Raw genomic sequence first — 67,313 nt, 5'->3', positions numbered from 1 at the left:
AGAAGCTATACGGTACATGTACAATTGTCTCACTTATACGTTACTTTGTAACATATCTAACTTGCAAATTAATTAATCTATTAACTTAAATTAAAAAAATAAATCCATAAAAAATGGCTAAGAAGTGATACACAAACATAAAAAGTGTGGACAAAGACCAGTATGGATAGTATCCAGCATTCTGAGAGTATTACATGGCAATACAAAGTCCCCTACCAGTTAAAATTCATTATTCTCAAACAGAAAATTTGAATTTGATGTGTAAATTGTAATGCTAAAAGTAGATACCAAATATCAAATCAATATAACGGTAGTTAGACAAGCATGACTAAAACATGTGCAGAACATTGTGTGATTTTTCTAGGTCTAAGGATCATATGAATTTGCAAAATATCACCAAATCAAAACTAAATTTAAACTTGATCTGTAACTTGTAATGGTAAAACTATAGACCAAATTTCAAATCTAAATCTGTAAGTTAATGACAAAAAAATAGGGGAAAATGTATTTTTTGCATTATTTTTCGAGGTTCGAGGACCATTACTTTGCAAACACAATTCGCACTTGGTTTGTAACATGTCATGGTTTTACTAATAATTTTTATGTCAAATTTTAAGTCAATTTCTATAAAAAAAAACAAAATGTGGAAACCAATTATCTGCGGAGTTAATTTTCTAAGTCCAAGGGCCATAACTCTGCAAAAAATCCTCAAACCGTAACAAAATTAAAACTTTATCTGTAACTTAATTGTCATGGTTATATTATATACCAAATATCAAATCAATATCTTCAAGCATGGCCAACAACAGTGTCATATCTCTAGCACGTAAAAGACATCATTGTAGATTTCGAAAACGAATTGGCTAATGCCGCTACAAGGCAGCACTCGCATTCGCAAAGTGGAAAGGGATTTATATAAGTTGCAAAACGTGTTCCCGAATCCACTATAAATAAATATGTTTAAAACTAAAAAATGCGGAAAGCTAATTTTCCGGACGGACGTTCTTACAGACGGACAAAGTGCAAACCTAAAGTCCCCTTCAACTTCATTGGTAATGGACTCATAAACGTTTAGTATATAATACTGAGGTTTCCTAAAATATAAACCTCATAATAGTGTAATAAATGTGCCTAAGGCCACGGTTAATTCCCTTTACTTTTGGATAGAATTATTTGTTGATTAAATGTTTATTTAATTTAAAAGTTTAATTGTATTTCAACTCCATAGTGAGATAAAAGTAAGGATTGTTAATTTAACTGTTTTAATATTTATCTTTTGATGTGTCTGTAATGTTTTATAAATATTAGTTTATTCAATTTGTCTTCAGTACCTTTAATGTAAAAGTTATCCGGCTTAATGACAATATAAGGATTTTAATTGTTTTTCAGTCGGAGTCGGCCTTGTACAGGCCTCCAAATACTCTCCGGACTGTATCAGTCCACTTGAGTTTAGAGTTAGTCACCACTTCGGTGCAGTTCGCTAGAGTAAGTCACCTCTTCTTGGTGCAGTTTTACTACTTAAAACACAACGCGAAGCCAATTTACTTTACTAAAGACTTACTCTGGGAACACTTTATTTTTCATTTTACATTTGAAATTACTCTATTTTTGAACTTCATTCAAGAAAGTTTTTTGACTCTCGTTTGTCCGCAATTATTGTACATTTGTGACTAAACATAGTTTCATTTGATTAATTGTATGTTTTTCAGCCATAATCTGACATCAGGTCGAATAGGGACACAATACGGGCAACTACACGTCCCTGGAGGTGTCTTCACCGACCCTTCCGTTACAATAACACTACCATAACTAGAGGCTCTAAAGAGCCTGTGTCGCTCACCTTGGTCTATGTAAATATTAAACAAAGGACGCAGATGGAGTCATGACAAAATTGTGTTTTGGTGATGGTGATGTGTTTGTACATCTTAATTTACTGAACATTCTTGCTGCAATTATCTCTATCTATAATTAACTTGGCCCAGTAGTTTCAGAGGAGAAGATTGTTGTAACAGATTACTAAGATCTACGAAAAAATGTTTAAAAATTGACTATAAAGGACAATAACTCCTAAAGGGGTCAACTGACAATTTCGGTCATGTTGACTTATTTGTAGATCTTACTTTGCCGACATTTATTGTTTTTTTTTTTTACAGTTTATCTCTATCTATAATAATATTCAAGATAATAACCAAAAACAGCAAAATTTCCTTAAAATTACCAATTCAGGGACAGCAACTCAACAACATGTTGTCCGATTCATCTGCAAATTTCAGGGCAGATAGATCTTGACCTGATAAACAAATTTACCCCCATGTTAGATTTGCTCTAAATGCTTTGGTTTTTGTGTTATAAGCCAAAAACTGCATTTTAGCCCTATGTTCTATTTTTAGCCGTTTAGATTTTTTACTTTTATGTAAAAATGAAATGTGCTAGTTCATAGTCTGAAAATAAAATCATTTGAAGAAAAGACTGTTTGAATGTATGTCTTAATTCACATAGAACATTATATGTAGTCTTATATTTATTTACAGTGAACTGTACATGACATTTAAATTAGATATACAATGTATACATGTCTAGTGTGTTGAAGTTACCTGTAGATACTGATAAAGATGAGAATCCAAGAAATTTTCATATCTGGCCTAACATTACTATGCATGGTCTACAAATTTTACGTAATAAATATATTAAATCTGTGAATTTTGTTATATATTTGGAAGGATGTTATTCTTTATAGTTTGGTGTTTTGTCTCGCCTTTAACCATGGTAATCTACGAGTTGTCACCAGATGCATACACTTTTTGAGAGGATCACTTTGGTATTTTCTCATTGTTCTTGACAGTATTTTTATGGTTCAGTGACTTCATTGATATATTTAGTGTATAAAATGATTATAAGGTGTACTTGGCTTAAAATGATTATAAGGTGTACTTGTCTTGCAGACTGAATCTCTTATTGGACTTCTTTTGGAGTTGATCATTCAGCATAAAGTTTTTGTGAGCAATTGGTCAACTTTTTTTAGTGTATAGAATGATTGTAAGTCATATCTGGCTGGATCTGTAGATATATTTCTAACTTAGTAATGTGTGACTGATCAATTTGGGCTCTCTTTTGTTATTAATTTATTTTTGCTTAATGTTGAGTTTTCTGTATTATATTGTGCAGACATTGTTTTGGTGTTTGACACTAATTCCTCGTTTTATATCAATTATTTACTGTAAAGGTATCTTAAAATATAAATAAGATGTGGTAATATCTCCAATGAAACAACTATCCACAAGAGACCAAACTCTTTGCTTCAAATCTTAAATTATAATACTGGATACTGACTTTTAATGGTATGTTAAGATCACTGCATGTTAAAATTTTTACAAATCAGTAAATTCCACATGCACAGGAACTTTTTAAATTGACCAATGTTTTTTCACAGTTATCATGGTTATATGGACAAACAATGTACTATTGTATATGTAAAATGACATCAAAGCTAATTTTAATATCATTGATTTGGTATTTAAACAAAATGTTGTGAAAATTGAAGGAAAATCTAAATCCTATCTAAATGGACACCATGGAACGCCATCACTGCCTTATAAGAAGAAACTACTATGACATGATGCAAATGTTGCTTACATGATGTGAATTCTCCTTTATATGATGTGAATTCTTCTTTACATGATGTGAATTTTTCTTTACATGATGTGAATTCTACTTTTCATGATGTGAATTCTTCTTTACATGATGTAAATTTTTCTTTACATGATGTGAATTCTACTTTTCATGATGTTAATTCTTCATTACATGATGTGAATTCTTCTTTACAATTTTTGATGAAAAATCTTCTTTACATGATGTGAAAACTTCATTACATGATGTGGTTTCCTCTTTACATGATGTGAAAACTTCATTACGTGATGTGGTTGTTTCATTATCTAATCTGAAAGTTTTATTACATGATGCGAAAATTTCTTTACGTTATGTTAAAAAATATTTATGTCGTATTTCTATTACATTATGCCAAAATATATACATCGTAATGTCAAATGTGTATTACGAGGTAAGAAACACATATGACGTTATGTGTACACTTCATTATGTCAAAACATCTTTATAAGAACACGGGACCTCTCGGACGTTATAATTATTATTCAGACTCCTTGGATTTTTTCCAAAGCTATAGGGTAAAATATTTTGCCCCATAACACCAATTTTAATTTTTATAAAAATCTTCAATAGCTTATTTTGAAATCCAATTAATATCAATGCAAATGCAAGGTAAAAGTCCATATCAGCCTTTTCCCGACATTTTTTAAAACTGAAATATCCCAAAAAGGGGCTCCATGACCTATCAATATTTTTTTTAGCTTATTTTGTTCCTTAGCTGATGCTCTTTCGACTTATAGCATCAATTTTAGTTTCTGGATTTTTTAAATTTCAACTTAGTACATTCTTACATGCATTTAAAGGGAGCTGAATATAAAATTTCTGTAAATTATGAGTGATGCTATACATTTAAAGCTTATATACGCATGGCCGTGTCATATCTAAAATTTTCTTTTTAAGTATACATGTAAGTCATTTTTTTTATATATTTATATAAATTTAGGAACCTAATTCCAAAGAATTTTATATGCAAATAGTAAATAGAAAATATATAGCAATGTTGGCAAACCCCTTCCAAAAAATATTCGAAAATACTTCTCCTATATCATGTATATCCAGAAGCTATACGGTACATGTACAATTGTCTCACTTATACGTTACTTTGTAACATATCTAACTTGCAAATTAATTAATCTATTAACTTAAATTAAAAAAATAAATCCATAAAAAATGGCTAAGAAGTGATACACAAACATAAAAAGTGTGGACAAAGACCAGTATGGATAGTATCCAGCATTCTGAGAGTATTACATGGCAATACAAAGTCCCCTACCAGTTAAAATTCATTATTCTCAAACAGAAAATTTGAATTTGATGTGTAAATTGTAATGCTAAAAGTAGATACCAAATATCAAATCAATATAACGGTAGTTAGACAAGCATGACTAAAACATGTGCAGAACATTGTGTGATTTTTCTAGGTCTAAGGATCATATGAATTTGCAAAATATCACCAAATCAAAACTAAATTTAAACTTGATCTGTAACTTGTAATGGTAAAACTATAGACCAAATTTCAAATCTAAATCTGTAAGTTAATGACAAAAAAATAGGGGAAAATGTATTTTTTGCATTATTTTTCGAGGTTCGAGGACCATTACTTTGCAAACACAATTCGCACTTGGTTTGTAACATGTCATGGTTTTACTAATAATTTTTATGTCAAATTTTAAGTCAATTTCTATAAAAAAAAACAAAATGTGGAAACCAATTATCTGCGGAGTTAATTTTCTAAGTCCAAGGGCCATAACTCTGCAAAAAATCCTCAAACCGTAACAAAATTAAAACTTTATCTGTAACTTAATTGTCATGGTTATATTATATACCAAATATCAAATCAATATCTTCAAGCATGGCCAACAACAGTGTCATATCTCTAGCACGTAAAAGACATCATTGTAGATTTCGAAAACGAATTGGCTAATGCCGCTACAAGGCAGCACTCGCATTCGCAAAGTGGAAAGGGATTTATATAAGTTGCAAAACGTGTTCCCGAATCCACTATAAATAAATATGTTTAAAACTAAAAAATGCGGAAAGCTAATTTTCCGGACGGACGTTCTTACAGACGGACAAAGTGCAAACCTAAAGTCCCCTTCAACTTCATTGGTAATGGACTCATAAACGTTTAGTATATAATACTGAGGTTTCCTAAAATATAAACCTCATAATAGTGTAATAAATGTGCCTAAGGCCACGGTTAATTCCCTTTACTTTTGGATAGAATTATTTGTTGATTAAATGTTTATTTAATTTAAAAGTTTAATTGTATTTCAACTCCATAGTGAGATAAAAGTAAGGATTGTTAATTTAACTGTTTTAATATTTATCTTTTGATGTGTCTGTAATGTTTTATAAATATTAGTTTATTCAATTTGTCTTCAGTACCTTTAATGTAAAAGTTATCCGGCTTAATGACAATATAAGGATTTTAATTGTTTTTCAGTCGGAGTCGGCCTTGTACAGGCCTCCAAATACTCTCCGGACTGTATCAGTCCACTTGAGTTTAGAGTTAGTCACCACTTCGGTGCAGTTCGCTAGAGTAAGTCACCTCTTCTTGGTGCAGTTTTACTACTTAAAACACAACGCGAAGCCAATTTACTTTACTAAAGACTTACTCTGGGAACACTTTATTTTTCATTTTACATTTGAAATTACTCTATTTTTGAACTTCATTCAAGAAAGTTTTTTGACTCTCGTTTGTCCGCAATTATTGTACATTTGTGACTAAACATAGTTTCATTTGATTAATTGTATGTTTTTCAGCCATAATCTGACATCAGGTCGAATAGGGACACAATACGGGCAACTACACGTCCCTGGAGGTGTCTTCACCGACCCTTCCGTTACAATAACACTACCATAACTAGAGGCTCTAAAGAGCCTGTGTCGCTCACCTTGGTCTATGTAAATATTAAACAAAGGACGCAGATGGAGTCATGACAAAATTGTGTTTTGGTGATGGTGATGTGTTTGTACATCTTAATTTACTGAACATTCTTGCTGCAATTATCTCTATCTATAATTAACTTGGCCCAGTAGTTTCAGAGGAGAAGATTGTTGTAACAGATTACTAAGATCTACGAAAAAATGTTTAAAAATTGACTATAAAGGACAATAACTCCTAAAGGGGTCAACTGACAATTTCGGTCATGTTGACTTATTTGTAGATCTTACTTTGCCGACATTTATTGTTTTTTTTTTTACAGTTTATCTCTATCTATAATAATATTCAAGATAATAACCAAAAACAGCAAAATTTCCTTAAAATTACCAATTCAGGGACAGCAACTCAACAACATGTTGTCCGATTCATCTGCAAATTTCAGGGCAGATAGATCTTGACCTGATAAACAAATTTACCCCCATGTTAGATTTGCTCTAAATGCTTTGGTTTTTGTGTTATAAGCCAAAAACTGCATTTTAGCCCTATGTTCTATTTTTAGCCGTTTAGATTTTTTACTTTTATGTAAAAATGAAATGTGCTAGTTCATAGTCTGAAAATAAAATCATTTGAAGAAAAGACTGTTTGAATGTATGTCTTAATTCACATAGAACATTATATGTAGTCTTATATTTATTTACAGTGAACTGTACATGACATTTAAATTAGATATACAATGTATACATGTCTAGTGTGTTGAAGTTACCTGTAGATACTGATAAAGATGAGAATCCAAGAAATTTTCATATCTGGCCTAACATTACTATGCATGGTCTACAAATTTTACGTAATAAATATATTAAATCTGTGAATTTTGTTATATATTTGGAAGGATGTTATTCTTTATAGTTTGGTGTTTTGTCTCGCCTTTAACCATGGTAATCTACGAGTTGTCACCAGATGCATACACTTTTTGAGAGGATCACTTTGGTATTTTCTCATTGTTCTTGACAGTATTTTTATGGTTCAGTGACTTCATTGATATATTTAGTGTATAAAATGATTATAAGGTGTACTTGGCTTAAAATGATTATAAGGTGTACTTGTCTTGCAGACTGAATCTCTTATTGGACTTCTTTTGGAGTTGATCATTCAGCATAAAGTTTTTGTGAGCAATTGGTCAACTTTTTTTAGTGTATAGAATGATTGTAAGTCATATCTGGCTGGATCTGTAGATATATTTCTAACTTAGTAATGTGTGACTGATCAATTTGGGCTCTCTTTTGTTATTAATTTATTTTTGCTTAATGTTGAGTTTTCTGTATTATATTGTGCAGACATTGTTTTGGTGTTTGACACTAATTCCTCGTTTTATATCAATTATTTACTGTAAAGGTATCTTAAAATATAAATAAGATGTGGTAATATCTCCAATGAAACAACTATCCACAAGAGACCAAACTCTTTGCTTCAAATCTTAAATTATAATACTGGATACTGACTTTTAATGGTATGTTAAGATCACTGCATGTTAAAATTTTTACAAATCAGTAAATTCCACATGCACAGGAACTTTTTAAATTGACCAATGTTTTTTCACAGTTATCATGGTTATATGGACAAACAATGTACTATTGTATATGTAAAATGACATCAAAGCTAATTTTAATATCATTGATTTGGTATTTAAACAAAATGTTGTGAAAATTGAAGGAAAATCTAAATCCTATCTAAATGGACACCATGGAACGCCATCACTGCCTTATAAGAAGAAACTACTATGACATGATGCAAATGTTGCTTACATGATGTGAATTCTCCTTTATATGATGTGAATTCTTCTTTACATGATGTGAATTTTTCTTTACATGATGTGAATTCTACTTTTCATGATGTGAATTCTTCTTTACATGATGTAAATTTTTCTTTACATGATGTGAATTCTACTTTTCATGATGTTAATTCTTCATTACATGTCATGATGATGTGAATTCTTCTTTACAATTTTTGATGAAAAATCTTCTTTACATGATGTGAAAACTTCATTACATGATGTGGTTTCCTCTTTACATGATGTGAAAACTTCATTACGTGATGTGGTTGTTTCATTATCTAATCTGAAAGTTTTATTACATGATGCGAAAATTTCTTTACGTTATGTTAAAAAATATTTATGTCGTATTTCTATTACATTATGCCAAAATATATACATCGTAATGTCAAATGTGTATTACGAGGTAAGAAACACATATGACGTTATGTGTACACTTCATTATGTCAAAACATCTTTATAAGAACACGGGACCTCTCGGACGTTATAATTATTATTCAGACTCCTTGGATTTTTTCCAAAGCTATAGGGTAAAATATTTTGCCCCATAACACCAATTTTAATTTTTATAAAAATCTTCAATAGCTTATTTTGAAATCCAATTAATATCAATGCAAATGCAAGGTAAAAGTCCATATCAGCCTTTTCCCGACATTTTTTAAAACTGAAATATCCCAAAAAGGGGCTCCATGACCTATCAATATTTTTTTTAGCTTATTTTGTTCCTTAGCTGATGCTCTTTCGACTTATAGCATCAATTTTAGTTTCTGGATTTTTTAAATTTCAACTTAGTACATTCTTACATGCATTTAAAGGGAGCTGAATATAAAATTTCTGTAAATTATGAGTGATGCTATACATTTAAAGCTTATATACGCATGGCCGTGTCATATCTAAAATTTTCTTTTTAAGTATACATGTAAGTCATTTTTTTTATATATTTATATAAATTTAGGAACCTAATTCCAAAGAATTTTATATGCAAATAGTAAATAGAAAATATATAGCAATGTTGGCAAACCCCTTCCAAAAAATATTCGAAAATACTTCTCCTATATCATGTATATCCAGAAGCTATACGGTACATGTACAATTGTCTCACTTATACGTTACTTTGTAACATATCTAACTTGCAAATTAATTAATCTATTAACTTAAATTAAAAAAATAAATCCATAAAAAATGGCTAAGAAGTGATACACAAACATAAAAAGTGTGGACAAAGACCAGTATGGATAGTATCCAGCATTCTGAGAGTATTACATGGCAATACAAAGTCCCCTACCAGTTAAAATTCATTATTCTCAAACAGAAAATTTGAATTTGATGTGTAAATTGTAATGCTAAAAGTAGATACCAAATATCAAATCAATATAACGGTAGTTAGACAAGCATGACTAAAACATGTGCAGAACATTGTGTGATTTTTCTAGGTCTAAGGATCATATGAATTTGCAAAATATCACCAAATCAAAACTAAATTTAAACTTGATCTGTAACTTGTAATGGTAAAACTATAGACCAAATTTCAAATCTAAATCTGTAAGTTAATGACAAAAAAATAGGGGAAAATGTATTTTTTGCATTATTTTTCGAGGTTCGAGGACCATTACTTTGCAAACACAATTCGCACTTGGTTTGTAACATGTCATGGTTTTACTAATAATTTTTATGTCAAATTTTAAGTCAATTTCTATAAAAAAAAACAAAATGTGGAAACCAATTATCTGCGGAGTTAATTTTCTAAGTCCAAGGGCCATAACTCTGCAAAAAATCCTCAAACCGTAACAAAATTAAAACTTTATCTGTAACTTAATTGTCATGGTTATATTATATACCAAATATCAAATCAATATCTTCAAGCATGGCCAACAACAGTGTCATATCTCTAGCACGTAAAAGACATCATTGTAGATTTCGAAAACGAATTGGCTAATGCCGCTACAAGGCAGCACTCGCATTCGCAAAGTGGAAAGGGATTTATATAAGTTGCAAAACGTGTTCCCGAATCCACTATAAATAAATATGTTTAAAACTAAAAAATGCGGAAAGCTAATTTTCCGGACGGACGTTCTTACAGACGGACAAAGTGCAAACCTAAAGTCCCCTTCAACTTCATTGGTAATGGACTCATAAACGTTTAGTATATAATACTGAGGTTTCCTAAAATATAAACCTCATAATAGTGTAATAAATGTGCCTAAGGCCACGGTTAATTCCCTTTACTTTTGGATAGAATTATTTGTTGATTAAATGTTTATTTAATTTAAAAGTTTAATTGTATTTCAACTCCATAGTGAGATAAAAGTAAGGATTGTTAATTTAACTGTTTTAATATTTATCTTTTGATGTGTCTGTAATGTTTTATAAATATTAGTTTATTCAATTTGTCTTCAGTACCTTTAATGTAAAAGTTATCCGGCTTAATGACAATATAAGGATTTTAATTGTTTTTCAGTCGGAGTCGGCCTTGTACAGGCCTCCAAATACTCTCCGGACTGTATCAGTCCACTTGAGTTTAGAGTTAGTCACCACTTCGGTGCAGTTCGCTAGAGTAAGTCACCTCTTCTTGGTGCAGTTTTACTACTTAAAACACAACGCGAAGCCAATTTACTTTACTAAAGACTTACTCTGGGAAAACTTTATTTTTCATTTTACATTTGAAATTACTCTATTTTTGAACTTCATTCAAGAAAGTTTTTTGACTCTCGTTTGTCCGCAATTATTGTACATTTGTGACTAAACATAGTTTCATTTGATTAATTGTATGTTTTTCAGCCATAATCTGACATCAGGTCGAATAGGGACACAATACGGGCAACTACACGTCCCTGGAGGTGTCTTCACCGACCCTTCCGTTACAATAACACTACCATAACTAGAGGCTCTAAGGAGCCTGTGTCGCTCACCTTGGTCTATGTAAATATTAAACAAAGGACGCAGATGGAGTCATGACAAAATTGTGTTTTGGTGATGGTGATGTGTTTGTACATCTTAATTTACTGAACATTCTTGCTGCAATTATCTCTATCTATAATTAACTTGGCCCAGTAGTTTCAGAGGAGAAGATTGTTGTAACAGATTACTAAGATCTACGAAAAAATGTTTAAAAATTGACTATAAAGGACAATAACTCCTAAAGGGGTCAACTGACAATTTCGGTCATGTTGACTTATTTGTAGATCTTACTTTGCCGACATTTATTGTTTTTTTTTTTTACAGTTTATCTCTATCTATAATAATATTCAAGATAATAACCAAAAACAGCAAAATTTCCTTAAAATTACCAATTCAGGGACAGCAACTCAACAACATGTTGTCCGATTCATCTGCAAATTTCAGGGCAGATAGATCTTGACCTGATAAACAAATTTACCCCCATGTTAGATTTGCTCTAAATGCTTTGGTTTTTGTGTTATAAGCCAAAAACTGCATTTTAGCCCTATGTTCTATTTTTAGCCGTGGCGGCCATCTTGGTTGGTTGACCGGGTCATAGGACACATTTTAAAACTAGATACCCCAATGATGATTGTGGCAAAGTTTGGTTAAATTCGGCCAAGTAGTTTCAGAGGAGAAGATTTTTGTAAAAGTTAACGACGACGGACGACGGACGACACCGGACGCCGGACGCAAAGTGATGGGAAAAGCTCACTTGGCCTTTTGGGCCAGGTGAACTAAAAATACACCACCAAGAACGTTTCTATAAAGTGTTGAACCCTTGAATGGCCTTAAATCTTATATATCCTTAACAAGCCTATGAACTGTGCAACAAAACGTTAATAGTGAATATAGGGCACAGATTTAAGTTAAGGAGTTATGGAGCACAAGAATACCGGAAACGGCCAATTCTTATAATAAAAAAAAACACAAAGCACGCTTTTATCTAGTTTTGAACCCTTAAATGGTCTCATTAAACAATTTACATGACTTATAATTATAAGGTGACGTTCACATCAGGTAATGCAGTTCTAGCATCACGTACTGCAATATTCACATCATACACTAAAGTATTCGCATCATGTACAAGGGTTTTTATTTTAACAGCACATAAGGAAAGTTTCGCATCATGTAATGAAACAACCACATCACGTAAAGACGTTTTCACATCATGTAATGAAGTTTTTACATAATGTAATGAAGTTTTCACATAATGTAATGAAGTTTTCACATAATGTAATGAAGTTTTCACATAATGTAATGAAGTTTTCACATCATGTAATGTAATGAAGTTTTCACATCATGTAATAAAGCTTTCACATCATGTAATGAAACAACCACATCACGTAAAGACGTTTTCACATCATGTAATGAAGTTTTCACATAATGTAATGAAGTTTTTACATAATGTAATGAAGTTTTCACATAATGTAATGAAGTTTTCACATCATGTAATGTAATGAAGTTTTCACATCATGTAATAAAGCTTTCACATCATGTAATGGAGTTTTCACATCATGTAATGAAGTTTTCACATCATGTAATGAAGTTTTCACATCATGTAATGAAGAGTTCACATCATGTAATAAAAAATTCACATCATGTAATGAAGAGTTCACATCATGTAAAGAAGAATTCACATCATGTAATGAAGAATTCACATCATGTAATGAAGAATTCACATCATGCAATGAAGAGTTCACATCATGTCAAGAAGAGTTCATATCATGAGTAGAAGAATTCACATCATGTAATGAAGAATTCACATCATATAAAGGAGAATTCACATCATGTAAGCAACATTTGCATCATGTCATAGTAGCTTCTTCTTATAAGGCAGTGATGGCGTTCCATAAGTTGAAAGAACTGTTTGTCAAAATACAAAGGAGCTAGTCTGAAATCCTCAAGAGGGGTAGAATGTTTTACCAATAAAAATGTAGCTTTTAAATATAAAGACAAGAGTGCGCATGCTGAAATATCTCGAATTCTTTAATAATCATTGATATTATGTTGATAGTCATAAACTTAATATTAACCAAGAAAACAAAACATTGACCAATGAACCATGAATATGAGGTCAAGGTCAGATGCACCATGCCAGGCAGACATGTATAGCTAACAATTCTTCCATACAACAAATACAGTTGAACTTGTCCTATTGCTTAAGTTTTAGAAAAAACAGACTAAAATACAAAAAATCACTTAAGCAACTAAGAAAATGAGGTCAAGGTCAAATAAAACCTGCATGACTGACATATAGATCAAAAAATATTTCCATACACCAAATATAGTTGACCTATTGCATAAACCCAGTAGTATTGAATAAAAGACCAAAACTCAAAAACTTAACTTTGACCACTGAAACCATGAAAATGAGGTCAAGGTCAAATGACTCCTGCCTGCAAGACATGTACATCTTACAATTATTCCATACACCAAGTAGAATAGACCTATTGCATACAGTATAAGAAAAACAGATCAAAACACAAAAAACTTAACTAAAACCACTGAACCATGCACATGAGGTCATAGTCAGATGTCACCTGCCAGTTGGACATCTGCACCTTACAGTCATCCATACCCTGAATATACTAGACCTATTGCTTATAGTATCTGAGATATGGACTTGACCACCAAAACTTAACCTTGTTTACTTTTTTCAAGACGTCACTGAACCATGAAAATGAGTCAAGGACATTGGACATGTGACTGACGGAAACTTCGTAACATGTGGCATTTATATACAAATGATTGAAGTACCCAGGTCTTCCACCTTCTAAAATATAAAACTTTTAAGAAGTAAGCTCTAGTCGCCAATGCCACCGGATCACTATCCCTATGTCGAGCTTTCTGCAACAAATGGTGCAGGCTCGACAAAAACAAGACAAAGTGATGCTCTTAACTCAGTCAATGGGAGACTTTTTTTTAGATATTATTGTCTTGGAGAATAGAGTTCAGACAAAGTTATGTTATGGATAGAAGAATGAACCTGTTATAACCCCTAGCCAAAGGGACCAGGTATTATGGAATGACAGTTTCTATTACCATCCTTAGATAAATCTGTTAATAAGTCTTTCTTAAAATAAACTTGTAAGAAGTAGTGTTTAATTGGTTTATTGTCATCATACTCATTTATCATCCACTGACATCAATAACATTGTCAAAACTTCATAAAAAAAAGAAGTACTGTTAATTCATAAATTATTGTGAAAAATGCCACAGGGTTATAATTGCAATAATTTAAACTCGCATTTTGATTTTTTATATACATGAATTAAAAAGGATTTTTCTCGATATCGCCAAAATTAAAATCGCATTTTAGTCTTATATGACAAAATCTCAATAATAAATGTACGCAATTATTTCTGAATTTACAGTATACAAAGTTCCATTATTGTAGGTTACATTTAAAATTTTAATGTTAATCTTTATATCAGTTATAAAGTTTAAGGCTACACAGAAGACATTGGACCATAGAATATGATTCATTTGACCTTCTAAAGAAATCCCCTCCCATTTCGTTATTTTTTTTAATTCTCATTTTTAAAGAACAGTTCATGGCATATTTGCCACCAATAAAATAGTTGAAACTTTTTTGAACATATATAAATATTTTCTCATCAGCTTTACACATTTTTTTATTTGTGTAGGCTCTCAATATGGCTAAATAATTGACTCTTTTCAGAAGGTTTAAAATAAAATTACAGTTCATTCAAAATGTATGACTTGAGTTGTACAATATTTTTTTTCACTAATACATGTAGTTAAAACAAAACACACCGGTAAAATAAGTCAATAATATATTGTAAAAGACATTCTACACATGAGTAAAACAAGCTTGTACAGTAAATAAATGTGCAGACCAAGAGAAATGAGTCTTGTTTGCTTAAAAAACAATCTTTTGCATAGAATATTTGGTCAAGTGTCAAAACAATGAATAAAATGTTTACCAATTCATTAATTCTATTTTGGCAAGAAGAAAATTACAAAGCGTACCACAAAAATAATTCACAAATAATACAATTGTGGATCTTTCTTAAAATTTACTTCAAAATAGCATTAGTTTGCTCAACCAAACACTAAGTCTATATTATTTAATGTAGAGGGAATGCAGGGAAAAGTTTCTGAATAAAATTGATCTGCCAATATTATGACATATGTGTCTTGTACAATCTTTATAATTTACCATATTAGAGTAATTGTTCATAAAGTCAACTGATAAAAAAGCACCAATTTTGTATTGTAAAATTTACATGAACAGGAAAGATAAGAGATGAGACCGTCCCATCTACAGTTGAGATTATTATACACATGTACATGAATGTATATTAAATTTACATTAGGAATAATTCAGTGTGTACAAATAACAATGAAGTAAAGTTGAGCTAATAATTATTGAAAGACAAAACATAATTATCGTAAACCAATTTATGTTGGCAAATACTATATTTCATTTTTACCACTTTCTGTGCATCTTCTCAATTTATTCTAGCGATTTTCTAATAGTCTTGTATTGGGCCATATTATCAATAATTTAACAATAATCCTCATTTAAAAACTTGACAATCTGTTAATACTTAATATGAAAACAAAGTCATCGAATAGCAAATCATATGTCTGGTCTATTAATAGATGTAAACATGACAGTGAATAATCAAAATATTCCTTATACCAGATCATCTTGCAACAAGTAATTAATCATGCTTCAACAACTTCTCAATAACTAAGATTTTGATTGGTCAATATGACAGAAACCACACGCAGCTGTAGTTAACACTCAAATGATCAGATTCTATCAGGAACCGTTCCGTTCAGTGATAAAACAGACTCTGATAAGAGTTCTTCAGTCAGCTGGTTTGTATAGAGTACAGATTGGCACACAAGTTTTCTCTAACTATATTCCTTATGTCATACACCACCAGAATCTTCATTTATTAAATGACCTGAAAAATAATTAAATAGTATTAATTTACCATTTAGAAAGTAAACTAGGCAGGCAGCACTTAGCTGACCATTATTGTTTGAAAAGACTAATTTGCAGATTGTGTTTTCTTCACCCACTCAAAGCATTTCAAGCAACATAAAAAAACCAGGATTCTTTCTAAAAGTGTAATGCTACTTGTAAGTATCAACCAGTGAATATATCCACATTCTGTATGTATGTGCCTGTTCAAAGTCACAAGCCTGTAATTCAGTGGTTGTCATTTGTTTATGTGTTACATATTTGTATTTCGTTATTTTTTTGTACATAAATAAGGCCGCTGTGGTATGGGCTTTTCTCATTGTTTAAGATCGTACAGTGACCTGTAGTTTTTAATTTCTGTGTCATTAGGTTTCTTGTGGAGTGTCAAAATGCTCATTGGCAATCATACCACATTTACTTTTTTATATTATTTGTAGATATTGTCTTGTTGGCAAACAAATTTATACTTACTTTGTAAAGGTAATCTGATTGGTTCTTCATCTGGTACTGTTGTTTCATGAAGTTGGTCTCTGAATCTGTATTGTATATAAAGTGATTTGGCAACACCTGGACAAGGATCATAAAATCCTGGGATATCAGCCTGTAAATACACAAAAACAATAAAATCCAAAACTTTAATTAGACAAAGATCTGCTCTTTGGTCGGGTTGTTGTCACTTTGACCTATTCCCCATTTTCATTCTCAATTCTAAGGATCATAAAATCCTGGGATATCACCAATAAACTTACAAAAATACAACATTTTTAAATTTTTCAAAAACTTTAACCATAACATTAGACATAGTGTCCTCTAACTCACTATGGACCTTCCTTTCAGTATGTGTGTCAGACCATATTCAAGTATGGTTGCAAAACAATTTAATTTAGCATCTATTAAGCAAGATTGGTAAAAACTATATAACACTGCAACCACATAGGGTAGGGTATTAATACTTCTTTTCACCCTCTAAGAGCCAGAAGTCTCATGCAAATGTATAATTCTGTTACAGAATCATCTTGTGAATCTCTTTGTAGAGAATCCTAGAAATATTCCGCTGGAATTTAATATTCTAATTTTGTACCAGCAAAAAATTATAAATACCTTAGATTTACTTTCTGGTAGCTGCAATCTTGAGTCCTTGACTAGACATTGTAGAGGAATGGTCACATTTATACATTCATCTTCAGATAATTCCCTGTAAATATATGGTACATGTATTAGTTCAACATTACTATATTAATAAATTAAAAAAGAATGTGTTTGAGGAGATGAATGCCCCTTCTCAAGCTTGCTCATTATATGTGAAAATACTTTTTGAGAACATTTGATGCCTCTGCTAACATCCAAAATAAAAAATTCCACAAAGTTATAAAGAGACTTAACTCTTGAACAACAAGTTAATCACTGACCAAATTCTAACTCTGTCTGGGATTTTGGTTCTTACCACTGTGCATGAGTTCATAAAATTTGCATAAGGCAAACTTAGAGACTGAGTATGGAAATACAATAATTGCAATTTTCCTAGTTTTAAAGGGACATAACTCTAGAACAGTAAGTGACTCACAGCCCAAATTCATAAATAACTATGGTAACTTACCCTTTTGATAGAAGTCTACCCTAAACAGCTTTTGTTATATTAAACCCTGTCTATCTGTTACTACGGTAACTTACCCTTCTAACAGAAGTCTACCATAAACAGCTTTTGTTATAATTAGACCACTTTTATTTTCCTCGGTTTCTATAATTCTCTCCACTGTTCCTATCATTAGAACTTGTTTATCTGTTACTATGGTAACTTACCCTTCTGATAGAAGTCTACCATAAACAGCTTTTTTTATAATTAGACCATGTTTATCTGTTACTATGGTAACTTACCCTTCCGATAGAAGTCTACCATAAACAGCTTTTGTTATAATTAAACCACTTTTATTTTCCTCTGTTTCTATAATTCTCTCCACTGTTCCCATCATCAGATCTACCTGTCAATAAACAATACACAATCAATAAAACAATTTTAAACACTGTCTACACTAGGAATTAATAAACATGCAACAAATTGAAAATTGCAACCATTCAAACTCACATTTTAACTTTAGCTAAGGGCTAACCCAGTAAAAACTAAACAGGATTTTTGAGTGGCACTTGAATTATTTTTGAAGGGGATAGAGAAATTTTGTGTTTATGTATGCAATTGTTTGGGCAGTGGCCATACCAAATATGTTTTTTTATGAAACAGTCAAAATAAATTATGAATAAAATAATGAATTTATTTCATCAAAGAATAAATAGTTGACACAGCATAGGTTTCTGACACAGAATGAATGTGTTCTAATGAACTTAAAATTTTTGTTTTCTCTTAGAGCAATTCACTATGCTGTTGAATATTAATCCTCTAAAAAAAATGTTTGAAGAAATTTTCTTTTTATTTATGAAATTTCAAATGAGAAAAATTGAACCCAATTTTTTAATCACACCCCCCTTTCCCTTATTCCAAAACTAATCTCAATTAAAATATTCTAATGGAGTTTGCAACAATAACTACTCATTTAAATACATCATAAAATATTAAGATGTAAAAAAACTGCTTGTTATCACTGAATGGTAAAGATCATTTAAATTTATCAGTTGGTAGTAAAAAGTGAATATACATTGTATATTGTATATATAACAAAGATTTAAGTTGATTCTGGACAAAGAAAGATAACTCCAATTAAAAAAAATTCTTGCAATAAGATATTTCTTGCTTACTATTCTGGACAAAGAAAGATAACTCTAATTAAAAAAAAAAATTGCTATTTCACAATATTGTCAAATTAGATATTTCTTGCCATTGCACAATACTGTGCAATTGAAAAGACTTACTATTGCACAATACTTAATATAATAATTTTAAATCCTGATTTGGACCAACTTGAAAACTGGGCCCATAATCAAAAATCTAAGTACATGTTTAGATTCAGCATATCAAAGAGGCCCAAGAATTTAATTTTTGTTAAAATCAAACTTAGTTTAATTATGGACCCTTTGGACCTTAATGTAGGCCAATTTGAAAACGGGACCAAAAATGAAGAATCTACATACACAGTTAGATTTGGCATATCAACGAACCCCATTTATTCAATTTTTGATGAAATCAAATACAGTTTAATTTTGGACCCAGATTTGGACCAACTTGAAAACTGGGCCAATAATCAAGAATCTAAGTACATTTTTAGATTCAACATATCAAAGAACCCAACCGATTCATTTTTTGTCAAAATCAAACTAAGTTTAATTTTGGACCCTTTGGACCTTAATGTAGACCAATTTGAAAACATGACTAAAAGTTAAGAATCTACATACACAGTTAGATTCGGCATATCAAAGAACCCCAATTATTCAATTTTGATGAAATCAAACAAAGTTTAATTTTGGACCCTTTGGGCCCCTTTTTCCTAAACTGTTGGGACCAAAACTCCCAAAATCAATACCAACCTTCCTTTTATGGTCATAAACCTTGTGTTTAAATTTCATAGATTTCTATTTACTTATACTAACGTTATGGTGCGAAAACCAAGAAAAATGCTTAATTGGGTCCCTTTTTGGCCCCTAATTCCTAAACTGTTGGGACCTAAACTCTCAAAATCAATACCAACCTTCCTTTTGTGGTCATAAACATTGTGTTTAAATTTCATTGATTTCTATTTACTTAAACCAAAGTTATTTTGCGAAAACCAAGAATAATGCTTATTTGGGCCCTTTTTTGGCCCCTAATTCCTAAACTGTTCCAACCAAAACTCCCAAAATCAATCCCAACCTTTCTTTTGTGGTCATAAACCTTGTGTCAAAATTTCATAGATTTCTATTAACTAACTAAAGTTATAGTGCGAAAACCAAGAAAATGCTTATTTGGGCCCTTTTTGGCCCTTAATTCCTAAAATGTTAGGACCAAAACTCCCAAAATCAATACCAACCTTCCTTTTATGGTCATATACCTTGTGTTAAAATTTCATAGATTTCTATTCACTTTTACTAAAGTTAGAGTGCGAAAACTAAAAGTATTCGGACGCCGACGACGCCAACGTGATAGCAATATACGACGAAATTTTTTTCAAAATTTGCGGTCGTATTAAAATTTGACTATGCATCTTAGAAAGCTTCAAATAAGAATATGTATGTGTCTATAGGACAACTTTCTCCAATCTCAATATCAAATTGCTAAGCCTATATTTTAAAAGACCAAATTAAAAGGTTTTACAAGAAGGGGACCGGAATATTTGCACTAAGCAAGTATATTACAGCTTGTCATACATGTGCCATACTTCAATCTCAAGCTTTCAAACTTGTCATTTCTAAGGCTGATTATTTATGCATGAGATGAACCTTAGTGATCTATACGTACTGCCGATTCAGCCTCTTCTTTTTGTTGGGCAAACGTCTCAGCATGGTCTTTCTTCCTCTTCTCTAATTCTCTAAAATGTATTATACTCATTGTATAGGATAACCAGTTGCTTCGCAGGGCGCAGCATTATACGACCGCAGATGTAGAACCCTGAACAGAGGGACAAGTATGAAAACAACTTTTAAGTTTGATACAGCTATAAATGTGGATTGTGATTAAATAGTTGACACAACATAGGTTTATGTCACATTATGATTTTGGACCCTTTGGACCTTAATGTAGACCTATTTGAAAACTGGACCAAAAATTAAGAATCTACATACACAGTTAGATTTGGCTTATCAAAGAACCCCATTTATTCAATTTTTGATGAAATCAAACAAAGTTTAATTTTGGACCCCCGATTTGGACCAACTTGAAAACTGGGCCAATAATTAAAAATCTAAGTACATTTTTAGATTCAGCATATCAAAAACCCCAAGGTTTCAATTTTTGTCAAAATCAAACAAAAGTTTAAGTTTGGACCCTTAAGACCTTAATGTAAACCAATTTGAAAACGGGACCAAAAATTAAGAATCTACATACACAGTTAGATTCGGCATATCAAAGAACCCCAATTATTCAATTTTTGATGAAATCAACAAAGTTTAATTTTGGACACTTTGGGCTCCCAAAATCAATACCAACCTTCCTTTTATGGTCATAAACCTTGTGTTTAAATTTCATAGATTTCTATTCACTTATACTAAAGTTATAGTGTACTTATCTCAATTCAAATTTCTAATGAAGTTTGCAAGAATAACTGCTCATTTAAATACATCATACAATATTAAAATGTACTAAAAAGTGCTTGTTATCACTGAATGGTAAAGATTGTTTTAATTTATCAGTTGGTAGTAAAAATGAAAATACATTGTATATTGTATAAAACAATGATTAAAGTTGATTCAACTACTATTCTATACAAAGAAAGATAACTCCAATTGAAAATTAATTGCTATTGCACAATATTGTGCAATTAGATATTTCTTGCTATTGTGCAATACTGTGCAATTGAAAATTTCTTGCTATTGCACAATACTAAATATGATAATTTTGAATCCTGATTTGGACCAACTTGAAAACTGGGCCCATAATCAAAAATCAAAGTACATGTTTAAATAAAGCATATCAAAGAAGCCCAAGAATTTATTTTTTGTTAAAATCAAACTTAGTTTAATTTTTGACCCTTTGGACCTTAATGTAGACCAATTTGAAAACTGGACCAAAAATTAAGAATCTACATACACAGTTAGATTTGGCATATCAAAGAACCCCATTTATTCAATTTTTGATGAAATCAAACAAAGTTTAATTTTGGACCCCGATTTGGACCAACTTGAAAACTGGGCCAATAATTAAAAATCTAAGTACATTTTTAGATTCAGCATATCAAATAACCCCAAGGATTCAATTTTTGTCAAAATCAAACAAAAGTTTAAGTTTGGACCCTTTGGACCTTAATGTAAACCAATTTGAAAATGGGACCAAAAATTAAGAATCTACATACACAGTGAGTTAGATTTGGCATTTCAAAGAACCCCAATTTATTTAATTTTTGATGAAATCAAACAAAGTTTAATTTTGGACCCTTTGGGCCCCAAATTCTTAAACTGTTGGGACCAAAACTCCCAAAATCAATACCAACCTTCCTTTTATGGTCATAAACCTTGTGTTTAAATTTCATAGATTTCTATTCACTTATACTAAAGATATAATGTGAAAACCTTTTTGGCCCCAAATTCTCAACTGTTGGGATCTCAACTCCCCAAATCAATACCAACCTTCCTTTTGTGGTCATAAACCTTGTGTTTAAATTTCATAGATTTCTATTTTCTTAAACTAAAGTTATCGTGCAAAAACCAAGAATAATGCTTATTTTAGCCCCTAATTCCTAAACTGTTCCAACCAAAACTCCTAAAATCAATCCCAACCTTCATTTTGTGGTCATAAACCTTGTGTCAAAATTTCATAGATTTCTATTTACTTGAACTTATTAATAAGTTAATGTGCGAAAACCAAGAAATTACTTTTTTGGCCCCTAATTCCTAAAATGTTGGGATCAAAACTCCCAAAATCAATCCCAACCTTCCTTTTGTGGTCATAAACCTTGTGTTAAAATTTCATAGATTTCTATTCAATTTTACTAAAGTTAGAGTGTGAAAACTAAAAGTATTCGGACGACGACGACGCCAACGTGATAGCAATATAAGACGAAAAAAATAAAATTTTTGGGGTCGTATAAAAATAAACTGTTATCTTAAAAGCAAGTTAAAAGACACAATTCTAATTTCTTTGTTGTTTTATTTCATTTGCAAACACCTTTTACCCTAAACAATTTTTTTCATATTGATTTTACACAGTTTTCGACAGTAAAATGGTTGTTTTACACTTCAATTTTTTTTTTACATCTGTTCACATGCACACATGTGTACTTATGTAGATATTGTGGTTCTTTCAATTTATTTGCTCTTAAATCATATCGTTATCGTTGTCCTGGTAAGTTACACGACTGTTGAACCCTGCTAAATTGCAAGTGCATTCTCTCGATTGTTTAATTCTGTATTGTTTTTATTAGCCTTTCTAGTGTCTCTTTCATTAATTTTGTATGATTTCAGATATTTCTTCCTACAATGCTGTTTTCAATTCAAATAAGTACCTGTTAACTAAATTAGCTGGGAAAATGTGTTATTGTATACAATTTATATATTATACATCCCTTTTTATAAAAAAAAACATGGATAAATTTACAACAGGTAACCAGACTACTAACTGTTTCCTTTCCTCCTCTTATTAAAGTACTTATAATAAGATAACCTACTTTTTCTTCAGTTTAGCAGGTATGCTTGCAACACATGTTACTACTGTTTTCTAACCTTTTGTCAGGTAACCAGTTTACTTACTCTTCTTCCTGCTCTTTGAGGTAGGGTGTGACAACAAGTTTACGCACAGCAAAATACACAACCATAGGGAAAAATGTTCCATAGAATATAACATTAGGCATTATGTGTTCAGACAATTTCACGGGAAAAACAAAAGTTTGTTGTCCTCTAACTAGTCTGAAAGAAAAGAAGTATTTATCTAATATTATTCACAAAAACAACACTTATACTTTAGTTCAGCAAAAACAATTGAACATACAGAAATATCTCCACTGAACATTACAGTAATGACCTGACTATATAATCATAATATATATACTTATAAATCCATTTAAATGCGATTTTAATTTTTACTATTTTGAGAAAAATCCTGTGAAATTTATATAAAATATTTCAAAATGCCAGTTTTAATTACTGTGAATTCAGAAATTATTTCGTGCACTTATTATTGCGATTTTGTCATTTTAGTCTCAAATGCGATTTAAATCTATGCGATATTGAGAAAAATCCTATTTTATTCATATAAAATATTTCAAAATGCGGGTTTAAATTATTGCGATTATAACCCTGTCGCATTTTTCGCAATAATAAGAACATCGCAATAATTTCTGAATTTACAGTATTGCCTTTACAACCCAGTAGTATTTTTCGCATTAATAAAAACCTTGCATTAGTTTTTGAATTTACACTTATATTATTGAAGACTGTATATTGAGTTTTATACGTAGTTTTTGTTATTTGTTTCACATTCATAAATGCCAAATATTGTTCACCAAACATCTGATTTCCTTTGATTCATACCACTTTCACAGGTTAGGAAAGGTAAGGTGCCCACAACCATGTTTAACCCCACCACATTCTGTATGTGCCTGTCTCAAGTCATTTTAACTCAGTTGTTGTGGTTGGTTGCTGTATATCATATTTGTTTTTGCTTATTGTTTTGTACAAAACAGGTTGTTTTTTTATCTTGTTTTATTCTTTTTTCATCATTTTTCATTTCAGGGCTTTTTATACTTGCTATGCAGTATGTGTTTTGCTGATTACTGATGTCTGCATGGTGCTAACTTCTACGATATTTGGTCTCTTATGGAGAATAGTCTGGCAATCACATCTTATATTAATCTACCAGACTTAACATTCTGTTTTCTTATTGTTTGTTTTCTAGGATGAATGTTGTGGTCGTGAATTCATTTCACTTGAGTTTTCAAATTCAAATGTTTATGGTACTTACCTAGTTCATTTTTTTTTTTAAGTGTGTATTTACCTGATTTGTACATATACCCCAAATGGAACCCCTATCATCATTTTAGCACCAATCCAGCTGAACTGTGAAATCTTTTTCTGAATACCATATTCAATATAACTTTCTATCGTTCCAAGCCTAAAATATTAAAATATCTAATTATCAATATTGATCTATGATAATTTCATTTTGTTTTTATCAAACAAACATTTAAATATTTTCATTAATTGGTACATTGTACGTACATAAATTATTGATAGCAGTTCTCAATATATGAATTTCCTTTTAAGTTGTTGATTCTTTTTCTTTGATACTGAAATGAATTTAAAAAAGTCACCTGCTGAAATTTTTTGTAATACATGCATGTCTTTTTAATATGAACTCTGAAGCTAAGGTCAAGGCTTAATGACTTTTGTCAGAGGCACATTAATTCTTTATACCTTTAACAAATTAAATATATCCTGAAAAAATTTACATAGACATTGCGGTCCTACTAAAAAGCGTCTGGAAGCGCCCGAGAGCGCCCGGAAAAGAAAAGGCGACCGGTGAAGGAAAATTAGTGCCCGGGGGAAAAAAATAAAAATATTTTATTACAATAAATTTTTTCCTTAAAAAAAAAATTAATAATCATTGCTTGTTTTGTCCTTAATATAAATGTGGATATGATGCCTGAAGTCTAATATTTTAGCAACTGCATGGTGAACACTTTTTTTATGCAGATGCTGATATATATTTATCAATCTTTTTTATGAAACTAAAACGGTTTCAATGGCTATTCTTATCAGGGTTTTAATGCTTATTTTTAAATTTAAACCAAACTCCTGCTTTTTATCCCCTTGTTTTAACTACGGTACATGTATAGTACTGCTTTATTCGCTGATGTATTATGTGTAACTCTTTTAATTTTGATTCAATTAATATTCATCTGTGAAATTTAAGTTTTGTTTTTTTTTAACATTTTTCATTTTGACATTGTTTTTGAAAAGTATGCCTTTTGATGTCTTACATCATGTACATTTTATAAATCTTCCGCATAAACTGTGATCCATTATAATCCGTCTTTCGAAATAGTATTCATGAATTATATTATTGTTGAAATTGAAACATTCATACTTGTTTTATTACAAATGTCTATTATCTGAATTTGAAAATTACTGGTCTAAAATTTAAAAAAATAATGTGCATAACTTATTTCTTCAACACAAAGTTGTCTCATGCCAATAAAATATCTATATATTTTCTCTGGGCGCCTTTTCTCTTCCCGGGTGCTTTTTCTTTTCACCCGGGCCATTTTAGTAGGACCCAGACATTGAAGTTTATGATTATAAATCCTTCAATAGCACTTCAAAGTAATATAATGTTATAAAGGAATAACAAGTGAAACTGCGAGCTACTGCTCACTGATGATACCCCCGCCGCAAGTGGATAATATTAATAGTGTAAAAATATGCAAGTGTTCGGTAAACAGGAAGTTGTCGAGTGATGAATCTGAAAACGCATCACACGGTATAGATGACTTATATAAATCCTGAAACCAAATTTCAGAAATCATTGTATTGTAGTTCCTGAGAAAAATGTGACGAAAATTTTCAACTTGGCTATCATGTGTAAAATCATACAAGTGTTCGGTGGATGTGTAGTTCCTGAGAAAAATGTGACGAAAGTTTTGAGGGACGGACTGATTGACGGACGGACTGATGGACAGAGGTAAAACAGTATACCCCCCCTTTTTTAAAGCGGGGGTATAACAAACACAACCCAAATTTGAACTTTATCTATGATTTGTGGTAATAAGCATCATGTATAATATTTTCAATTTAACTAAAATTACAGAATGGAAACTAATTTTGGGATGTACAGTGACTTTCGTACTTACTTTCCTGCTACACGAACCTCAGCGTCATGTGATGTAAATTTTCTAGATAAAGCAGCCTGGATGAAATTAGCTGGTATCCCCATCTGTACACCTAACTGTAAGGCAGAAAAAAAATAGATGAAATTGAACATGTAAGCCGACCATGCAAGACAGGTAGTCAAGGTTGATAAAAAAAAATAACTAGTCGTCTATGCGAGTCAGTAATTTGGTAGTTCATATTTTGGTTTGTTTTTATCTCACACATGCCTGTGCCATATAGTGTAGAGATTTATCAAAACTACAAGATGGACTCCATTCTACACGACACTTTAAATCTCCCTGTAAAAAGCCTGGAGGCAGTTATAAAAGATGAGATGCACACCTTAACTGCCATAGATGTCTCTATATCAATTTGCTATAGATTGAAGGAAAAACTTTATTTTCTAAATACTTTATTCCCTGTTTTTTGTTTTGTTTTCAAATACAAATGTAAACCTAAGTTCAACAAATATATTCAAACTAGTACCCAAAATAAGTCATGGATCCTCTTTTGACAATAAATACAGTTTAGATCGATGAATTCTGTTCAATGGGTAGATGTTACAATGATAAAAACAGATTTCACGTTGCACTCTCACTATTAAAGTCTCATATAGTTTTTACTTCAAAATAACATTGTTTGAGTAACAAAACACCCCCATACATATTGCCAGTGAATTTTAACTGTAAGCTAAATGTAGAACATCTAATACAATTTAAAGTACACCTACCTGTAATGATAATTTAGCTGTATAAGGTTGATGCTCAAATATAAGTAGAGTTTTTACAGAGGAGGACGACATACTGGCATTGAAAAGCATTTTTCCTTGTAAATTTTTATCCAGTTGCCAAGCAATCACTGAAAAATAAATAAAATGTAGTCAAGACTCAAAAGGTACATACAAGAACATACAATAGGAACTTTTTTGGTCAGGTTGTTGTCTCTTTGACATATTACCCGTTTCTATTCTGTATTCCATTATAATACAGAAATAGTTTTTTTTGTTTTTTAGAAGGTTTTCTCAATTCATTAGGGAACAGTATAATATTTAATTGACTCTATATTATAATCAAGATATATATTGATTGATTATGCTGAAACAAAAATGAATGATTTTGTTTTAATGTACTGACACAATACGCAACTCACCTGTTGATAATCCTGGTTTTATTCCATTTGGTACTGCTAAAATTGATACTGACCCTACACAAAAACTGAAAAATAGTACAGGTTTGTCAAATTACTAAATGTAAATACTCAAAAAACAAATCAGAAATTTTTATTAAACATATTTAGTATTCATCGCAATTTTCTTAAATTTTACTTTGTTCTCTTGTGTGATAGTTTTCCCTGTCAAGCTACTGGATTTCAGATTTTAATGAGTAGAATGAGTAAATGGTGAGGTCATAAGTCAATGTCATGAATACCCCTTTCAATGAGATTGTAGACCATTTGTTTTAAATTCCATATGCAGCCTATATAGTAAATTTCTTTATATGGCAAGAAATGAGTTTTATAATTGTATACAAATGTTGTATGATTTTTCTTTGTTTATTTCATCAATAAACACTTTCATGTCTTTAATATGTTTTTTTTTAAGGAGTAAAGCCATTTGTATTTCATATTATATAGTCTTTCTGTATTGTGATCGTACACTAATATATCTGTTGAGGGTGAAGGTTAGTACCTATTAAAACGTTTAATTTGCATTTGTTTGCACCTGTCATAAGTCAGGAACCTGATGTACAGTGGTTATCTTTTGTTGATGTGGTTCATAATGTTTCTCTTTTTCTTGTTTTTTTTAATATAGTTTTGACCATTGGGTTTACTGTTTGAATGGTTTAACACTAGTCATGTTTGCTTCCCTTTATAGCTTGCTTATTGGTGTGAGCCAAGGCTGTGTGTTGAAGACCGTACTTTAACCTGTAATGGCTTATTTTTACAAATTGTGATTTGGATGGAGAGTTGTCTCATTGGCACTTACACCACATCTTCTTATATCTATTATATTATGGTGTCTGATTAAGTCTTCAGTAAGGTTTAAATTTATCATTGTATGGAGTTGTCTGATTGTTTGTGTATATTCCAGACTAATGTACACCTTTTCATCGTTATATTACCATCTTCTGTTGATTTGATAAAAAGCCTGGAGTCCTCCTCTAAAACCATTACCAACGGACACTTGAAACTACAAATGATAAATTCTACATTAAAATCATGATTTATATGACTGAAATGTTTCTGTAGTAAGTGTTAAAGAAAAGGGCATTGAGGAGTTTGAAAAAAAATATATATATAAAAATGAACTTGAAAAAAAATAATATTAACCTAGCTAGTGGGCCTCTTGTTGCATTCAAAATTGATCATGTGAATTGATTGCTGATTCCAGAAAAGCAATAGACTTTTTTAGCAATATTTCAACAACAAAAAAATACATGCACATATATGGAAATTTATGATTTGATGCTGTATTTTGATTAGAGGAAATTCCATTCAATGCATTTATGCACTTGTCATATTATATATTTTTTACTTTATAATCAAGCTTACAAATGTCATTTTCTATATTATCATATAAAGAGTAAACATCTTATTGATGAATACCCTATTTGTCATTTATTCATTTATATTTGAACACATTGAAATTTGGTGTAGTTCTGTTCAAGTGTTTTGAAGGAGTTGCAGATAAAGCGTTAGTTCTCCAACACTCTTAGATACATAATTTATCTAACCATTGGATTTGTTATTGATATTTGAAGAAAAAAAAATTTATATGATCATATTACCTCATTCCAACCTTTAGCTGACCACACCCTCCTCCATACTGTTGTAAACATGCCCTGCCCATTTCCATTCTGTGCCGTCACATTCCCACCAAGTCTGACAGTATCTCGTCTCGTCAGAGGACATTCGACAGTTTGTACTAAACTCATACTACTGACCTCTAAACCACTTAAACCAGAACTATAATGCAAATATAAACATCTTAAACCAGAACTATAATATAGCAAATACCATTATCACAAATATATCATAAAACAGGAAATAAACCAAAAACTGCAATGTCCCATAGTATTTTAACAACCAACCAAAATTATAATGTAACACAGACTTTTACTTGAGCAAATGAGTTGTCATGACATCGAACATCACAAAAGCTTTATCGAGTCTGAATAGAACACCAAAAGTGTATAATAAATCTGTATAGAATTTGGGGAAATAATTTTTCTGGATGCTGAAGATAAGAACTAATATTTTGACCTACAGGATATGAAAACTCTTTTTTTTTTGCTTTCTAAACTGTACTTCCAACATTGTTCAAACAAATATATAATCTATCAAAATACAACTATAAATATATATAATACTATTTTTTTTGTAGGATATTTTGTTAAAAGAGTTCTGAAACTATAAAATAAGAAATAATTATTGTTAAAAGATTGCATATTTTGCAGGGTATATCACATCCCTCTTCCATCAAAATTATAAGGATCAAGAGCATATATTTCAATCAATAATCTTCAGTCATTCATTACCATGGGTTCCATTTAAGTGTGTGTTTGTGGAGGGGGGGGATTGTACGCAATAATTGTTGTTTACCTGTATTCTTTATATTCTTCATTATAAAATAAATCAGAAGCATTGAGTTCTATAACTACTTGACCCTACAAAAATAAAAAATAAAAACACATTAATAAGATGGCTGGATCTTACAAATGATAAAACAGTTTTACAAAATAATCATGATGAGGGGTGGGCAATTAAAACTCCATGAGACTTTTAAATGGTTATACATTTGCATACAAATTATTTTAAGACTTATAATAGTATTTCCTTTTAAACTGATCTGATTACAAACTTAAACATGTGAACTATGCAAAATATTAAAAGTCAATATACCGTGACTGAGGCGTAGGAGTCATATTATCTCAATTGAAAATTAAATGTACCGGTATAAATTTTAAAACAACTACAACATATCATCGAACTTCCACTAATGATTCCCTTCAAACTGGCCTTACCAAACTTATAAATGCAAACTACGGTATTCAAAAGTTTCAAAGTCCAAGGACCATGACTGAAGCTAAGGGGTGGGAGTCCAAAAAAATCCATGTAAATAAGATGTGTCAATGCTTTTACAACTATATCAGTTTCATTGCCCAACAACTAATTATTCCCAATAAACTGAACTTATAACTACTGTAAATTCATTATTATTCGTTGGATACCAATTTTCGTGGTTTCCGTGGGTACAAGTGAACCACGAATTTAAATGTTCAACGAATAACAAATTTTGTATTAGGATGTGTGCAGACTTTGGCAAAACAACGAAATCAAATATCCACGAAAAGATAAGTTTTCAGCAATCCACGAAAATTGGTATCCACGAAAATAAATGAATCCACAGTAATACATTTGTGATGTCGTCATTTAATGTATACTAATGTCAAAGATCATGTTAATCTTACCCTGGGATTTGTCATTTGTTGTAACTTTCTTTCTTCTTCTTGTTTTGCTAACTCAGCAATTATTTCAGCTGCTGACTTGGATTTTGATATTAACTGAAAACAAGTCAAATATTTAAAATCTATTATTATTTGGTTGCAATGAAAGACAGCTATTACTTCCATAGATAAGGTAAACTGTTGAAATAATGTAAATGCCTGAGTTATGTCAGTTATATGAAAATCATCTATTAGAAGTGTTGCTTTTATATATGCCTTAACAGAGCAGACTTGTAAATATTTTTATGTACCTATGACATCAAAAGACCAATATGTAGGATAAAGCAAAAATGTTATTCACATAGTTAAGTATGAGACAGCTGCTCTTTTTTTTTTTTGTTGTAACTTGCAGAATTTTAATCTTTTATACCTGTAAATTGTGTTTTTTTCTAAGGGCTATTTCAGAAAAGAATGTATGGGGGGTTGGAAGACAGTTTTTGTCAGCACCCGCCACCCAGACAATTGTAATTGAGAATTATAGTGCATTACAGTGTGAAAAGTTGCTCTGATACCCATCACCCATGTATTATTAATACAACGTGCCTTCCAAACCCCCCATACATTCTTTTTTCTGGAATAGCCCTATTAGAAGAGTTGCTTTTCTATGCTCCATCAGAGCGGACTTGTAAATATTTTGATGTACCCATTACTTCAAATACTTTGCTTTTTGTTGTGAACAAAGAAAATGAGGACTTTTCTACGTGTTGATGTAAAAATAGTTTTTAGAATCTTTTCCTTTTCAAACTTCCAATTTACTTCCCCTTGTTAATTGGGGCAGAATGCTGATGGAAAGAGTGCTAGCAGTAGCTGCTATCTTTTCAATCAAAATCATATAAAACTTCTGTTTTTGTATTTGTTTACCTATAAATTGCTGCAAATGAAATGGCACGAATGAAAATTGATTTCGGCAAAAATGAAATTACTTTTGGGCAAAAGCAAAACACCACAATGATTGTTTTGACATCCTTAGAACTTGGATAAGCAGTACATGCGGTATAGGTCATCTTATTCACAAACTTACATACCTCCATGCCTTCTATTTCTAAACCTTTCATTCCAAATTGATCATACACCGGTCTTTTGTTTGGGTCAGTTAAAACTAAAATATAATATAATAATGTTCTCATCAACTAGTTCCAAAACTGCTCTTTTAAAACTTCTAATAATTAAAATAGTTTTTCTCGACTCCCAACTATTTTCTTTATTTACAGGCACATAACGTTTTATTCTAATTTTAGACATTCTACAATTTATCTAGCATGTCTAGTTTGTTTGTGTTGATGCAGATTCAATTCTGTTTGCTGTTCAGAGATTACATTATGTTAAGAGCAATTTTATGACAATTTACATGACATTGACACTATTGCCAAACAAATGCCCAAGCAATCTTTGTCACTATTAAATCTGTTACATCTCATAATAATAATTAGGTATACAGTGCATATATATATTCTCATCAATGCAAGTTGGTCTGAATACCCAAAAATATACGTCATGGAACCCAGGGAGTGAACTTGGAAACCTCAATTATGGGAGGGTGTAAAGTACAGACTACAGTGAAATTGTTTGTAAAATTCTAAATTTGTCTCTTAAGGTAGTACCTAATTTTGAAAGTATTTTTCCTGCTTTGAGTCACTCATCTCCTATGCAATGCTACATGTACATGATGCATATATAAATGAGCTTTTCAATTCTATATTTATTTTATTGTTTACCTTCATGAGCCTTCTTGATTTTATTGAACATGTTTTCTGCATGCTTCTTTTTCTTCTCATCTAAATGTTTGTCTGGGTGGAAGATTTTACTGTATCTACGAAACGCTGTATTGATTTCATCTGTGCTAGCCTATAATATAAACAAACTTCTGGTTAACTTAAACTGTTGGAATCACATATCCCAAAATCAATCCCAATCTTTTGTGGTCATAAACCTTGTGTTTAAATTTCATAGATTTCTATTTACTTAAACTTAAGTTATCGTGCTAAAACCAAATGTCTAAGGACTACGACGACAACATGTAACCAACATATGGTCGGATGAAAGTTTACGAAAATAATTTAAATAAACGTCTAGCAACTCGTGGTAAACAGGAGTATAAATAGACAATTTTCAAATTTAGGTACATTCCCTTTAAATTTACAATGTCACAAATCGTAAGTTAATACATCATAGTAAGAACTGATGGACTGACGACAGTGTTTACATGTCATTCATGTCAACTGACCTCATATCAACCCATTCGAATATCATGTAAATATATCAGCTAGTTAGGTATTTGTTTACTTAATCAATCTACCAATACACCTTATGGCTAGATGTCTGCCATTACTTCAAAATACTTGACCTCACAAAGGTTCCTGGAAATTTTGACATCATTTTCAACCTATCTAAAAAAAACTGGTCAAAAGTCGAAAACGACATGTCGTAAAAATCCCTAATTGGTTCTAAATATGATATGAAAGTGTTAGAAGCAATCAAACTTACGAATCAATGAATTAAATGGTTAAATATACAACTATAATATATAAAATATTATTTTGATGTCTTTTTTGGACAAGTTGTACACATTTCAGAATGAGGCACTAAATTAGGAAGCCATTCATGTTTTTGTTAAATACTTTGGGTAATGCATTATGAAGTGAGGTTGGTGAGTATTGTCTGACAGACAGTTATTTCTGTAAATAAAAATTAACTGATATTTTATTTTTTCGGTAAGAAGCTGAAAGGAGCATGCATATTTCCATATTCAAATTAACTTGAAGTTTATTACAACTAACCATCTGACAGTCATGTGACTTAAAAACCTTGAAGTTAACTTTGCATACAAAAAGACCTCTGCCATAAGTTTAAAAAATTTGTTTATTTTAGACCGATTCTTTTGGAAGGTTAAACTTGTATCAGTGAAAGGGAACAAAAATGTGATATCAAATAATAAAACGTAAATACTTAAATATAATCACTTAATTTGAAAAATCTTCACCACAAGTGGTTTCATTTGCTATTGTTACTAAGTATAGCAGCCGAATATGACATCATGCGGGCATGCCCAGCATAATGGAAGTGAAAGTAAAATTAGGTCGAAAATGTAACGATCGAAAACACAATACAAGACGATAACATGACAGCAATGACTCAAGCGGAACATATTCAGAGTACAACTGGGACAGATGAAGTCAGATTTTGAAATAGCGATAAGGTGTATGCAGGCATCAGAATTCACCTGATCACTATTTGTCTGCCATAAAACTAGAAATCACACAGGTTCCCCATAGATTTGACATTATAAAACAAAATATCTGACGCCACAATGGAAAAGGGATTGTTGTATGACTGCAGCCGGTAATATAGTCCGAGATTACTCTGACGTCCGACGGCTGTTTTGCCAGACAAGCTGGGGCCGTGGGACGTCAGAGCTTGTCCCATATCAAAAAGTGGATATTTGCCCACCCAAAATAGATGCGCTGCATTGTTGCTTCTAGAGACGACTGAGGGCCTTGGAATTATATAAATCGGCTTCAATCTCTTCATTTATTTAAGTTTCACCTACCTGCCAACCTTTTTTTCTATATATCTTAACAGTTTTCACAGAGACCTTTCGATTTAAACATTTTGACTTTCACTTTCAAATGGACGTTAAGTTACGAGAGAGTTCGTGGCCTTGAGACTCAAATATGCAAATATTTACATTTTTTTAACTCCTTTTTAGGAGATCAATGTTTAACATTTAGAAGCAACCACCTGACCACGTTTTTTTACCTCCTTCAAAGGAGATCCGTAATTAGCATTTAGTTCTGACCGCGATAACAATCGGAAGCTCTCGGACATTTAGGTAACTTGCATCGTAAATGAACAAGGTGCTACATTTTGGTCATTTGCACTGTTTTCTTGTGGTCACGTGATAATCTTTGAAAATGAAAGGCGAAATGTTTAAATCGACGGGTCTCTGTAAAAACTGTTAAAATATAGAAAAATAAAGGTTGGCAGGTAGGTGAAACTTACATAAATGAAGAGATAAATGAAAAATGAAGAGATTGAAGCCCGATTTATATAATTCCAAGGCCCTCAGTCATCTCCAGAAGCGACAAATCAGCGCATCTATTTTGGGTGGGCAAATATCCACTTTTTGATATGGGACAAGCTCTGATGTCCCACGGTCCCAGCTTGTCTAGCAAAACAGCCGTCGGACGTCAGAGTAATCTAGGACTTACTGGTAATCATGGTAATAGTCATAAGGTGTATAGACAGCCGTTTTTTTATAATGCCAAGTATTGCTACCAGATTTGAGTTTAAACGCATTTCTAGACATTAAAACTTGACAGACTTATCCAGATGCAGAAATTACTTAAAAAAATAAATGAAAAATGTGCATGATGTAATTCAATGTCAAAAGGGTCAGTTTAGTCAAATATGTGGTTTTAAATTTGAAATCAAAAGAATTTATCATACACAGTTCTTAAATGATAAAATTGCTATATTAATACATTTCGCTCGACGTTTAAAACAGCATATAAATCTTCAGATGCAAGACCATCTTCTTCCATGAACGCTGCCATTCTTCAATCTGGTACCCTACAAAAATACAATAGAGAGCAAAGCATAAAAATGCTGTTTGATACCAGGTCGCTAGTCAAACTGGTTTACGTCCTACAATACCAGTATGTATAGGTCATGATTGGGGTCATGTTGTTTTTATGTAACGGTAAAGTTTACGGCTATGCTGAGGAGCATCGAACATACACATTTCAAAGAATAACCAAGAAGATTAGGCTGATTGATGTGACGTAGTTGATATATGATATATTGCTGGTGTATATTTATTTATGTCTAAATAATTTATGATTTTATAAAGCACAAACTGAAAAAGCAGGGTAGAAAACATCTGTGTTTATATAATTCATAAGGACAAAAACATTTTTGCATTAGAAATTTGTGTGTTTAATAGGTATCTTGTCCTTAAATGAATCCGGGTGTGATCGCCTGATTTGCGTTCGCCCTAGCACCTGTTCGCCCTGATACCTGTTCGCCCAGAGTCCATTCGCCCTGATTTTTTTATTTTTTCTTCTTCTATCAGTCTTGCTGCATATTTTAAGTAGTTTAACCCTCTTGCTGCCAAAGGGACATTTATGGCTTCTACACACAAATCTTGTTGATTGTGTAGAACGTCAAAGGTCCAGTGTAACGTCACAATACTCAGGGGCACTGACAACGTCAAAAGACGCCGTCAAAAAGGCGATTTTGGCGGGAATGAAGCAAAATGAATAAAATGCTTTAAAAGTATACTTAAAAGGATGTAAAGAAATGATACAGGATCATAAGCTTTTTAATACTATAATACCAACTTATTTATCGTGTTTACTAATTACCTAGTTCGTCATTTTCATGTAAAATGTTGCATTCTTTCGAGAAATTTGTTTAACGTTTTTTTCGAACATCTATCAATCAGAGTATCTCATATAAATCAATAATAGTATTCCTAGTAAATGATAATAAAAAAAACGTTACTGTTATACTTGATTACGCGAAATAATAACATTCATTCACAATGCACCTATTACACGCTTTATTCAAAAGAACTGGATAATTTATTTAGGTCTCAAATACCACGATTGAAATCTCAGTGTTTTTTTTTGTAAAAGTACACACATGTTAACCGATGTACTTGTATTGCCATACGATATATTTCAATACATTTTAGAACTGTTTCATCATAGAAGCACTGACTTAAAACTATTTATTTTCATTCGAAATGGGGATGTTAATATACATGTGTATATAGTAGACCCAAATTTTAATGATTTCTATTCATATCATATATATCATAGATATCCTTTCCTAGTGGCAAACTGTTTTTTCTGGCATTCATGACAGGTCTTTTACTTTGTAGGACAGTAGATTTATTGTTTATTGAATTTCATACGTCCTCAATATTGCATGAAATATTTGCCACTGAACGTTGAGAAGAGAACAATTTATCAATTAACAGATTTTAAAGCGGATAATTCGTGTATGTCAATTACAGTGTGTACTTTATCATAGTAAATTAAAATGAATTATTATTGATTCAGGTTCACTTGTAGACGATACAAATTAGTTTTAGAAACTGAATTTCTTCCCTCGTTTTTACTATGTTTTTTTTATTCGTATTCTCTAAAATTTTGAACAATAAGTGGTTAACAAAATAATAATAAACATGATTAAAAAATAAGCAAAATGAATATGGATAATAATTTTTGTTTAAAACATATTTCCTCGCCTACTGAAACAAGGATTGAAATCATTATATTTTAATCTGACACGTTTGATTCTTTACGACAAGAAGTAGTTCATAGAATCATAGAACAGCTGTTCGGATATTTATTTGTTTTTATCAATTTTTACACGCTTTGTTTTTATTTTTATTTTCATTGGGTGCCGTTGTTTTGCCATTTATATAATGATTTGAGAATTTTTTTCACAGTATTTACCAATTACCTAGAATTAAAAAAACGATAATAAATATTTTAGTATTTTATAGGTGGTCAAGAATCATTTATACATTTCACTTGACAAAGATAAAACATAGTCGCCTTCAAAGCTAGTATAGCAATAGGTATATTATTTTCACTTCATTTTAAGACAAGAAAGATAAAAAAAATATATATATTCAAAGGTTAAAAGTTGTATTTGTAAATAATATTGTATTAAAAACATCGTTTATAACAATCTTAGAGCAATAACTTCCGTAAAATTACTTATACATCGCTTTTCATAATTACGGCTACATTGACGCGGGAAAAACTATGAACGGCGGGAAAGCGCAGTTCTACAGAGAGACACAAGTTTTGCAACGTCACAGATAAGAAACGTCAAGATGCTTTTGGCGCGACAAAGCAAGAAAAAAACTCGGCAGCAAGAGGGTTAACAAAATATGTTAAAGTTTGTTGAAAAATTGACAGAATATAATATTGCCGCAATCAATTTATCATTTTCCCTTTGATTTGCAGAGTAGAATACTTGGAGTACAATGTATTACTTTATCTTTATTGATATTTGTTAACAAAATAATTGAATCACCAATGTATGAAGTTCAACTGAGACTAGTCCCAGAGTATTATAATAAATGAACTTGAAAATCTGTTTCATGATTAACAGTTCGTACATCATTGTTTTTATTAATTTCAAGCTGAATATATCATAAAAACAAAACGTTTGTTTTTATTAACGTCATTGAACAATTAATGATCCTAAACAAGCCATAAACTTTTAAATATAAGAATGTATACCATAGAAATATCTGAATAAGTTTATTCAACTTCAATGCCCTGAATATTAATATTTTAAAGTAGGGCGAACAGACTCTATGGGCGAACAAACTCAGGGTGAACGGAAACGGGGCGAACATGTCATTAGGGCGAACGTACCCGATAACTCCTTAAACTGGCCACATGCAACATTTTACAAACATACATTTGTAGTATCTTGAATCGTTAAAAGAATGGCAAATAATAAATATTCTAACATGACGTCCTTCAAACGCTTTGAGTACACACCCATGGTAAAATACAAATATATTGTTATGGCTGTTCCTATTGTACTCCCATGTCATATGTATTTTAATGAATGAGCTACCCTACGTCATAGAACAAAGACGTCAGAATATAAGCATTTTACGGGAAAATACACGTTTGTGAAACCGAAAATCATCACAACAAGAAAACGTAAACAAACGATGCTAAAATGTAATATAAGCCAATGTTTTCTAAAACATATAAGACATTTGAGTAAATTATCATTAAATTCATACAAAACTATCTAAATACATTATTGTAAACAGTTTAAGCATGTCACTTATTCAGTTTGTTCCTTTCTTTTACGCGAATTTAATGATGCGTTTATTTATGGGAACGGCAAATATCAGCCTCCACCTAGAGCGCTTTGATCCAAAAGAATTGCCGTATTTGTCCTATTAGAATCGAAATAATTCATGGGGGCTTGAATATATCTATATTTTACCATGGGTTGTCCCTTTAAGCCGATATTTTACCCCTCGCTGTCGCTCAGGTTAAAATATTTGTCATAAAGGGCCAACCCGTGGTAAAATCACGATATATTCAAGCCCCCATGAATTATTTCTCAAATATTTTGTATCAAATGCATTCAACTGTTATAAAAAAAACGTAATTATATATAAATGCACATTTAAAGAATAAAATTATACTGAATTTGAATAAAATATGTTAAAAGAAAAACAGACACGTAGCCATATTTGTTCTAGGTTATTTCTGGGTAATTAAAATAAACAATATGATAATTATCATGATTATTTTACAGAAACAGAGAAGTAAACACTAAAGATGATTTGAGAACAACAGTCATGACATCATCACAGGTCTTGTTGTTTCGATGAGAACAGTCATGATATTCCCTGATACAGTCACCTAGGAAATGTTACAAAACAGGATACACATATTACATCAACATGTTCATTTATTACCAAAGAAAAATACATTAGTCTGCTCAAACATCAGCACATATCAACGATCTTGTCGCTGTAGTAAAAGACGGACTTCAGTCAATGTGATGTCTACATTTACATTTTGTTGTAACAGGCTTATTACAACTGGTCTGGTAGCCAGGTCTTCAAGTTGTGGTCATAAATTTACCTCAAAAGAACTGATAAATGTACCAAGAGTAAATGGCGAAGGATCACATGTCATTTTATCCTACTTCTCCATGTCAGGTTCAGGACAAAAAGAAGCAAATTTGAGAGGAAAAAACAAATTGTATCAGAATTTTTCTTCAGTTTTATGCTTGAAAAGAAAGGTATTTGTCTACGGACAACACTTCTTTTCCACCAGTAGTATTAATTGTCAGATTGGTTATAATCTAAAAAACAATGTCAAAGACTGTTATTCATTATTTAATCTGCCACCTGACTGTTCAGAGGAGGAGTTACGAGAGGCCTATCTACGATTGGCTAAACAGTATCATCCAGACAGTGGGACATCAACAGCATGTCCTCGCAAGTTTTCACAGATTCAGGATGCTTATAAAGCCATTAGGGTATGCTCAGTGGTTAAATCAATCGGGATTGAGATCCTATAAAAAATATTCAGATTTCAAAGTGTGTGAAATACATGATGATATATTAAACAAGATCAATGGACAGTAATGGAATCTGTGTCTCTGATGCATTTTTAGAGCATAGTTTATGTTTGCAAACTTTTTCAATTGTAAACCTATAAAATATTTGTGTCTTTGGTTACATTACTATATGGCATAAAGAAATCATAAGATAATAGGAAGAAAATTAAATGTCAAAATTGAATTTTTATAATTGAGAAATGATTATAGACAACATTTGGACAAACAAACAATATGTACAAGCATCCAATATTTGACACAGTAGATTTCTTATTTTTAAGTGTGGCATAGTGGCAACACATTTTCTGATCTTTGTAAGTTAATAAAGAACTATTTTTTCTGCAGGCAAATATGAAAGCTGATCTACAGATGCCAGTTGACATGGTTGAGGAGCAGGAAGAGGGAATATTTGACTTTCCACATACACTACCACAGCATAGACAATACCTTGGTAATGAGGTATGTACACACACACACACACTACCTCAGCATAGACAATACCTTGGTAATGAGGTATGTACACACACACACACACTACCTCAGCATAGACAATACCTTGGTAATGAGGTATGTATACACACACACAAACACTACCTCAGCATAGACAATACCTTGGTAATGAGGTATGTACACACACACACACACTACCTCAGCATAGACAATACCTTGGTAATGAGGTATGTACACACACACATACACTACCTCAGCATAGACAATACCTTGGTAATGAGGTATGTACACACACACACACACTACCTCAGCATAGACAATACCTTGGTAATGAGGTATGTACACACACACACACACTACCACAGCATAGACAATACCTTGGTAATGAGGTATGTACACACACACACACACTACCTCAGCATAGACAATACCTTGGTAATGAGGTATGTACACACACACACACACTACCTCAGCATAGACAATACCTTGGTAATGAGGTATGTACACACACACACACACTACCTCAGCATAGACAATACCTTGGTAATGAGGTATGTACACACACAGACACTACCACAGCATAGACAATACCTTGGTAATGAGGTATGTACACACACACACACCCACACCGAGATTGACACATTCAATTTCCATGGAAACTACAATGTATTTGACTCTGCTCCTCAGTCATGACAATTTTGCATAATTTACATGTAAAAAAAATGTGATTAGGTCAGTTTAAAACCTCTATTAAATGGTGGGTAATTAATTTTTGGTAACCGTATATATAAAAAAGAAGATGTGGTATGATTGCCAATGAGACAATTATCCACAAAAGACCAAAATGACACAAACATTAACAATTATACATTGTAGGTCACTGTACGGCCTTCAACAATGAGCAAAGCCCATACCGCATATATAGTCAGCTATAAAAGGCCCCGATAAGACAATGTAAAACAATTCAAACGAGAAATGCCTTTATATTAGCATTTATAAACACATCTCATTTGAAAGATTTCATTGTCCCATTCTCAGTGATAAATCATTGACTTTTTTTATGCCCCACCTACGATAATAGAGGGGCATTATGTTTTCTGGTCTACGCATTTCTTTGTTTGTTTGTTTGTTTGTTCGTTGATTCGTTCATTTGTTCATTTGTTCGTCCGTCCATCCTCTGTCCCGCTCCAGGTTAGAGGTATTGGTTAAGGTAGTTTTTCATGAAGTTAAAGTCCAACCAACTTGAAGCTTAATTCAAATGTTCACTATGATATGATCTTTCTAATTTCAATGCCAAGTTAGAGTTTTGACCCCAATTTCACGGTCCACTGAACATAGAAAATGATAGTGCGAGTGGTGCATCTGTGTATTATTGACACATTCTTGTTTGCATATATATATATTTGAAGTTTACATGTTTAGGGTGTGGTTAGTTCAGAGTACAGGGAACCACTTATTATATGTCAATGATATGAGATAAACAGTTGCATTAACATTGACATGTCTCATTTTTACTGATTATTTGCCCTTAATCTTCAATCATGGTTCATTGATTTTTAATGTTTTTCATTCTTTAAGTATTGCCATTTTAATTTCAACATTTGCATCCATGCTAGACATATAAAACAGTTTATTTATGGATGTATAGTAAAACCAATGTTAAAACCATATTGAAATATAATTATCGCTATTTTGTGCATTTTCCTTTGACCTTTTTTTGTGATAACTTCTCATATCATGCTACTCGCTTGAGATGTAAAATAATCGCTAGAAACTATGCAGGCACGTGGCGTTGCTAACGAAATTGACATGTGATTGACAATGTCGTCATAGGTTAAAAAGCAATAAACAGATTATCATTGGTCTTCTTAGCTCGATTACCTTTCTCACTTTTCGCCGTCCTGGCTCAAGAGAAAAAATCAATCTCTAAGATGATCAACGATAATCTATAACTATTGACATTTTAATTTGTATATTTATTGCAGGGTATAGGATTAAGTAACCCTAGCCAAAGACAGATCCAATATAAAAAACATAAAGTAAAAGTATTGACATTATAATTTGTATATTTATAACAGGGTATAGGATTAAGTAACTCTAGCCAAAGACAGATCCAATATAAAAAACATAAAGTAAAAGTATTGACATTATAATTTGTATATTTATAACAGGGTATAGGATTCGGTAACCCTACTCAGAGACAGACCCAATATAACAAATATAAAGTACAAAGAGCTTCAGAAGTTGTGACGGAGTTCAGAATGAATAAAAATGTCTTGCAAACAGAAACCTCAGCATTAGCAGTTAATAAGAAGCAAGCCAAGAAAAGTAAAATCAGGTCAGCAGTTTAAGGATATAGTAAAATTATATATAACCAGTATGAATGGGCCTATTTAAATGATAAACATTTTTGTTTCATGTACAAAAATCGTATTCCCAACACATAATAAACAGCGCCTGATGATGTTTCAAAGCCTGGCAGGTTTTGATCCATAAGGAATTGCTTTCACATTTCCCCCTGCTGATACACATAAATAATATGGCTTCTATTAATTTTGTAAACAAAAGCGCCCATTGAACTGATGTCTTTACAGACCTCTTATGTCAGTACACCATTACTTTATTACCTTTTAGAGAGTGTGTCATTTTTCCAACACAAGCATTTGCATTAGCATACCAATTTTACCTAAAATAACCAAGTATTTAAGCAAACAGTAAGTAGTTTAAATCTGTTGAGCATATTTCTTCAATCAAGTCAACAATTAAAGTGTTCAGTTTTGAATCAAAAATCTTTTTGAAAAGTTCCTGAGATCAGTGGTGTAAAAAATTATTAAAAAGAATATATTGGATATTTAATAGGTATGTTTTTCATATCATGCATATATCTATTGCAAGAGGATTAAACTTTATCCTTCTAATTTTAACAACAATATAAACAAGAGGCTCTCAAGAGCCTGAATCGCTCACCTGATTTTTTTTGGTTTAATCTCTCATCAATGATTATTTTGGCTTTTCAATTTATTTAAATGTTCTTTGAATCATCATATTATCTTCAAAAGCAAAAAAAAAATATTTTCTCCTATGTTCTATTTTAGCCATAGGAGCTATGTTTCTTGATATACAAGGAAATGAAATATAAAATTTATACTAGATACTCTGAAACTCTGAAACTCATTTAGCCTAAGTTTGGCTGAAATTGATACAGCAGTTTCAAAGGAGAAGATTTTTAAAGTAAGTCAACATGATGAACAAATTGTGAAAAAAGTCTTTAAAGGGCAATAACTTCATAAGAGGTCAATTGACAATTTTGATCAAATTGACTTATATGTAGATCTTACTTTGCTTAACATTTTTGCTATTAACAGTTTATCTGTATCTATAATAATATTCAAGATAATGACCAAAAACTGCAAAATTTCCTTAAAATTACCAATTAAGTGGCAGCAACCCAACAATGGTTTGTTTGATTCATCTGAAAATTTCAGGGCTGATACATATTGACCTAATGAACATTTTAACTCCATCTCAGATTTGCTCTAAATGCTTTCATTTTTGAGATATAAGCCAAAAACTGCATTTGACCCCTATGTTCTATTTTAAGTAACGGCGGCCATGTTTTTTGATGGATCAAAAATCGAATCACACACTTTGTGCATTATAATCTAAGGAACAATCATACTAAGTTTCATCCAAATCCATTCAGTAGTTTCAGAGGAGAAGATTTTTTAAAGTCAGCAAATATGATGAATAAATTGTGAAAAATTGTCATTAAAGGACAATAACCCCTTAAGGGGTCAATTGACAATTTTGATCAAATTGACTTATTTGTAGATCTTACTTTGCTGATCATTTTTGCTGTTTACAGTTTATCTTTATCTATAATAATATTCAAGATAATGACCAAAAACTGCAAAATTTCCTTAAAATTACCAATTAAGTGGCAGCAACCCAACAATGGGTTGTTTGATTCATCTGAAAATTTCAGGGCTGATACATATTGACCTAATGAACATTTTAACTCCATCTCAGATTTGCTCTAAATGCTTTCATTTTTGAGATATAAGCCAAAAACTGCATTTGACCCCTATGTTCTATTTTAAGTAACAGCGGCCATGTTTTTTGATGGATCAAAAATCGATGCACACATTTTGTGCAGAATAATCTAAGGAACAATCTTACTAAGTTTCATCCAAATCCATTCAGTAGTTTCAGAGGAGAAGATTTTATAAAGTTAGCAAATATGATGAACAAATTGTGAAAAATTGTCATTAAAAGACAATAACCCCTTAAGGGGTCAGTTGACAATTTTGGTCATATTAACTTATTTGTAGATCTTACTTTGCTAATAATTTTTGATGTTTACAGTTTATCTGTATCTATAATAATATTCAAGATAATGACCAAAAACTGCAAAATTTCCTTAAAATTACCAATTAAGTGGCAGCAACCCAACAATGGTTTGTTAGATTCATCTGAATATTTCAGGGCTGATAGATCTTGAGCTAATGAACATTTTTACCACATGTCAGATTTGCTCTAAATGCTTTAGTTTTTGAGATATAAGCCAAAAACTGCATTTGACCCCTATGTTCTATTTTTAGTAACGGTGGCCATGTTTTTTGACGGATCAAAAATCAAAGCACACACTTTGTGCAGGATAATCTAAGGAACAATCATGCTAAGTTTCATCCAAATCCATTCAGTAGTTTCAGAGGAGAAGATTTTTTAAAGTCAGCAAATATGATGAATAAATTGTGAAAAATTGTCATTAAAGGACAATCACCCCTTAAGGGGTCAATTGACAATTTTGGTCATATTAACTTATTTGTAGATCTTACTTTGCTGATAATTTTTGCTGTTTACAGTTTATCTTTATCTATAATAATATTCAAGATAATGACCAAAAACTGCAAAATTTCCTTAAAATTACCAATTAAGTGGCAGCAACCCAACAATGGTTTGTTTGATTCATCTGAAAATTTCAGGGCTGATAGATCTTCAGCTAATGAACATTTTTACCCCATGTCAGATTTGCTCTAAATGCTTTAGTTTTTGAGATATAAGCCAAAAACTGCATTTGACCCCTATGTTCTATTTTTAGTAACGGCGGCCATGTTTTTTGACGGATCAAAAATCGAAGCACACACTTTTTGCAGGATACTCTAAGGAACAATCATGCTAAGTTTCATCCAAATCCATTCAGTAGTTTCAGAGAAGAAGATGTTTGAAAAATTGTTAACGATGACAGACGACGACGGACGCCAAGTGATGAGAAAAGCTCACATGGCCTTTTAGGCCAGGTGAGCTAAAAAGAAGATGTGATATGATTGCCAATGAGACAACTGTCCACAAGAGACCAAAATGACACAGACATTAACAACTATAGTTCACCGTACGGCCTTCAACAATGAGCAAAGCCCATACTGCATAGTCAGCCATAAAAGGCCCCGATAAGACAATGTGAAACAATTCAAACTAGACTAAAGGCCTTATTTATGTAAAAAAAATAAACGAAAAACAAATATGTAGCACATAAACAAAAGACAACCACTGAATTACTGGTTCCTATTGTTAAATTTTTGAAAACATTTTTCAACTGTCATTTTTGCAGTAACACTATAGAGAGAATAGTAGAAGACTTGATACAAGAGTCTATGAGTAAAGGAGAGTTTGACAATCTGTCAGGTAAAGGGAAGCCACTGGACTATACTGAGAGAAATCCATTAGTCGACACCATGACTCATAACATCAATAAGATACTGATCAACAATGGATATGCACCACAATGGATAACATTAGAAAAAGAAATAAGGTAAGATACTGATCAACAATGGATATGCACCACAATCATACATGTGAACCCCCCGACGGGAGTACAATAATCCCGTTTTCAGGGGTCTCCTCCCGTCCTCCCATTTAGGAGAAAAAACTCCTGTGTATGAAATATTTCATAAAGTTTTGGACGCCATATTTGATAATTTCCTACTACCTACGGGTGAAATTGACACCTGTGTTAAATTTCACCTGTAAATCACAGAAGATGTATAATTATATGGCTTCACTTGACAGCTTGGGTGTCAAACATACTGGTAATCAACGATGTTTACCTCTGGCTAACTGCTGTTATGTAATAAAAACTTTGTGTATTAAAAACAAATTGTTACTTCCCTTTGAATTATCCTGTTTTAAGTTATTTTGCTCTTAAAAGTCAAGGGGTACAATCAAAATCACGTGATGGATATACACACACTGGAAATAACAGTCGAGCAGACTGCTTGAAAGATAAGTAGTCGTATTTCCTTGTTTATATCAATAAAATTTAATAAATAAGGTAGTGCACCGAATGTCGGATACTATCTAGTTTTGAAATACACAATTATCCTTGCTGGAAATCGTGCAGTTAATGCTTACACTTCGACACAGTTTTCAAAATTTCACCAGATAACTGTGTCAAAGTGTTTGCAAAACTGCATGCTTTTTAGCAAAAACAATTGTGTATTTTAAAACTACATACTATCAGACATTCGATGTGCCAACTTATTAATCAAAATTTAATTGATATAAACAAGAAAATGCAACTACTAAACTTTCAAGCGTCGAGTTCGACTGTAACTTCCGGTGTGTGTATATCCATCACGTGATTTTGATTGTACCCCTTGAAAGTGTAAATTGTAAAAAGACTATAAATGAATAATATTTTAATCAAATTATCATAAAAGGATGGTAATTTAATGAATTTAAATGTTTTGGGACATATAAAAAAATATAAATTTATAAATTATTTTAGCAATCTAGACTTCTTTTCAAGGATTAAATTAAAGTTTATATTATAAGTCTCTCTACAATTCATGTGATTGGAATTTATAACAAGTACATAATAGATAAGACTGAATAAAAGTCCCAGTTAGGTTTATATCTAGTAAACTTGGAGACTGAGAATCGTTTGTGTCAGTATATAAGATTTAATAAATTAAGTTAACAAAACATAGCAAAACATTTCACACTTTTGAGTAGGTTTTTTTAAAGTTTTCTAGAAATTTGACTTTCATAAAGCTTAAAAACCTTACAATACTGTTTAGTGTTTGTTATTTTTCTTATTAATAAATTTATTATGTTGCAAATATAAATCATACATGTATAGCATATTTCTTTCTTATTTGTCTATACAGTTACCAATGATAAGGAGATGAAGACATTAATATAAATCTATACAGATCAGATAAATAAATATAATGATTTATTTGCAAGCAGTGAATACTCAATTATCAAAAACAAAACCAAACAAAAAACAGATTCTTCTTAATATTTGATTTTCATTCAAATAGGAAGGCAATAAGGGTACTATAAACATATTACAATTTGATGGAAATTTGAAGAAAAACACCATTTCTACATCATATCGTTACATTTACGACAAAATTTTTGGTCGATTAAAAACCTCCTGATCTGAGTCCTAATCTCCTGACCAAAATTTCCAAATCTCCTGATCTGAGTTTCACAGTCCATCACATGTATGCACAATGGATAACATTAGAAAAAGAAATAAGGTAAAACAAATTATGCTTGATACAGTTACAAAGATGTTTATTAAATACTGTAAACTCAGATATTATTGCGTGCATTTATTATTGCGATTTTGTCATTTAAGACTTTTAATTTCTAACAAATTAAGAAAAAATGCTGTTTAATTCATGTAAAAAATTTCAAAATGCAAGTTAAAATGATTGCGATTATAACCCTGTCACAATTTTGCAATAATAAAAACATTGTAATAATTTCTGAATTTACAGTAGATATGTTTTTGTCCTATCATAGGAGACGTTTAGATAAATTATACAAGGCCACTATTTAAACATTAAACTTAACCAAAAAGGCATAAACAGAGTTTATCAGTTATCTAGTTAATGTTGTTTCATTTTGAAGACCATTCCTTTATGATCAATAAAGTGAAAAGGCCTTGAAAACACATAAATTAGATAATATAAGATACAATTATTTCCAAGTTTCATAATTAAAGGGAAAGTTAGGCTGGTTGTCATATGGATAGAAAGGGGCATGGAAAATTTAAGGAGGTGAACAGAGAGTTATCATTTATCTTGTATTAGTTTTGCAACTTACAGCTATTGTTAAGTGTTTGTATATATATACAGTACACACAGAGAGGATGTAATCTCATACTCCCTACACTGTGTAAACACATTGCATTAATTTGAAAGAATAATCTGTTAGCTATCTAAAACTACCACTTTTATAAATTTTCAAGCATTATTAAGAAAGTTACAGCATTTTAAAACTTGGGAGTTGGTGTTATCAAATCTTTGTATTGTGCTACCTTAAAAGAGCAAATATTTATGAATAAAATTTTTAAACATTAATATTGGTAAAAGTGTAGATTCTTTTTTACTTAGTTTTAATTTTTTGGGAAATTAGCATTTTAAGGGTAGGTAACTCTGAAAAAGTTCATTTTCTGAAGGAATCTACATGGAATTTTACTATTTTATATATTCTAGTCAGAAAAATGTATGGTGACCCTATCTTTTCTTTTGATATTCTTAAAGCATTTACTAAAAGCTATCTTCTCATATTTTATTTTACAATTCTATCATTTAGTTTAGCTTTTATTCACATTAATGGTGTTTTTTCCTGTAAAATCCATACAAAATGTGTCATTTTGTCACAACTTGTGGCTTGAGAAAATGCACAGTGACGTATCATTTTTATTATATTTTTGAACATATTAAAACTGCATTTTGGCAAAGTATGAACAAATTCTATCATTTCTAATTAAGACACCAGCATACCACCTTATATTCAGTAGCCATTTATAATGACAAAAAACAAAATGAAAAATATAAGATTTTGTAAGAATGATGAATTATTAAACTTAGAAATATCATTATGAAGAACACCGGTGCAGTTGTGTAAAATGGTTAACATATCAAACAAGATGCGGGCTACTGAAAATATAGCAAACAAATACCTCAAAGGTCAAAGATCAATATTTAAGTAACAATCTGAGAAATCTTTTGAAAAAATGCATTTTGATATGACAAAATGTGTAAAATTTCGTAAAAAAACGTCTTTTTGTTAAACTTGGTTATAAAAAAGACTTCGTAAATGTGAAATGATTTGCTATAAAGTTAAGTGACATCAGCTATGGCCGTGATCAGTCTGACAATTTGTATAGACATTGTTATAAGTGACCAGTCCCGTTAGTATAGAAATTCCCTGGTATAAACTAATGTTTAATGATTAACATTTATATTTATTTATTTTATAGAGAGGACATTACAAGTATAAGAAGGAGATTGGCCATCGAAAAAAAGAATATGGATAGTCTTGCATCATCTTCTTCACAAGAGAAGAAGTGGAAGCATCATGTAAAAGTGTTTGAAAATGCAATTTTAGAACTAAATGAAAAAATAATGAAGTTTAACATGATAGTGCCTGTTACCCTTTTACAAAAACAGAAAATACCTTACAATGTTAAAAGAGAAATCCAGAGGGTTTCTGAAAGATATGAGGAATACATTCCACCTGACAGTCATGTGACATCTCCAGATATTTCATCAGAAATGGACAGTTATATTGCTGAGAGGGATAGTGATAGTATAGAATGGAAAGGGACATGGACATTTATTAAAGAGACATTTAAAAGTTTGAAATCATGAAACAAAATCTGTACTGTATAATATATAAATATTGAAAATAATTAATTGCTCACTTATACAGTTGAGTGTTAAAGCAGAGTATTAATACATGTACATATTATAAGAACATTCTATTTTGAATTTTAAGGTCATCTGCTATTAAGGGCAATGAGTTTTTCTATCACTTGGTATCCTTTGGAGTGTTTTGTTTCCATCATCTGTCCTTAACTTTAAAAAAAACAATTTCATGAACTACATAATCATTGATAATTGTTTATATCAAACTTCACTTGATTGATCCTAAGAGACCAGTTATCATTTTTACACGATATTCAGCAACCACGTGCACCATGCTTATAATAGAACATATGAGTAAATTGCAAGTTGTTTTCTTATGCTTTTTAATCCATAATTGATAGAGAAAATCTGACCAAGTGAAAATTTTCAGAAAATCAAAACCTACTCACCTTCCATTTGTACCTAACATTGAAATGATCAGATAACTCCTTAAAGTCAGATGAAACTGATGCAACATGCCAACAACAGTACCATTTATCCTACTTGACCCCAAACCTAAAAGGATATTTTTCCTGATTTGACGATTGTTTTTACAAATTTTAGTAGATTTTCCTTATAATCTTTAAACATACATTAGATAAAAGCTGTAAACAGCACAAATTAATGTAACTTACAGAATTTATTCACTTCTGTCATGGTTATATGATAGACAAAATGTGTCAAGTTTTATTTCAATTCATTATTTATACTTTTGAAACATGATTATGGTCAATACAAGGTAAACGTTTGAGAGAAAAAGTCAATCTAGACTCCATATACATTACATGTATCTTCAAAATTTCATGTTCAAACTCGTTAGATTGATATATATATAAAGAAAGTGTGACAGAATTACTAATGAACACCTATCATAAACAACAAAAGGACAGATGTGAAAATTTCAGGTTAAAGTACATCCTTCATTAGTGATCATGAATAAACTTAACCTTCAGGTAACCTATAAAAAGCTCTTGGATGACAGTACATGAAGCAAATCAAACTAGTAAACCAATGAATCGATTATTCTTCAATTACACAAGGAATAAGAAGAAAAGGACTAAGGCCGTGTTCACACCAAATGCCGTATAGAGTAAACATGTTTACAATTAGTTTAGTGTAGTGTACACTGGTTTCACATTACATTTGTTCACATCTATACACCTTGTTTAGCTACCTGTACATAAGATTTGTTCCCACTTGTAAACTATATGTCATTTAAATGTTCATTACGTAGAACTGAATTCCAATTTTTTGGAAAATTTTTCTAGCGGCAAGGGAACAACCATTTGACTTCAAAAGGGGGGTGGGGGATGGGAATGGAAATATTCCGATCCCCAATTTGATAAAAAAAAAATTGTCATACAAATGATAATTTTTTTTATTCTGAATCAAGAGCTTTCCCATACATTATAGTGTTAAATATTGAAAAAAAAGTATTTGATCACCAGCATCGATAAACAAGAGGCTCTCAAGAGCCTGAATCGCTCACCTTAATTTTTTTGGTTAAATCTCTCATCAATGATTATTTTGGCTTTTCAATTTATCTAAATGTTCTTTGAATTGTCTTATTTTCTTCAAAAGCAAAAAAAAAATCATTTTCTCCTATGTTCTATTTCAGCCATAGGAGCTATGTTTCTTGACATACAAGGAAATGAAATATAAAATTTATACTAGATACTCTGAAACTCATTTAGCCTAAGTTTGGCTGAAATTGATCTAAATGCTTTCGTTTTTGAGATATAAGCCAAAAACTGCATTTGACCTTTATGTTCTATTTTAAGTAACGGCGGCCATGTATTTTGACGGATCCAAAATCGAAGCACACACTTTGTGCAGGATAATCTAAGGAACAATCATGCTAAGTTTCATCCCAATCCATTCAGTAGTTTCAGTGGAGAAGATTTTTTAAAGTTAGCAAATATGATGAACAAATTGTGAAAAATTGTCATTTAAGGACAATAACCCCTTAAGGGGTCAATTGACAATTTTGGTCATATTAACTTATTTGTAGATATTACTTTGCTGATAATTTTTGCTGTTTACAGTTTATCTTTATCTATAATAATATTCAAGATAATGACCAAAAACTGCAAAATTTCCTTAAAATTACCAATTAAGTGGCAGCAACCCAACAATGGTTTGTTTGATTCATCTGAAAATTTCAGGGCTGATAGATTTAGACCTAATGAACATTTTTACCGCATGTCAGATTTGCTCTAAATGCTTTCGTTTTTGAGATATAAGCCAAAAACTGCATTTGACCCCTATGTTCTATTTAAAGTAACGGCGGCCATGTTTTTTGACGAATCAAAAATCGAAGCACACACTTTGTGCAGGATATACTAAGGAACAATTATGTTAAGTTTCAATCAAATCCATTCAGTAGTTTCAGAGGAGAAGATGTTTGAAAAATTGTTAACGACGACAGACGACGACGACGACGTCGACGACGACGACGGACGCCAACTGATGAGAAAAGCTCACATGGCCTTTTAGGCCAGGTGAGCTAAAAAGGAATAAAAACGTACGCGCGAAAAAAAATCTGACTCAGATAAAAAAAAATTAACCCTTCCCCCTTTTTTTTTAAGTTAAGTGGTTGCTACATTTTTATAATTTGCAGTAGTTTGAATATACTAGAGATGTCTCGATAACGCATTAGAAAACGTTAGCTGCAACAGCGTGCTTACAGCCGAAAAAAAAAGGATTGAGATATTAGGGATCACTACATTTTTATCTTTTCTGTTCGTTTCAAATGGTATTTCTTCTCCAAGGAGTATTTGGTAAAGGAATAGGGTAACGTTTTTTTTTATTTATTTTACGTGTTATTAACGGATCTGAGATACTAGACAAACATATCATTTACCTCACACTTTTTATTTTAGTCATGCATTTATGCGTGAATCGTTTTTTGAGTAAAGACCAGTGGCGAATATTTCTGTGTACGTCAAGTCGATTGGGGAAGACCTTTTCAAATGAATTAGGCAGCAACTATTTACTTCATTTTTTGTGGAGGGGGAGGGGGCGTGAGCTATTGATTTTTTTTCAGGACAAATTTTGGTGACAAGTCGAAATCAATTTTAGCGTTATATATAGTGGCAGCTGAGGGTGAAACAAACAAAAAAAAATTCAGGGCCAAAAACTGGAAACATTTTTTGTTTCCAAAACAAAATCCATAGCTCACCAGCCCCACCCCCTTGCCTTTATGTTTTTTACTCAACTATAATAGCCCCCCCCCCCAAAAAAAAAATCAATTTGTTGCTGCCTTATGGGTTCGGCAATGATGCTGCTTTGAGTCTTGATAAGGGTTTAAATAAGTACGTTAATTTTTTTAACAAAAAAAAAATCCGTAAAATTTATACAACTAATAATTATCAAAAATATCAAATTTTACTCAAAAATAGTTTCCTCCTTAAATATATACACGATAAAACTTATGTCCTAAATGCCTAGTGTTGTGTACACTTAACCTACGCAAGGCCTACATCGACTATCGACTGTGTGTAGGTAAAACATGATTTAAACTACAATTAAACATTTGAGTTTTATCAATGGGAACGCAATTGTGTTTAGTTTACGTGTGAGTTACACTAACACAACACCGAATTTAGGTCAATGTGAACACGGCCTAAGACGAACAGCAATCTACGACAGCTTATGGATTACACAGTTTATCGCTTGTTGGACAGGCACATAAAGCCCCACACAACATCGTTTTTGTGTGTAAATGACATTACATAAACTGCTTGACAAATGAATTAGAAACTCAACATATACCTCCAGAAAATTCACTAAAGAGGAACTCCTGGATAATCATAGGTCTGTTATATGTTCCTTTAATTTCGAATTTCGAGTTTCAACCAAAGATGAAGAACTGGGTCTTCCATCACTGTATTGGACACCTCTGAGGCTCATCTACATCAATGTAACTGCAAACAACGGTACTGTGGATTTATTTTCGCGGATACCAATTTTTCATGGATTGAGGAAATCTTCAAGTTGCATATTCGTTGAAATCTAATGCCGTGGTTTTGGCAAAGTCTACAGACATTTCCTTAGAAAATTGTAATTTGTTTCATGAACATTTGAATTCGTGGTTCTCCTGTACCCATGAAATCAACGACAACTGGTATCCAACGAATATAAATGAATCCACAGTACATTGCTGGGTCTTCCAAGTGCTCCAAGAAACCTCTTTCTAAATCATTATCAGCAATCAAAGCCGGGCTTTAAAGTTATGGCACTGGCTACGGTTACATTGAAATGTAACAATAATAAAAATATTATTGTTTACATTGAAGACTAATTGCCGGAATGAAAGTTGGGTAAGGAACCGATTAATTACGAAAATAACAATAATTATTGAGGCTACGGTTACATTGCGTTATTGTTACATGAAAAACAGCAATATACCCTGGATTTATTAAATTTAAATCTACTATAGTTTTGTTGCTTAATTCTTTCATATGTACCAAATAATACTTGTAATAATAACAAATGATAAATATCATTATTCAACAAATTGTGTTTGAATAGTTTTACGTTTTAATGGTTTTGATGTTCTTAAAGATACTGTCTGTCCCAAGTCAGGAGCCTCAGGTCTTTGTTAGTCTTGTATGATTTTTGGTGGAAGAAGACGTCAAGTCTTCTGAAGACCTTAGGGGCTGACCATTGAGCCTCCGTATGCCGCATTCGTTTCTGTGTATTACAATTTCATAACAACTTAAGATTCCTGAAACCGATTTTTACACATGATTAAGCATCTGAATCATTTAATTTGTAAATAAGAATTGAAAAACAATCACTATCGTAAATATGACCCTTTTATTTATGTTAATTATTAGATTTCATCTCATCCTCATGAACGTTATTTGTTTACTTGTGACCAGATGTTTTTACTGTTGATATTTGTATTACGCATGCGTGAATTTGGTATCGGGACAACTCGCCCTGTTAACAAGTTCGCCCTTGAAGTTACGAATTTGCAATCCTGTAAACCAGAAGATTTTGTTTTTTTTATAAGAAAAAAGGATCTATTTCTTATTAAATTATTGTCTTTATTCATTGTTAGCTCACCTGGCCTAAAAGGCCATGTGAGCTTTTCTCATCACTTGGCGTCCGTCGTCGTCGTCGTCGTCTGTCGTCGTCAAGAATTTTTCAAACATCTTCTCCTCTGAAACTACTGAATGGATTTGAATGAAACTTAGCATGATTGTTCCTTAGAGTATCCTGCACAAAGTGTGTGCTTCGATTTTTGATCCGTCAAAAAACATGGCCGCCGTTACTTAAAATAGAACTTAGGTGTCAAATGCAATTTTTGGCTTATATCTCATAAACGAAAGCATTTAGAGCAAATCTGACTGGGTGAAAATGTTCATTAGGTCAATATCTATCAGCCCTGAAATTTTCAGATGAATCAAACAAACCATTGTTGGGTTGCTACCACTTAATTGGTAATTTTAAGGAAATTTTGCAGTTTTTGGTCATTATCTTGAATATTATTATACAGATAAACTGTTATTAGCAAAAATGTTAAGCAAAGTAAGATCTACAAACAAGTCAATTTGATCAAAAATGTCAATTGACCTCTTAAGGAGTTATTGCCCTTTAAAGACTTTTTTCACAATTTGTTCATCATGTTGACTTACTTTAAAAAATCTTCTCCTTTGAAACTGCGGTATCAATTTCAGCCAAACTTAGGCTAAATGAGTTTCAGAGTTTCAGAGTTTCAGAGTATCTAGTATAAATTTTATATTTCATTTCCTTGTATGTCAAGAAAAATAGCTCCTATGGCTAAAATAGAACATAAGAGAAAATGATTTTTTTTTGCTTTTGAAGAAAATTTTCAAAGAACATTTAAATAAATTGAAAAGCCAAAATAATCATTGATGAGAGATTAAACCAAAAAAATTCAGGTGAGCGATTCAGGCTCTTGAGAGCCTCTTGTTTTTCTTTGTCATGTGAATTAGATGCCCTTCTACTTCAAATGGTTTGAATGTATTTATAAAATTATTCAAGACTCAGTTGACAAGAGCACGCTGCTGTTTGGAGAATTTGATTAAACTCGAAATGCTCATAGAAAAAGATATATAATTGAAATTGAATGTACCTTCTTCTGAATAATTTATTGCAATATAAATATAAATCCCCTTTGACAAGAGAAATCTGACTTTTGTCAGAAATATTGTTTTCACATGTGCAAAGGTAATCACGTGTGGCAGCCATTTTGGTATGTTTACAACTATGTGAAGAAGCCTCTAGAACCATGACTTAAACATAAATAATTTCTGTAAGCGTAAACTTTAAGCAACACTATTTTATCAATCGTGAATATTTTCATAAATTTAAATTTTATTATTTAAAGAAATAAAATTATTACAATTACGATTTGAGATTAGAGATTCTATACAGACATGCTTTGATCTATTTATAGCCAAATTAGTTTACCTGTGTGAAAATGTAAATAATTTGTTTACTAAACAAGTAAAGACAAACTATGGATGGAAGATAATAATTAGCATAAATACTTCAGGACATTTGATTGATTTTAATAAATATAGGATTTAAAAACTGCAAGTGGAAATCATTAGCTACATAATCAGCTGATATTTTTTTTTCGCAAACATCGTGATGATGTTATTGATAGGAATCACTCCATCAATCCTCCAGCCCTTTCACATATTAAGCAATAGATCAACTTATTATTGTAGAATATTCAATGAATATACAATCATCCGACGTTTAATTGAATATATCGGGTAATCGGTAATTTTTAGCTGCCAATTTGGGTATCCCATTGGCCGGAGTCTACTGTACTACCATAAACATGATAAAGATAGTAAATAGTATTTTTTTCCCACTAATTTATTGACAATTTATTGACATAATACTGATAGTAACATATTTTATTTTTGTATTCAGGTTTGGACCATAAATTATGAGTGGTGTCCTTTAAATGAGGAACTGTCCCTAAAACAAGGGGTCATTTTACTGTTTAAAAAAAAAGAACATTTTAAGATTTTTATTAAACTCAAAAGTGGGAAAATTCATTATATTTGGAACAACCTTTCTAAATAAGGGGTCAAATTAATAAAGAAGATATAAGTTAAGAAACAACAGAACATTCTTTTGACATGTGTTGACCATTCAGTACTTAATAGATGCTTAGTTCTTGGGGAAAAGTTTCATCAAATAATATGAAAATAAATGACTTTTTTTGTGCTCATTTTTTACAGTGGATTGTAATGATCTTCCAGTAAGGTTACCCCTCATTTGGAGTGTTGTTCCCAACCTGTTAAAGGTCCATCTTTGTGCATAATTCAAAATGGGAAATTTCAACAAGCATCTAATATTCTTACTCTAGAAAATAAATCCTGGTCTGCTAGCTACATGTATATCTTTTCTGCCAATTTAATAACTAGAATCATGCAAACAGACTTAAGAAAAAGGCATGTAAGTTCATCAAAGATGACACTTTTTCTAGACAATCCAGATTGTGCAAAATACTTCGCTTAAATTGTAATCTTTAAAATTGTTGTTGTGCATATGGGAACTTTCAAAAGTTGGTGGGTATGTAACAAGTCTTACTATTTTTATGCTCCATTTATGGGTATTATGTTTTCTAGTCTGTCCGTCCGTCCTGCTTCTGGTTATAAAGTTTATGGTCGAGGTAGTTTTTGATGAAGTTGAAATCCAATCAACTTGAAACTTAGTACACATGTGTTCCTTATGATATGATCTTCTTAATTTTACTGCCAAATTAAAGATTTTACCTAATTTTCATAGTCCACTGAACATAGAAAATGATTGTACGGATGGGAAATTCATGTACTTATGACCTTTTCTTGTTTGAAGAAAAAAAAGTACATCATAACGATAATGGAAAAAAGCAGCCTGGGTTAGTTGGGCTGCTTTTATGGTAATTCAAGTTACATTTTATTCACCTTCTTCCACCTCAGAGCTATCAGCTCTTTGATTAATTTTAGTTTCTTGTGTATAATTCGGAGTTTAACGTAGCGTCCATTATCACTGAACTGGTATATATATTTGTGAAGGGGCTTGCTGAAGGACGCCTCCGGGTGCAGGAGTTTCTCGCTACATTGAAGACCCATTGTGGTCTTCGGCTGTTGTCTGCTCTATAGTCGGGTTGTTGTCGCTTTTAAGTTGACACATTTCCATTCTCAATTTTACTTCAGATAAGTAGTGTCAAAGGCGAAAATTATAGTTCAATGGTTTGTTGTTGGGAACCGAGTCGGTCTGAGAAAAGTCTCCTTTTCGCAGTATTTAACTGCACACTTACTCTCATAACTGTCATTATACTTTGAACAAAGGATTGAGAGATTCCTATTATCAATTTAGTTTTGGGTGAAAAATTTAAAACTTTAGTTTTGTTTAAAACGAAACTGTTTTAATAACAAGACACAAAGGAGTAGGTCCGGTAAGACCCCTTTTTGACCCCAAAATATTACAGTTTTACAAAATTATTAAAATGTAACTGTAAGTTATTTATTGTACAGTTGAATGCTTCTGCTACATAAATATGTGCCTTTTTGACAATACAATGCACATATAGCGAGTTGTAGCACCTTTAAGTCATGCTAAATTACTGAAATCTTCAAAATTCTATCATTTTAGTTAAATTTTAGACGGTTTCCGTGTAAAACGAAAGTGTTCATCCTTAATATTGAAATGCAAGTTATATTTTATGATAATACATAACATATATAAAAATTGTGGATGAACACGGATGCGGCCACTTTCATTTTTGACAAAAACCATCGGAAAAGTGACGTTTTTTGGCATATTTGAGAGATTTTTCATATTTCAGCTTGAATCGGACCGTTTTTAATGACTTAATCAGTTAAAATCTTTCACAAAAACTAATTGAATCAAGTGAAATAGACACTTTAGTGTTTAAAAAGTGGTCAAAATCTTTCGTCAGAGGAAACTGAAACTTGAGGCCAAAATGAGTCCTTACCGGACCTATACTCCTTTCATACAGCTGTACAAACGCAGTTCTGAAAAAAAAATGATATATCAAAAGCAAACTTTGCTGTGAAAACTGTGAACTTATGAATACATGTATCCATGGAGGACGTAATTTCGTTTAAAAATCAGATGGAGCCTAAACCAAAGGTAACTTTTTTCCCTTTAAAAAAAAAAATCTATAGATCTATACCTATATACAAATATTGTTTGGAGAGGTTTTATAAAAAAAAATGTGTCGGACTTTAAAATGCTCCAAAAACCACTTACTGGATATGTAGAAACTGTCATTGTAAATAAAAATAAACAAGAAATTGTATGCATTGTAAATATAAAGTAAATGTTTTCAACTTTTATTATTTAGTACATATTACTAGTCCCATCGTACATTGTCGTTTTTTCATGTAACAATAACGCAATGTAACCGTAGCCTCAATAATTATTGTTACATTCGTAGTTTATCAGTTTCTTACCCAACTTTGCATTCCGGCAGTTAGTCTCCAATGTAACAATAATATTTTTATCATTGTTACATTTCCATGTAACCGTAGCCAGTGCCTAACGTTATTGTGAAACTGCATATTTCCGTTTTTTGTGGTCTTCGTGTTGACTAGTCTTTATTTTTCTATATAAAAAGAAAATGTGGTAAGCTTGTCAATAAGACAACTCTTCACAAGAGACCAAATGACTCAGAAATTAACAACTTTAGGTCACCGTACGGCCTTCAACAATGAGCAAACCCCATCCCGCATAGTCAGCTATAAAAGGCACCGATATGTAAAACAATTCAAAAGAAAAAATAACAGCTTTATTTAGGTACAAAAAATTGACGAAAAACAAACTTGTAACTCGTCAACAAACGACAAACACTGATTCTCTAATTTTTGTCCTATTTTCATATTTCCTGACCGGTGTGCGAAAAGTATTTCTCCTCACTAGTGAAAAATCTGTTCTCGGCAAATGATTAGTCGAAATTTGATTATGACGTCAAAATGTTTTGTTTTCTTCTCAATTTTCCTATTGTGACGTCATGAAAAAAGGCGACCTTGCCTGATGACGTCGCATATAAAGAGCACAATTTTCTGAAAATCTTTGAAAAAGAACGATAAAAAGCATTAGAGAAACAGATTCCGACACTATAACTCGTGTATTACGATATTTCTCCACTCTCGACAGTTAAATTTTATTATTTAAAGGGCTCGGCAAGCCTTGCACTTTAAATAATAAAATTTAACTGTCTCGAGTGGAGAAATATCGTAATACACTTGTTGCAGTGTAAGAATCTATATTTAACAGGCTCCTAGCTTGGATCTGGCACATACATACAGAATGTGTTGGTGTTAAACATATGTTGTGTTTTGTGTACTGTTGTTTGTCATTTTCCTTTTTTTTGCCAGGGCGTTGTCAGTTGATTTTCGGTTAATGTGTTTGAATCTCTCGAATTTCTTTTCATATTAGTTGGAAAACGCTTGACTTATCAGAGCGCTTCTACGCACACACACATTAACAAACTTGAGGCTCTAAAGAGACTATGTTGCTCGCCTTGGTCTATGTGAATATTAAACAAAGGACACAGATGGATTCATGACGAAAATGGGTTTTGGTGATGGTGATGTATTTGTAGATCTCACTTTACTGAACATTCTTGCTGCTTACAATTATCTCTAATCTATATAAACTTCGCCCAGTAGTTACAGTGTCAGTGGAAAAGTTGGTAAAAATTTACAATTTTTTTTGAAAATAGTTAAAAATTGACTATAAAGGGCAATAACTCCTTAGGGGGTCAATTGACCATTTTGGTCATGTTGAATTATATTTAGGTCGTACTTTGCTGTACATTATTGCTGTTTACAGTTTATATCTATCTATAATAATAATTAAGATAATAACCAAAAACAACGGCAAAATTTCCTAAAAATTACCATTTCAGGGACAGAAACCTAACAACGGCTTGTCCGAATCATCTGAAAATTAAAGGGCAGATAAATCTTGACCTGATTAACAATTTTGCCCCAGTCAGATTTGCCCTAAATGCTTTGGTTTTTGAGATATAACCCAAAACTACATTTTACCCCTATGTTCTGTTTTTAGCAATTGCGGCCATCTTGGTTGGTTGGCCGGGTCACCGGACACATTTTGAACTTGATACCCCAATGATAATTGTGATTAAGTTTGGTTTAATTTGGGCCAGTAGTTTCAGAGGAGAATATTTTTGTAAAAGTTAACGACGACAGACGCCGGACGCCAAGTGATGACAAGAGCGCACTTGGCCCTGGGCCAGGTGAGCTAAAACAGAAAAGAGACAAAGTGCAGGGATCTTGGAGTACATTTTTAGTTTTACTAGAGTATTTTCACCAATAAGTAAAGGAACTTATTATTATGATTTTTATAAAACAAATAATAATAATGATTATGCTTTTGATGGTCCTGTTATTTCGACCAACAGTTATGCCTTTCCGATTTACTACACTACACCTCCTCCTCTCTTGGTATACAATCAAAAATATTCCTTAAAGTCATAAGAAACCTCAAATTAAAAAAAAATATGCATATGTTTTTTGTAACTAAATGGACAGTTTTCATTATACAACTGATGTACATATACTTTTTTCTGAGGAAAGTTCTGTAATTTGTCCACATTAAGAAGAAGTCTACTTATTTTTAATTGCTTGCTTCCAGGAAGCAATTCGCCGACATATTTTCCGTATGCATAGTGACCCGAGCGTAACCCTCCTCATAAAAATCAGGTGACCACAATACGCATGGATCTGTCATTGAAATAAACAAATATCTGATTATACACGTTAAACACGTGCTCAATACCCATGATTTTTGTGATTTGTTTACTATAAGGTGACAATCGGTAAAACTCGGCTTCAAAACACGGAATTTCATGAGCATTCATATTTGTTAAATCATAACAGACAGAGAGAAAACAAATTGACGATTATATATATATATATATATATATTATTTGCGAAAATAATGATAAAAGATAAATGCACAGAGGACTAAGTTTATGATGTATACATGCATTAATATTGGTTCAAGAATTGGACAACATTATTTTTCACCACTCACTCGTTTCATATGACTTTAAATTATGCAATTGCTTTTTTCTGAAATACATTTTACTGTAATAAAAAGAAAAAAAAACATTGTATGCTTGGCAATAATTAATGGGCATGTTGTAGGAATTCCTTTCTGCACAGTTGTTCCCCTCTTATAGCAGATACTTGTTCCTTCATTGTTATAAAAAAGTAAAATAACAAAAATGCACTTTCCGTCTATAATTTCCTCGGAGTTCCGCATTTTTGTTATTTTAAATATTATGCATGCTTTCGTCAAATCCAGATCATACAAAGTAATATTAATTAAAGTCCTGAATATCAAGAATTATTCTTTGGTAGAGTCTAGATAACAAAATCAACTCCAAATGTTGTGTCTCATCTACAACCCAACCCTGTCATAGTCTTCCTTAATCAATAAATAATTTTCAGTTCATCAATGAACCAAATGCTTCTTAACACACCACCCAATAGTTTTTCCATTGAATGTCAAGTTTGGGATCACCTGGCGCGATCTTAACAAATTGTCTGGCAAAATCGTCAAATCTGCATCGTTCAGTAAGTTTATCAACTTATACATTGTGTATAGGAAAATGTATAATTAACGAATTATGTTATTTCTGGCTAAAACTAGATTATATTTATACGTTTAATATAAGGGTATTCAATTTAAAGTTCCCATTGATTGTAGATGACCTACAGTTTTTTAAATAATCTTTATAGTTCGGTTTTTGCATTATACTCAATACGCAAATATCACATACTATAATATATATATATTTATATGTAAACATATCAAATAATCAGCGCGTAATCAGAAAAAAACACCTATTGATGGCAATGTTTAATCGCTGTACACTAAAATGTATTCGATAAGACAAGGATGAATTCATTAAAAGACCTTAAAAGGTGAGAGAAATATGTTTTTATCCTCTAGGTATATTTATTTACTTCATGAGGGGCATGATATTCGTTTTCATACATATACTACAATATGTCATGCAGCATTTGTTAAAATATTTAAGTTGGGGGTAAACGATCAGTGTGATAAGATAATTCTCTTTTCAGATCCATTAGCTATAATTCTTATTTGTTTATACAGGAGAGAGCATCCTGCAGTGGCCCTTGAAAATATTTGTTTTAGTATATAAACGAAGTTAACGAAACTACTTTTTTGTAACCAATATAAACAAGATGGCGGCGATAACACAAACAAACCGGCTCGACTTTAACAACTTTTTTTTGGCGTTTATCGTTATATTAAAGTGTATTCTCGATACATATTTACTAAGATCGAAAGGTCTGAATAAAAAAAACAATAAACTTTTGTTTGCATTTTTCTTGACCCTATGTTTTTTGAAATAAAAAAACAACAACCACAAAACAATAAGAGTCATATATATTATATTGATGTGACTCAGTTGAACGTACAAACATATTTATCATTATGAGAACAAAAAATCCATTAGGTATACACTGATGTCTTTCTGATTTAATAAAAAAAATCAGTGATTAATTCTGAATTAAGATGTTGTATTGAATACTAGAAAATACCCACGAAATATACTTTGGTTCATAACTTTTCATGTTGAATTGATGCTGTTCACTAGAAGGAAAATATCTAGACATGTAAAAATCTGTTGTTAAATTGCTGAGATAGTCAAAGGAATATGTATCACAAAGGATTTCATTGTAAGGTCAATATTTACAATGTTTGCTATACGAAATAAAAGTTAATTTTGCCGGGCAGCCGTGCAATGACGAAATTGATGACGGCCCATAAATTTCAAAGGCCGATCGTCTTGAAGGTCGTTTTTTTTTTATTTAAACTCCCAAATACCCACTCACCCAAAAGATCTTGAGACGAACACATAATAAAATACGCTGGTCATTACCACTTTGTGGTTCAAAACAATAATCGTGGATTTTATGTGAAAGAAGAAAACGCGACACCCAACTTCAACTGTATTCATTTATTAATATAGATACATTATATTTCTGTATTGCAGCATATAAGAATGACACACTCAGGAAATACATCTATGACATCACTTTCAAAATACGAGACAAACTTTCTTCGATTAGCTCATCTTATTATTCGAATTTCTCCTAGAGCTGTCCGGATTCGGTTCAATCATCACTTCAACCCTGGTGGATTACACATTGTTTTGAATCGAGAGAAGAGCAAAATTGACAAACTGTTTTACAAAAGAATCCTAAGTCAGTTACAGATGAATATATTGTTTTCAAGTTCTGGTAAGGTGGTATTATTTTTCATTAAATTTCATCGATAACATTGTGTCAAAATTCGATAATTATTTCACCAAGATATACACCAAATAGAAATAATGATAAATTTAACATACATTAAATGTACAAGATAAAATGATCAGCTTTATGCATTTCCTCCGAACAGAAGTGCCCAAATCAGTAATTGAAAAGTATATACGATATTAATCGAGGAGACCTTTTTCAGCGATGTTTTTTTCCGTCTTTCAGATCAAATTAGTCAATATGTATGGAAACTGTAGATTCTTACCCTTCTAGTTATATATCGTTTTGGGTTAGATGTGAAATAATTTTGAAAACCTAATTTCCTACATATACTTATGATTGTATATATATTAACTACATTAAAACAAATTTATAGCCGCTACCGGAAAACACGCTTTGTCTAGCATAATGTTGCACACGAAAGTGTCTTTATACTGCGTCAGCTTATTCTTATGCTTGAAGTCCAATGTTTCTCTTATAGTGCTCAGATTTGTCTTTTTGTAGTTCAACACACTAAGTTTTTTTTGCCCTTGGCATAGAATGCTTTAGCCGAAATTGTCACAATATTTCGAAAATGTTGCTTTCATGTTCTTTACCTTCGTATTTGAGGTGTCCTTTCAACTGTATTGCACGTCTAGTATTTTGTGTACAAGTCTTGTATCTTTGATGAGTTTGAACAGACAGAAAACGTAAATATTTCTTAAAATCTGTATGACGTTGTGGGTTTTGTAGTTTTAATCCCACTTATTTGTTGTTGCGATTTTACACCGGGGAACTTATTATGCAATAGGATATTTCATATCAGAGTTTTTAATTCAATATTTTCTAATTAGTAGGTATTTTGTTACGTTTTTTTTTATCGATAAACTATCATACACGTCTTATATATAGATAAACATTCAATTATGTTACTTATTAAATACAATTTTACTTATTTTTCTAATCATTATCAAACTGATATTCGTTTTGGAGGTTTACACGTGTAGTTTCTGTTGCAATTGCCCTACCTTTTCAAATTTGAAATATTATACCAACTTGGATCGGTAAGGGCATTTTTGTTTTTATTTTATTTGGGGACTGCTATCCCATCTTCGCTAGCCAAGGGTTACGATCCACTCCCGCTCTCTTGGATCGTAACCCTTGGCTAGCGAAGATGCTGCTATCCATGCAGTTGTTGTAACATCTCAACTGCCACCACCTTTGGAAATTGAAAGTTGTGTCAGTTTACATCGCAAATAACTATTTTTATTTTGGCATATCTTTATAGTCTTTCCGCCGTGTTTGGAACTTTTAAAATTACCAGCGTCTGTGATGTTCGCTTAAATTTTATAATTTTTCAAGATTTTGATAGTGTCTCAGTTTGAATATATTGACATGGTTCATATAACATCGTGCTATTACCGAAGAAGGATATCTGTTATCCGAAATAGCTAATATTTGGGCATTTTATAGTTATTTTATGGCGATGTTGTACTCTTGTTTACTAGTTATATGATTATAAACATTCAGCTATACATTTTTAGGCTTGGTTAAATCAGACAATATGGATATAACATTGATGATATGCCTACTGCGGAATATAGCCAAACTAAAAATACTTGATGTTCTTCCAAAAAGTATTGATATTAGTGAAGACGATGACCTTTCTAGAATAAAGTATTACAGAAATAATTTTGTGCACGCTACTGATGGCACAATTGACGATAACAGTTTTACAGATATATGGACAGATGTATCAAAGGTATGTGTAAATTCATCACAATAGTTGATAGATAAATGAATTTTCTCTCCAACCTTTTTAGTTTACCTTATAGTTAAAATTTATAAGTAATTTTTACCATATATTGTAACCGCACCACTGTGCAATTGTATCATTTTTCCATAGTTTTTTTTTTTCTGTACATGTATACCTTTATATTATCATGTGTTTGCTATATTGGAATATTTTCATACAACATTTTTTTAATTTTTTTAAATTTTTTTAATGTTTTAATTTGCTTACTACAATCTTGACAGAAATACGTTTTTATCCTTTTATGTTATTTGTCAAATAACACACACTTTGTACATTTTGATCTGAGTGTCACTGGTGAGTCTTATGTAGACGAAACGCTCGTCTGGTGTACCAAGTTAAAAGCCTGATATCTTTGATAACTAGTTATCCATTTTGAACTTAATTAAAGCAGATCGAATGCGGTAATGCAAGCCTGAAGGTTATGTACCCACTTATACATACCGATGTAGTTTATACATCGTAACATACAGACTACCTGTAGCTATAATAAGGATATGGAATGACAAATCATATCAGCCGACACAGCAGAAATTATTTGCATATAAATTAAAATCAGGCAAAATAACATTCTTAACAGAAAAATACAAGTGAGAGGTTTAGCTAACCATAAAACCAAGTTTAATCTACAAGTTCTTACATGAGGAAATGTCTGTACCAAATTAAGAATATAAAGTTGCGTTTGTGCTTTTGA

At 31.6% G+C, this 67,313-nt stretch overlaps 3 protein-coding genes across 5 annotated transcripts in view; 2 read left to right on the top strand and 1 right to left on the bottom strand.

Moving 5' to 3' along the window:
* Positions 1–14,413: 14,413 nt before the first annotated feature.
* Positions 14,414–35,794, bottom strand: LOC134693724 (dnaJ homolog subfamily C member 11-like). Its single transcript, XM_063554624.1, has 17 exons — positions 35,705–35,794; positions 32,939–33,068; positions 32,249–32,322; positions 31,188–31,280; positions 30,319–30,383; positions 29,505–29,682; positions 28,839–28,906; positions 27,868–27,932; positions 27,449–27,576; positions 26,700–26,794; positions 24,845–24,961; positions 23,602–23,757; positions 20,660–20,729; positions 18,154–18,257; positions 17,380–17,473; positions 16,750–16,879; positions 14,414–16,258 (listed from the first exon to the last, which is right to left on the bottom strand). Exons 1-17 carry the CDS (start codon positions 35,774–35,776, stop codon positions 16,224–16,226), a joined length of 1,674 nt encoding a protein of 557 aa, XP_063410694.1. The 5' UTR covers positions 35,777–35,794; the 3' UTR covers positions 14,414–16,223.
* A 78-nt stretch (positions 35,795–35,872) lies between these two features.
* Positions 35,873–50,471, top strand: LOC134692765 (dnaJ homolog subfamily C member 28-like). 3 transcript variants are annotated; one of them, XM_063553280.1, is made up of 6 exons: positions 35,873–36,031; positions 39,534–40,265; positions 40,692–40,805; positions 42,968–43,134; positions 46,408–46,608; positions 50,077–50,471. In XM_063553280.1, exons 2-6 carry the CDS (start codon positions 39,648–39,650, stop codon positions 50,465–50,467), a joined length of 1,491 nt encoding a protein of 496 aa, XP_063409350.1. In that variant the 5' UTR covers positions 35,873–36,031; positions 39,534–39,647; the 3' UTR covers positions 50,468–50,471. The 3 variants fall into 3 exon arrangements, with proteins under 3 accessions (XP_063409350.1, XP_063409351.1, XP_063409352.1); XM_063553281.1 differs by having other exon boundaries at positions 35,875–35,999; XM_063553282.1 differs by having other exon boundaries at positions 35,884–35,922.
* Positions 50,472–66,370: 15,899 nt separating this feature from the next.
* LOC134692223 (ankyrin-3-like) overlaps positions 66,371–67,313 on the top strand; it is a 5,966-nt gene continuing 5,023 nt past the window's right edge. Inside the window, exon 1 of the mRNA XM_063552674.1 lies at positions 66,371–66,568. Within this exon, the coding sequence (XP_063408744.1) occupies positions 66,371–66,568 (198 nt within the window). The remainder of the gene's footprint in view (positions 66,569–67,313) is intronic.

The sequence above is a fragment of the Mytilus trossulus genome, chromosome 12 (assembly GCF_036588685.1).
Source record: "Mytilus trossulus isolate FHL-02 chromosome 12, PNRI_Mtr1.1.1.hap1, whole genome shotgun sequence".
Classification (NCBI taxonomy): domain Eukaryota; kingdom Metazoa; phylum Mollusca; class Bivalvia; order Mytilida; family Mytilidae; genus Mytilus; species Mytilus trossulus.
This window is presented reverse-complemented; position numbering and strand designations above follow the sequence as displayed.

Excerpts from the sequence above, each read along its gene's own strand:
- LOC134693724 (XM_063554624.1), bottom strand. The coding sequence starts at position 35,776 with ATGGCAGCGTTCATGGAAGAAGATGGTCTTGCATCTGAAGATTTATAT. Across the intron at positions 28,907-29,504 it reads CAGCTAAAGGTTGGAATGAG|TTTCAAGTGTCCGTTGGTAA; the intron begins GTAATATGATCA and ends TATCATTTGTAG. Across the intron at positions 17,474-18,153 it reads GGTAGACTTCTATCGGAAGG|GGAATTATCTGAAGATGAAT; the intron begins GTAAGTTACCAT and ends ATATATTTACAG.
- LOC134692765 (XM_063553280.1), top strand. The coding sequence starts at position 39,648 with ATGTTACAAAACAGGATACACATATTACATCAACATGTTCATTTATTA. Across the intron at positions 40,266-40,691 it reads ATGCTTATAAAGCCATTAGG|GCAAATATGAAAGCTGATCT; the intron begins GTATGCTCAGTG and ends TTTTTTCTGCAG. Across the intron at positions 40,806-42,967 it reads GACAATACCTTGGTAATGAG|GGTATAGGATTCGGTAACCC; the intron begins GTATGTACACAC and ends TATTTATAACAG.